We start from the raw sequence: 72,089 nt of genomic DNA on the forward strand, positions 1-72,089 counted from the left end.
ATTAAGATTCTATGCTCTGCAATCTCCCTGTCGATCCCTGGCATATCTTTGTAGGACCAAGCAAAAAACGTCTTTGAACTCGTGTAGGAGGTCTATGAAATTGGCCCTTTCGGTGGGGCTCAGGGTTGTCCCTATCCTAAATTCTTGGGGTTCTAGTTCAGTTCCTACGTTGATGGGTTCAGTATTCTCTATCACTTACCCCCCTTCCGCCTCTTGTAGTATTTCTTTGGCTATGTAGGGAGGCATTTCGATTGAGTCAGGGTCTGTGTCATTCTCATCATCATCGTAAACAGAACTGCATTCAAGATAACACGAAGAGTAAGCAGAACCTGATTTATTCATATTAAGATTTGAGAAAAGTTGAAACAATAAAGCCATCTGATCTGTGGTCAGTGGCGGCAAAGGGACAGCGGTTGGGACATTTCCCGAACTACTGTTGCTATTTGACATTAGGCTAGGAGAAACGAGGGGAGTGGGAATGACGACAAGAGGAGACTCTCTAGGAACTTCTCTAGACTCCCACTCTGACTCCGACTCTGAATCTGACTCGAATTCATCGTCTTCTGGTTCTCCTTCGAACATCTCTCCTTCTCCAGTAGTGAGCTTGAAGAGTCTTCCTTAGTTGTTTGTCCACTTGATCGATTTTCTCCATCCTTTCTGCTGATTGGTGTTGATTTCTGTGATTAACGTGGTAGGGTTGAAGTGATCATCTTGAAGTATCATAGTAATGATCTCGTCCTGCGCGGCTCTAACAAATCGATCCTCTCTAAATAATAGACTCACGATGATGATTGGAGAAATGGTGGAGTAGTTCGCTTCGTTTTCTATTGCATGAACTTCATCTTCGACTGGAGAAATGAGATGTGAACAATCTATGGTAGATTCTTCATTTGTAATCACTAGAACTCCAAGAGGATTCTTAGTGTTGTTAGGCTTACCTCCAGGTGGTATTGGTAGGCGACCGTCTTCGATCATGTCTTGAAGTACATTTTTCAATTTGTAGCATTTCTCTGTATCATGTCCCTTACCTCTATGGTATTCGCAGTACGAATTCTCATCCCAGAACTTGGATTTCTTTTCTGGTTCAGGCGTAGGGCCTATGGGTTGAAGTTTCCCGAGTTTCATCAATCTTTTCAGAGCGTTCGAATATGTGTCCCCTAGATTTGTGAATTTTCTTGGAGGGGTACTCTTCTTAGATGGCTCAAGGAGGTTAACTTCATCAGTCTTGCTAGTAGAGCCGTAAGTACGACTTGTTGAGCCTTGATATCCACGACCTATCGTTTTGGATAAGAGCCCTTTACGAATGTCATCTTCGATCCTTGTCCCTAGTACGGTCAAATCTTTGAAAGTCTTGATGTTTTGGTACCTCAAATGATTTGCATAGATGGGCTTTAGGTTGTTCACGAATTTCTCCACAAGGGTAGCCTCATCCGGACGTTCAACAAGTTGAGTACTAGTCTTCCTCCACCGACTTAGGAAATCGGTGAAACCTTCTTTGTCATTTTGGGTAAGAACCTCTAAAGTGCGCATGTTGACTTGGATTTCAGCATTATCCGCATATTGTTTAGCAAACTCGATTGCGGCATCGTCCTAAGTAACGATTTTCTTGTGATCTAGCGAATAGAACCATTGTTTTGGGATGGTGTCAAGAGATGAAGGAAAGATCCTTAAGAACATCTCGGGTTTAATGCCTTTGATAGACATGTAATCCTTGAAGGCATAGATATGGTTCAAAGGGTTTTCATGCCCTTTGAATTTAGGGATATCCTTCATGTTGAAGTTGGTTGGCAACTTGGAACTCACGGCCTCATACTTGCGATTATTCTCCCTATAAATGTCATCCCTTTTAAGATACATCAATTGCTCCTCTAAGTATTGGAGTCGTTTCTCAGCTGCAGTCATACCCATGGGAGGGTTTTCATCCCCGAAGTCATTCACGAAGTCATCAGCGATTTCACTTTCTCGAGGAGGCATCCTCGTTTCCACGGCATATATTCGGCCCTCAATGGTGTCAAGGCGATCATACACTTGGTCTTGAGTAACTTGGAGACGAGCTAGTGCGGTTAGGATTTGATCATTACTATCCTGGATTGATTGAAGTTCACGTCGCTTGTTTCAGGCATCTTGGAAACTGGATAAGAGATTGACGATGAATCAAAACACGATCGGCCACTCTAGCACACTTACTTGAAAAGAAATGTTTGGACTCGTGAAGTGGGAGTGTGCCACTTGTGTTAGTGAGTTTTGAAGAAATGACAAAGTTTGAAAAAATGTTAGTCCTAGTTAACTTTAGTGTAGTTGTAGGAGTGGACTCAAAGTGAAGTTTTAAAATGGGTTTTGAGGCCCAAACTTTGACTCGACAATGGGACAGGGTTTCGGCTTGTTTTGCGCTAATATTAGGCCCAAGTTCAAAATTTTACATGTTAAAGAAGGATTTTGATTTTACAAAAATCGTCATGGTTTGTTTTAGAAATGGTGATCACATATGGTACAAACATTATACAAGCATTATAACGGGATGCTGAGTGCACTTAAATGGGTTTTGGTTTAAAGGGTGGGTTGCCATACCGAACAATCAAACCCGAAGTCTGTGGAGAGGCTCGTACCAAACAAGAGTAAGGCCGATTCCTAGTCCATTTCCTCAAGTAGTGAAAGTCCTTGATACAAACAAGAGTAAGCATCATGGTATGGATGACGTCAATCGCTATCCATCCTTAGGCCCAAATAAGAATTAGGATCATTTAGACGGGACGATTGGTCGAATGGGTTGGGTTGGGCCTAGGAAGGCCGAATGAAACGATCTAGGAAGACCGAGTTATGAAAACCGACAATTGTCTTGTACAAACTATTCCCTAACCTTGTTCAAGTTTCACCCTTTTGGCTACACGTAAGTGTATTATCCCCAGCGGAGTCGCCAAACTGTGGACATGGGCCACGGGGGCGCTTGGGAAACAAGCGTTTGCATTTGTGGAGTCGCCACCAATTTATTGTGGAAAATTGGAAACCGTTCGAATACCTCCTGCCATGTCAAGACACAAAGTAGTGACATGAACACCAAGAACTCGTTACCCTTAGCATTCTATGTCTCGAATGACTCTCGTGGATGCCAATGAACACGGATGTTCACAGAGACCTGGAGTAAGGGGTGAGGGTACGTATTAGGAAGCTCTTTTGATCGAACACCAAATCCCGTCCGCCTCGATAGCGGCCTCTACTAATGATTAGGGAAGTTATCTATACTCGATATATTGTCGATTATATGCATGAAATGCAACATCCATTGAATTAATCCTAACATGTGAAGAATTAGACTAAGTCTGTGAAACATGTAGTTTTAGCATACAATTGGGTCGAATCGGGATTTAAGTTCAATTACATATGAAAGCATACAAGCAATAAAAAGTACAATGCTAAATACAATAAAGGAAATTACAATAATGAAAATTACAATAATTACATCGGGTTTAATGATTTATGTCGAAAATACATCTAAAACGGATAATTTGGAAAAGAAAGAATGAATGAATAAATTAACGGGAATTAGGGCGATAATACGAATAGTAGTAGATTAAATACGTAATTAATAAGCTAGGTCAAGGCAAAACGGGAATTCATAGACAGAAATCAACCAGGAACAGGCGCAGTAGAGCTGCGCCCTCTGGAAGTGGCGTAGCAGTCACTGCGTCTGTTCCTTGGCTCAGTTCTGGCTGTGAAGCCGGAATTGCAAGTCGTTAATGTTCGTTGGTGATTTTAATGATTGATTATATTATTTAATCGGATGAAAGTGATTATCAGATTATTTACATGTGATTAACGGGTCATGAAAGCAATAAACATGGATGAAAATAATTAGGACGAATTATACAAGATTAATAAGGCTAATTAACAAATTAATAAACTAACTAAATTAATTAGGTTAAACACGATGAATTAATGACGGACTAATGATGAATATGATAATAAACAGGTGAGAATATATCAAAGATCGAATTCCAGAAACCCAATATGAATGAATCGAATTTCTACAACCCGGTTTTGACTTTAATGACGAAAACCCGCAAATATTAGTTACTTGGGATTTAAGTCGGGAATTAATGAGATGAATTATATGTTAATGATGATGAACAATTTATATGTCAAATTATTATGTTTAGATTATGTCAATGAAACAACGAATGACTGAAAACAAAAGAAAAACAAACGAATTAACGAAAGAAGAATGAAGAAGAAAGGAAGCAGGAACTGCGGCAGCCTCACGAAGAGGCGTATCAGGTACTGCGTCCCTTCGAAGAGGCGCAGCAGTTGCTGCGTCCTTTCTCGACGGTTGTCTTCTGATAATCCGTAAAAAAGGTTTTAAACAAAGGGTTTTAGAAATCGGTTTTAATTGTATTTTCAACATAAATCTTACAATATGATTACAATAAATAAATAACAATAAATAAAAGAGATATTTACACCCTCGGACTTACATGTTTGACAAAACGAGATGAACTAAGTTATCGTTTAGTGATGCTTGACTCGAATGTAGACGAAAATGCCCTCGTAAGAAGAATTAAAACAGATTGATTAAAGTTGATTATGGTGGAGTTGGTCAAATTGGTCGGTCATGCAAAACGATGCTGGTACTCAGAAAGATCCGAGCTTACGTGGTCGAAAGTTCAAGCACGTTGACGCCAAAAAGTAAGAACGTGGTCTAGAATGCAAAGGGAGAAGAGAAGGACGGACACTCGCTTGAGAAATATGTGAGACCGAAGGTCTCTATTTATACTAATCACGTGGAGGAAGTAGGGTTTTCGGAGAAACTTTGGAAGTGAATCTCGAAAAGATATGAAAAGATACGAAAAATACGCAGAAAAGGACTTAGGAAGAGGCGCAGCAGTCACTGCGTCTCTTGGAAGAGGCGCAACACCTGATGCGTCCTTTCCCAGGTGGTTTCCTCCTGCGGAAGAAAGATTTCCGTGTTTAGTTTATGGAATAACGGAATAATTTGGTTTTCCTTAATATTTTGCGTGAATATTACGGGAAATTGTTTACCAAAGACTAAAAGATTTATAAAAAATTTATAAAATAAGGAATAGAAATATCCGGAACATCCCGACTCGGCATTTTAATGGTTATCAGAAAATGAAGACGATTTTAGGCCCGGACTCCAAATGTACTCTAATTACTGCCAAAACGACCGTATCGGCACGTAGATGACATTTAAGAGGTAGACATAAATGTTTGAGCGATCACTTGATGATAAGCTTACGAACTGTCACAAATCGTTCCGCGTACCAAACATCCGGCCCAATCATCACCGGATGGTTTACGGGAGGTGCAGAAATGAGGTATCTACACAGGTATGTTGACGAGGGCGGCAAGTTTTGCCAGGACATCAGCAAATTGATTTTCCTCTCGTGGCAAGTGGAAGTAGTCGACTTGGTCGAAGAATTCGGCCTCTTGATTGATTTTTGCTTGGTAGGGTGCTAAGCAATCGCTTCGGATTTTCCATGATCCGGACACCTGATTGATGGTGAGTGAGGAATCGCCGTGGACCCTCAGTCTCTTGATTCCAAGTGTTATGGCTGTTTGTAGGCCGATGAGGCATGCTACATATTCGGCGGAATTGTTGGTGACGGCGAAATCCAGCTTGACCGAGATCGGAACATGTTCTCCCTCTGGTGATATTAGAAGGATTCCTACCTCGAAGCCTCTCAGATTAGATGCACCGTCGAAGTATAGGTCCCCATGCTTCGGTGTCGGTACAGAGGATGTCTTCGTCAGGAAGTGACCAGGTGTCGGTCGTTGGATCCTCGTTGACGGGATTCTCTACTAGGAGATCGGCGATTGCCCTTCCCTTGATAACCTTGAGGGGTACGAACTTGAGGTCAAATTCGGATAGCATGAGTGTGCATCTAGACAGCCTTCCGTTTAGTACGGGTTTTTCGAAGATGTATTTGACCGAGTCCATCTTGGAGTTGATGTGAACCATGTAGCTGAGCATGTAGTGCCGCAGCTTCTTTGTTGACCATACTAGGGTAATGCATGTCTTTTCCAGTTGGGTGTAATTTGTCTCATACTCGATGAACTTTTTGCTGATGTAGTAGATGGCTCGTTCTTCGCCGTCGACTGTTTGTGCTAGCATTGCTCCCATGGCTGTGTCGGTGACAGTCAGGTATAGGGATAAGGGGATTCCTTGTTGAGGTGGCATGAGGACAGGAGGTTTGGATATGATTTCCTTTATCCTGTTGAAGGCGTTTTGACAGTCGTCGTCCCAATTGGTGCGATCGGAGGTGCAAAGCTTCTTGCAGATTGGTTCACAAATCATGGTGAGCTTGGCTATGAAGCGGCTGATGTATTGAACTTGACCGAGAAATCCCTGAATCTCCTTCTCATTCTTAGGCCGAGGCATTTGTTGGAGGGCTTTGATTTTGGTTAGATCAATCACAATGCTTCTCTTGCTGACGACGTGTCCCAGGAGTTTTCCGGAGGTGACCCCGAATGGACACTTCTGAGGATTCAGTCTCATGACTTATTTCCGCAGACGAGCGAAAAATTTCCGAAGGGCGTTGATGTGGCCGTCTCGTTCTTTTGATTTGACGATCATGTCATCGATATATACCTCTACCTCCTTGTGCATCATATCATGTAGGAGAGTGGTAGCGGTTCTTTGATAGGTTGCTCCAGCGTTAATTAGACCGAAAGGCATGACCGTGTAGCAGTTTGTACCTCACTGTGTAGTGAATGCAGTTTTGTGCATGTCTTCCTCAGCCATTTTGATCTGGTTGTACCCAGCATACCCATCCATGAATGATAGTAGGGCGTTCTCGGCGGTATTGTCCACCAGGATGTCAACATGTGGCAAAGGGAAGTCGTCTTTTCGACTTGCTTTGTTCAGATCCCTGAAGTCGACGCAAACCCGAATTCTTCCGTCTTTCTTGGGTACAGGGACAATGTTGGCCACCCAGTCAGAGTAATCAGACACTTTGATGAACCCGACCTTGAACTGTTTGTCCACTTCTTCCTTGATTTTCAGGGTCTATTCAGGGCGCATTCGGCGCAACTTTTGCTTCACGAGTTTAGCTCCAGGCTTAATGGGTATCCTGTGCTCTGCAATCTCCCTGTCGATCCCATGCATGTCTCTGTAGGACCATATGAATACGTCCTTGTATTCGTGTAGAAGGTCAATGAACCATTGTCTTTCCGAGGGGTCAAGGGTTTTCCCTATCCTAAGTTCTTGAGGTATGTTGTCGGTTCCTACGTTAATAGGTTCGGTTTCCTCAATGATGGGGGTCCTAGTTTCTCGTTTGTCAAGTTCTTTGGCTAGGTGAGGTGGGTAGTCACTCAAGTCAAATTCCTCATAGTCGTTCAGAATTGCATTGCAGTTAAATTGAGATGAGTCATAAGCAAACTTAGCGTTCATTAAGTTGACTTGAGCGAAAAGCTCGGATAGGACATACATCTTATGGGCAGTCAGAGGCAACACAGTAGAGGAGGTGGCCCCTGGAACAAGCTCCAGGTTGCTACCTTCCATGGGAGTGGGGATGACCCTAGTTGATTCAGCCTCTGAGGCAGCCACAAGTTTGTGATAAAACAGTGGGAAGGGGACTTTGACTTGGACATCAGGAGGGCTAGGAGCTAAGACAGACTCTGACTCTGACTCTGACTCTGACTCTGACTCTGACTCTGACTCTGACTTAGACTCTTCTTCACTTCCCTCTTTGAACATAGGGCCTTCTTCGGTTGTACTCTTGAGAATGCGGCCTTGACGATCGGTCTACTTGATAGTTTTCCTCCAGCCTTATGTGGTTTTCTCTGGGTCAGTATCAGAGATTAAGGTGGTGGGGTCAAAATGGTTGTCCTTTAGAGCAATGTTGATGATGTCCTCATAGCCGAGGTGCTTGATGTTGTCCTCCCCAAAGAGGAGGCTCACAGCTTGTCCGTTAAGGCATGGGGTTGACTCAGATTTGGTCGACGCAGCTTTGGTGTTGTCGGGGATAAAGTAGTAGTCTTGAAAGACTTCTACACCCGGGTGCCTAACCTTGGCTATGGAATCATAGATTGGCTCAGGAAAGCCGTGGTAGAGCTCGGACTCTCCCTTAGGGACGAAGTATCCATTGAGAGTCAAATGATAGGGACGGAGAATAACTTCGTGCTTCTTGCGCTTCCGTACTAGGAGGTTCATCTCCTAGATGTCTTCATCGGTCGGATCATAACCTAGCCCGAAGGGGATGTTAGGGACCTTAGCCTGTTTCAAGGGAGGCAAGGTGCTCTTCAACGGATTGAGGGGTAGGCCCGGGAAATAACCCTGGCGCATCAGAATGCGGTTGACAATGAGGTTGGAGAACGGGTCACAATCGAAAGGTGCTGGTTCATCAGTTAGGGCGTTCACAGCTTATAAACCCCACATTTCGCTGTCGTCCTCAATGGCTTGGGATTCTATTCCCTTTTTCATGATAGCCTTGATTGGGGAAGCGGGAATTGTGATTGTCTCCCCGTTGAAAGGGAACCTAATTTTCTGATGAAGGGTTGAGGTGACGGCCTTGATGGCGTGAATCCAGGGGCGTCCCAGAAGTATATTGAAGGAAGCGTCAATGTCGACTACCTGGAAACTGGTTTGCCTTTCCAGGGGTCCAGTTGCAATGGTTAGGGTGATAAGCCCCACAACCTTACGACGAGTGCCGTCATAGGCGCGTACCCCTTGATTGGTTGGGACCAAATCAATTTCTTTGTTACCCAGTTTATGAGCCGTCTTCAGGAGAATGACATTAACCGCAGATCTGTCATCCACTAGAACCATAGGCACATTAATTTTGAGGCATTGTACGGTGATGTATAGGGCCAGGTTATGGTTGGCTCCGAATGGAGGGATATCTACATCAGAGAAGATGACCAGGTTGTTCAAGTCGGCGACATCCCTTGTCATGTGTGCCACCACTTCTTCCGGAGAGGAGGTAGAGGGAACTGTCAATTTTCCCAAGGCTTGTAGCAAAGCCTGTCGATGTTCGAAGGATGTAGCAATCAGTTGCCAAATTGAAATTTCGGCCTTTGCTTTTTACAGTTGTTTGAGAATCGAATTTTTGGGAGCCTTGGGTTGGGTGTCCCTGTCCGGGACAGCCTGGTCGTTTGTTGTTGGAATGACTGTTGAATTGTTCAGGTTTTGGTAGGGGCGTCCGGATCGGGTAAGATGACCGATCTCATTTGCTTGTGTGCCCTTTCCCGGAACTATGTGACATCTTCCACGTCGTCTCTCCAGATACCATTGATCTCGGGATCTCGAGGGTACCTTGGAGGGGTATTCCTCGGCGGGTAGTTTTTGTGAGGGAAGTTTTTGTGGGGGTAATTTTTGTGAGGACGATTATTGTGGGGTTGACTATTGTGGGGCGCATGCCAAAATGGTCGCGGAAGCAATACTTCCTTGTGGTTTTGGGTGTCTGGAGGACCCTTCCTCGGGCGTGGTGTTGGAGGATTGAAAATCAATCAGTGGTAAGCGTCATCAAGCCGAGTAATCCTTTCTGAGAGACTGGCTATAGCCTCCTCAACTTGTTGGAACATGGCGAGCATGGTCGCGGCGCTGAATACGAATACCGCGCCCGAGGCATCCTTCTCCAAGGCATTCACCTTGTCATCAATTAGTAAGATGAGGTATGAGCAATCCAAGGTTGGCTCGTCATCGGAGATAGCATGGATTCCCAAAGGGTTTCTCTTGTTGTTTGGTTTTGTCGGTGGAGGCAAAGGCAATTCCCCTTTCTCGATCATGTCTTGAATGATGTGTTTGAGCTTAAAGCAGGCTTCTGTGTCATGACCTTTCCCTTGATGGTATTGGCAGTAGGCATTGGGATTCCAGAAATGGGTTTTCTTAGCCTCAGATGGATTCGGAGTGGGTCCAATAGGTTGTAGTTTCCCTTGGTCCATAAGCCTTTTTAGGGCGCTTGCATAAGTTGACCCTAGGTTGGTGAACACTCTTTGAGGGCGTTCAGCTCTTTTCGCGGTTGGCTCGAGGAGGTTGACCTCATCAATTTTGTTTGTTTGACCATAGGGGCGAGATCCGGTGGATGTAGATCCCTGATAGCCTCTACCGGTGGTTTTGGCTAGGACACCCTTTCGGAGGTCATCTTCGATGCGGGTTCCAAGGATTTGTATGTCCTGGAAAGTCTTGATGTTTTGATATCTTAGCAAGTTGGCATACACCGGGCGGAGATTGTTGACAAATTTCTCCACCAAGGTTAATTCACTCGGCTTACTAACCAATTGGGTGCTTACTATCCTCCAACGAGTTAGGAATTTCCTGAACCCTTCCTTATCATTCTGAGTCAGGACCTCAAGAGTGCGGGTATTGGCTTGGATTTCGACCTTGTCGGCATACTGTTTAGCAAATTCAACTGCGATCTCGTCCCAGGTAGTAAAGTTCTTCGGGTCAAGGGAGTAGTACCATTGACGAGGGATCGGCTCCAAGGATGATGGAAAGATCCGGGTGAAGAGTTCCTGTTTGACCTCCTTTATGTCCATGTAGTCTTTGAAGGCTCGAATGTGATTGAGGGGGTGCTCCACCCTCTTGAATTTGGGCACATCGGTCAAGGTAAAGTTGTCAGGTAGTTGATCCCCAACGGGCTCGAATCTTCGATTGTTTTCGAGGTGGATGTTGTTACCCCGGGCTATGAGTTATTCTTCCAAGAGTTTGAGCCTTTTCTCAGTTTCAGTCAAATGCGGAGCGTTGTGTTCTCCAGTTTCCTTGTTTTCCAGAGTGTCGATACGGTCTCGACATGGTCCAGGGTGACCTTAAGAGCAATGAGCAGGCTGGCTAGCTGATCAGTCGTAACATCTCTGTTGTCATTGTTATTGGACGAAGTTGAGGACGCGGATATGGTTCTGAGGCAGAAAAACGGCTCACATTACATCTCAATCCGAGACGGTTTAAAGACTAAACGCAGACAACGCAAAGGACGGAACGAAGATCAGACTCAACAAGACGAGGTATTCCGTGTGTGGTACCTCGATGCCGACTCGGTTTAAAATGTGACGGTGTTGACCGAACTTTGACTCGCATCCAACGTAGTGGCGTGACGCCGTTGGACGAGTCTCGTGGTGAGACGAATCATAAGTAAAGACCCATAAGTACGCTTGCTTCGACTCGATAGACACGAGGCAAAATTGGAATGTTGGACTGAAGTTTTCGAAAATAGAGATTTTCAAAAAGATTCGTTTGTCGCTTTATGGACGGCTTCCAAAGAATAGGGATCTCCGAAAGTCGGTCAGTTGAAGAGTTGTCTTAAGTTTGTTTTCAAAAGACGGTTTGAGTTTGAGTCGGCTCGGAAAACAATGTACTGTTTCCAGAGACGTTTTTGAAATTCAAAATTGTATGTTTTGAAAATCGGGTTTTGAAATGTTTGACAAGGTCTCGGGGACGGTGTATAGTCCTCGGGATTTTGAAAGTGTCTCGAAAAAGGGGTGTGTGCCTTTCTCGGGTTTTGAAAGAGCCATTGTCGGCGCAAGACGGGTTAAAATCCGTGTCTTGACGTGGCGATTATAACGGCGTAAAAAGATGTTTTTGAAACGGTTGTAGAAAATCGGGTTTGAAAATCGTCAGTACGATGGCCTAGAAAGGAATTTTCTAGAAAGACGTGTTTTCTTGAAGTGCAACGGTCGGCGAAAGATCGAGGTTTGAAATGGCCATTATAACGGCGCAAAGGGTGTTTTTGAAATGACACGGAAGTACTTATGATCACATAACACATAAGCACTCGCAGTTTCATTATATTATGCATAATGCTGACACGGGTTTTGGCTTAAAGGGTGGGTTACACACCAAGCAATCAAACCCCGATTTTAGAGAGGGATACCAATCCAAACAAAATGTGTAAGGAGGGTGCCCTAGCCTCGTGCTCGAAGGTGATGAAAGCTCTTTGACGAAACATAAATGTGTAACGTCAACGGTATGCTTGACTCAATCGGGATTCAAAACGCGGGGATGAGGAGACTTACGCCGATGAGACGAGCCAATTGGTCGAAAAGGGTTAGGTTGTGGGCCCGGACAAGGAACCCGACTATGACCGTAATATCAATTAATGCATTTCAACCAAGACCTCGTTCGAGTCTCACCATCTAGGGATCACAAAGACACAAGTGTCCTAGTTATCCCCAACGGAGTCACCAATCTGTGGACATGGCCCACCTGCGAATGGCCAACCGATCTGTGGACACTGCAGCGGTCTTTTTGAAAGCCACGCTCGGCGGCGTAGGAATGCTTTTGACCGAATCGTTTTAGATCGGTCAGTTTCGTCTCGGCAAGGGTCTGGAAACGATGCAAGAGATGTTCGGAGTCGCCACCAAGCATTTGTGGGATGCTTGGAACCCGTTCGAATCCACTTTATACCTAGGTCAACCAAGGCAAAAAGCGGTGTTTGACATAGGTACTAAAGATAAGGAATCGTCCCTCTTTAGCATCCTATCTCTAGAATGACTCTCGTAGGCCCTGGATATGGTCGTCCACTATCCAAAGTTTCTGAGTAAAAGGTGAAGGTACGTATTGGGAATCCCTTTAATCGGACACCCAATCTCGCCCGCGGTAGCGGCCTCTACTGATCGATCTTGGTTGGTTAAATGCAAGAATTGATAAAATGGGTAAATGCATGAATGCGCATCCACGAGTTTAAACCTAACATGTGAGTTTTGTATGTCGGTTGTTTTAATCCAAGTATCAAGTATTTGATTTCGAGTTGGATTTAATGTTTATTTGCGTGTAAGACAAAAATTAAGCATCCATTTACCGAGTTAGGTTTGTGGTGCATAACGTGATCCATTTGTCTTAGTAAGGCGTTTTGCAAATACAATGTAAAATGGGCAGATTTGTCATCTGATCTGTCCTATATTTGGGTTAACCGAAGTCGGGATCGTCCTAGACAAATGCTGGAAGGAAACAGACCCTGCATCAGGCAACCAGAAGAGGCGCGAGCCATCGGGCGATGCAAGCAGGTCTGCCCTGGTTTGAAAATAGAAAAATGAGTGGCCTGTTTAGGCGCGGGTCAACAGACGATGGAGGAGCGTCTTGTAACCATTGGAAAAGTTCGTAAATGCGTTTGAAAAGTGGGTGTTTAAACTCGTCTTGATTTGAAAAGACCGTTTAGGCCGCTTTTGTGTTGATATGAAGAACGAGACTTGAATAACCGTCATTGTTTTGACAATTGTGGACAAGGCCCTCAGGAACTGCGTCCGCGGGATCCACACTAGGCATAATCGACTCGAGGTTCTTTCGAATTGAATTAAGACAAATTAGAGTCGCCACCAAGTTTTTTGGGAACTTGGAACCGTTCAATTCAACTTTACACCTTTCATCGAAAAGCATAAAGCCAATCGACTACGAGTGATTAAAGATAAAGACTTGTACCCTATATCACTCGATTTGAATGACTCTCGTAATCCAATGGTATTTAGACGGATCCAAAAACCATAGATCTTGAGTAAGGGGTGAGGGTACGTGTTAGGAAGCCCATAAGGACACCTAACCCCGCCCGTCAATAACGGCCTCTACTAAGTCAAGTATCGGATTTCAAACAAGGTCATAGCTACTACGATATATGATATGCAAACATCGTTTTCAAAACCCTAACATGTGAAGTTTCTATGTCGATTTAGATGCAACTAAACTAACTTTGTCAAAGTTGTAATTTAGCATGTGGGTTGATTGATCTAACAACATACAAACGAAACAGACAAGGCTTGGTGGGAATGGGGGAGCCGTTGGGATCTATCCTATTACAACCCAGGCATTTCATGCCGACACAACGAGAAATTAAAGATACAACTCGATCTAAAATACAACGCTATACACACGACGCAATACACGGCCATTCGGCCTAGGAAATCGTGCACAAAGGGGTGGCCCACGGCTTACATGACTCACGGCCTTGGGTCACTCCTTGTAATGTGTGCTTTCACTTAATCTTATCGAATTAGACATAAGGCTACGCACCAAAGCATGCATTAGCATAAATCGGGCCATGTTGCTTTAAACAACATGCGATTTACTACGCTCTTACATGCATTGGGGCACAACCATCTAACCAAACAAGACTAAGGTTTTTGGAAGAAGTTTTGACTCGATAAAAGAAAGCTAACTTGAAAATTACAACTCGATGATGTAAAACAAACGAAACAAGAAAGACCAAAGGACACGGCCAAGCCTCACGGCCTAAAGCCACGTCCAACCCTAGGTCCTAGGTCAGGTTCATTAGTTAGATCGATTGATTGCGAAACAAGTTCGAAAGCGGGCTAGAAAACAAGTTAGAAACGACGTTGATCGATTTGAAAAGATACCTTGCAAACGCGCATTCTACACGGCCTAAAGGGGTCAAATTAGGTCAAGTTTGGTAATTAATTTAACTCATCGAGTGTTAATAAGAAGGTGCTAATCACGCACTCTTATACTAACGAGAAATTAGGTGAAAGAGAGAGATGCGTTCAATTAAGTTACAGAATCGTTAGTTGATTTTTAAAGCTATGTCGATCTACCCTAACGTGTCTAATTAGGTTATTAAATTGATCTAATGTCATCTAAATGAGTTATATGTTAACAATCAGAGGTCAAACTAACATGTGAATGGTCGTAAGGTGGGTCGAATTACATGAAACAAAAGAGGGGTCAAAAGCGAAGAGCGAAGTCAGAATTCATTTTATTAATGCCCTACCTTGAACACGAGGATATGTAAATGAGACGGGGGTTACGACCGACTGATGTAGCGAATTTCTTTCCCATCTCAAGTCAACGCGGGTGTTCATGGTGGTACTTTAACTCATACTCGGACTAAACTAGTTTCGTAGTTAATGATAACAATCGATAAACAATAACGATAAACAAACAAAACGAACTATAAGAAAACAAACATAAAAAACGAAATAAAAGGGAGAAAGAGGAGGATTTGATGCACCCTCAACCTACATGTATCGTTGACACCGTCTTGGGTCGTAATGGATGGTAGATTTTATCTCGAGAGGCCGTCGTCGACGAAGAAACAAAGCAAACAACACGTTTTTTGCAAATATGGACAGCAACTTTCAAACTTTGATTTCTCTCTCGTTTCACGGTGAAAATTCGATTTAAAAGATGTTTTGAAAACTAGAAAGAGAGGAGAACAGAGATCTTAAAACAAACCCTGCTCGTTTTGAGTTATTGGGCACGAAAAACGAGCACAAACAGAACTGGACAGACAGAAAAGTCACAAAACAGAGTGTATAACACTCTGTTTTTTGAGGGAATTCGTGTACTCTCAAGGGCAATGTGGCTCGTAAATCTTTGTCTAATTTGTAGATGGATGTTGTATGGTTAATTTGGAACAAGAAACTCGAATTTTGATAGAGGTTTGAAGGGAGAACGAAGGGTTTCAAAGAGGACACACAAACTGATTCTCAGTTTGTAAGTCGGTTTTGTCGAGGGTTTTTGGGAGGCAATTAGGGTTTGTTTCTGGAGTTTAAAGCTTGTAAGTGACGGTATTATGTATGAAGAACTTAGAGGAATTAACTTATGGTGAAGGGGGGGTATTTATAAGGAGTTAAGGTAGGGTTTTAGAGGGGAGAGGCAGATGGGCTCATTCACGCATAGCTGCTGTCCAGCAGCTTTTGTGAGGGTTTGAGAGGGGTTTTCTTGGTGGTTAAGCTAAGTTAATATGGGTAGGATACTAGGGTATGGGTTAGGCTTAATAGGTACAGGTTTTGGTGGTATTTGGAGCGGGTTTTGGGCTCGGGATTTGAGCTGCAAAACAGGGGGCTGCTCGTGTTTTTGTGCGGGCTGTTGGGGGTGATTTGGGGCATGATTTGGGCCGCGGTTATGGGGTTCGAACTGGGGTTGGATGGGTAGAGGCTTAGGTTGGTTAGTGTACTCGAGATTCGTGCCAACTCGTAAAGAAAACGGGCCCAAAAACCGAGCTATAATCGAGCTCTAAAACACGTGATCAAAACGAGTTTTCAACTTTCAAAATCGATCTTTCAAATCAATTAACACATTAAAATAAATGATTTTTCAAATCAAATACACTCATAAAATGATTTTTCAAATCAACTATTTATTTTATTTTCAATAAAATAAATTGAGAAAATAAATTCAAATTAAAGTAAAATGAATTCACTATAATAAAACACTAATTTAAATATCATTTAAATTAATAAAATACTTCGTCGACCACGCTCATTCTACATCGTAAAACGAACCCAAATAATGACAATGCCAACTAGCAGATACATGTCGTCCTATCATCATTGGGTGTTTGTCGGGTTCTCTATAAATTCCAATATCGACGGATACGGGTATCTACAGAGCCCCCACTTTGACTGAGGCTTGGACAAGGCGAAAGTCAAAGTATACCCCAGGTCCCTCTCGACCTGAGGATTCCGCGGGTCGTTTATAGTCCATTAGACTTGCGTATATAAGCTCGCCAGCCATAAGAAGAGATCATACCTGAAACTTCGTCGGGGATTAACTCTTGCTTCTGTTGCGTCGAATTATCATTGTTGGTCATCGACCCATAAATTGCATATATGGTGGATTGAGCCTTATCCTTAGGCGCCTACGTATCCGTTTCTGACGGAATCAAACCCGCGTCGTAGTTCGGCAACTGCTGACACATGCCCAAAGTTTATCATCTGCTGGCACCTGTCCGAAATTCATCATCTGTTGACACTTGCCCAAAGCTTATCATCTGCTAGCAGGTGCCTACATGGGACGGGACTTTCCAATGAGGTTGCCGCCGCTTTCATCATTTGCTTTCAGCTACGGAATTCTTCCCTTTCATACTCTTGTATTGAATTGAATTTTGAGTGGATGTCATCCATTTCATCTTGATAATGGTCTCTGAAGCCAACGACTTCAGAGCCCCCAGTTTGCGATGGCTCTAAAGTCGAAGACTTTAGAGCCCCCAGTTGAAGCATATGCTGCTATATTTGAAACACAGAAAATGTACAAGCAATAATCATCACATATGCACATTTGGATCATCGATCTTAAAATTGGATCATTTGAAAGATTGGGTCACCGACCCGAAAATTGAATTTGAAAATTTTGAATAATTGGGCCATCGACCCGACGCTTGAATTTGACATCACTTGGAATGTTGGGCCATTGACCCGAAATTTGAATTTGAAAGACTGGGTCATCGACCCGAAATTTGAACATGTTGAAAATTTTGAATAATTGGGCTATCGACCCAAATTTTGAATTTGAAATGAATCACTTGGATGCTGGGTCGTCGACCCAAAATTTGATTTTGAACTTTGAGATTTGAACCTTGACTTGAAATGTACCACTACTTGGATCATCTATCCCATAATTCGCAAAAAGTTTTTGAAATTTCGGAATTCTTAAATCTTTGGCATTTTGAAATCGAACCTTGACGGGTGAGCAGGAAATACGACTCAGACACTCAGTATGACCCGTAAACAAACGTGGGCGTAGCCCGCTACCGTAAAACAAAAAAGGAAAATAAAACCGTAAGTGTGCACGGGTTTTAATTCAATTATTGACTTGTTAGGGGTAGAAATGTAGATTGGCCATTCTGGCGCCAAAAGATGGCAAATGGGAATCACAAGGTCGTCGGACTTGGGACAGAGACATCGTATGGCATGGGCGTGCTCCCGAGGGCACATGGGAATCAAGATCACTTGGCATTGACATAGGTGGATTAAACTCACGGAGCAACAATGTTGGCTTCGCCCAGACACTAAACACAGACTGATTTTATGAGAATACTTAGACATCACACATCACTCTTGTTGGGAACATTCTACCACTCTTCTCCTCGCCTCCTTTCTTTTCAGCGAGTATTCATCATTTCTTGCCACCACCTTCTTTCTTTACAGCGGGCTTTTACTATTTTTCTTCCACGCCTTCTTTCTTTTCAGCGGGTTTTTCATATTTTCTGTTCCCAACACAAACCCACATCTATGTGACTCAGCATCTTTGCCTAAACCGTTAGATAAAGCTCATTCTGAGACTCGATACTATTCATCCGAACCTATATCCTCATCCTAGCCTACATCGAGTGCTAAGACCGACTCAAACAAAGGTGGCTTCATTTGGACTTGTTTAAGACCCGTAAGAAACCGACATGATGACAACTTGGTTGATGAGTGGATTGAATCCCTTATTCTAAAGGACTGCCTACGTATTCGCGTGGAGCGAAATCAAATCCGACGTAGTTCGATCATGGTGCATAAACATGGCATATTGATTGTGTGTACACACTCGAAGGTTTCACCTAAGGTATCATATCGTATCCCATTCTAGCCTGTAAGGTACCGTTAAATCCGTGTCTAGGGTTGGTACAAAAGGTTGTGGTTCTTTGGGATGTGGAGCTTGGTAAAAATAGGTTCGCAAGGTAAACCATCATTCTGAAGGTTCGTTTTGTGGTGCTAAGGCCAAGGGCTATGGCTGCTGATGTGGTTGGAATGGGTGTCTCTGGTTTGATGAACCACGAGTGCAAATGGGTTGAAAAATGATATGGGTTCAAATTTCCATGTCTGGACCCTAAAGGCTGGGTGTAACAGCATAAGCGGAATGATTCTCAAAATTCCTGACTATCCCCTTGTAACCGTCTCAGGAAGGACTTAGAGGGTAAAGAGGTCACTACTTACGCTTTTGGGCTTCGCCCATCGAACCTCAACTATGGGTACTTGACTTGAATTCTGGCTTCCGTAACTTCGACATTCAACCGAAAACCATTCCGCAATAACTTCAACATCTTTTTTTCTTTTTTCTTTTTCTTTCATCTTTTTTTCATTTTTCTTTTTTTCATTTTTTTTTCATTTTTCCAATTTTTCTCTTTTTTTCATTCTTTTTCATCTTTTTTTTTTTTTCTTCTCTTCTTGAAAATGGTCTTCTATTCATTCCCTTAGTCATAAATGGATACACCTTGAAAACTGGGCTTCGCCAACTAATTTGGGTAAGAACTAACAATTCCTTGTTAGAACGGGTTGATATCTTCTCTCTTCGAGATGGGATGATTTTGAGGGAAAAAGGCTTGCCTTCCGTCATCGATATGGAAAACAAGGAGCTAGTCCGGGTTCGTCCTAGAATCATCTAAAAGCTTGTCATAAGCCTGGTTTTGATGGAGGTTTTCTACCGCCAGACATGGAATAGGTAAAGGAATCAAACACGGGATCCTAGTGTACCTTACATTTTGAAACGGGACATATTTCTACCCCAGGGATGCCTTTGAGTGTGTTGTGCATTTTATCATGTTTCGGAATGATTGAGGATTGAAAACAAGAGATATTTGGAATTGAAACTGTAACTTTTTATTGGAAAGGCAAATGCTTAACAGACTCGAAGGAACGATTCCTAGGACACACCCTAGGTCATCGCGGAACAAACGACTCAACTTCAGGAAAAGAAAGTCATAGACTCGACTCGACTAAGATAAGAAAACAGATCCCGACTCATAATTTCAAATCTGGTCATGAGCTTTCCCTTGTTCAGCTGTCAACCTAGATGCTCGGCTTTTGTCCTTGATCCCTTCGATGGTCTGCCTCCATCCCGAGGTAGTCCTCTGAGGATCTACGCCAATGATGAAGGTTGGTGAATTGAATTGTCTTTTATTAACTTCGTTAATGAGAGGAGTACATTCTAGAGCAAGACTCCCGACTTGAATTTCATTCTTCGGGTTTGGCAAGAATTCAAAGCAATCCACAAATATTTTCCCGATAAACACCCCTTTCAAGTGACATGGGTGGATAATATGGGAATAATCGACATTGTCTTCGACAGAAACAAAGTTGGCGTGATCGCCAAATGGATTGGTGATGTTATTGGGTTTAACAGTTGGGATTGGGAGTGTTCCGTTCTCAATCATGTCTTGGATTTCGTGCTTCAGTCGATAGCACCTTTCAGTATCATGGCCTTTCCCTTGATGAAAGGAACAGTAGGCATTCGGTTTATACCATTTACCTTGTTGATCAGCGGGAGGGTCCGGAGTTGGACCGATAGGCTTCAGCTTTCCTTGGGCTATGAGCCTTTGGAGAGCGTATGTATAAGTGCATCCGATATCGGTGAATGCCCTAGGTGTTTGGCGCTGCGACTTCTTCGATTGCCCTTCTAAGAGATTGATGGCTTCATCAATATGGATCGTTGCTGGGGCCTTGGCCTTAGACGATGAGGCCCCTTGGTACCCTTTTGGATTTTCAACCTCTGCCCTTATGACATCATCTTCTACCTTTATCCCGATTCTTATCAATTCTTTGAAAGAGCCAAAATTCTGGTATTTCTGAGCATTGCGGTAAATAGGTCGTAGATTCTTTACGAACTTATCTACCATTTCAACTTCATCAGGCTTCTTGGCTAATTTCACGCTTTCAGCGCGCCATCTTGCAAGGAATTCAGTAAAGCCTTCTTTTTCTTTCTGTGTCATCACCTCTAATGTTCTTATGTTGGTTTGAATCTCGACATTATCAGCATAGTGCTTGCAGAACTCCACCGTAATATCTTCGAAAGTGGGGAAGTTCTTAAGGTCGAGATTGTAGAACCACGCCTTCGGGTGTTCATCCAGAGATTGAGCGAAAATTTCAGAGACCATGTCAGCATGTACTCCCTTCAGTGCTAAGTACCCCTTATAGGCCTTAACATGGTGGACTGGATCTTCTGTTCCCTTAAACTTTGGGATATTAGTGAGTACCATGTTTGTGGGCAACTTATCCTGAACCGGGGCATAGGCCCTAGCATTTTCGTAGTGGATGTTCTTCCCCTGGGAGAGCTTCAGACGGTCTTCAATGAATTTGAACCGTTTCTCCAGATCAGTCAGAGGTGGGGTAGATGAAGAGGAATCTTCACCCAACTTAGATTCGATTGCATCCATTCTGGTCATCTTGAGGCTCACGGCCTCGGTGAGTTTGTTAACAGCATCTTCCATTGCTTGACTTCGGGTTTTTGGCGGCCTTTCTACAAGAAAACCCCGAACCGAGTCAATATTTAAAGTAAGAGCCCCTGCACACTTAAGGACACGACACCAACTTGACTCAAACAAAGACTCGACTTGAGACTGACTAACCAAAGGTTCGACTCACGGTTGGATTTAGACCTTGATTCATTTTAGACTCGACAAGACGACATGACTCAAGCTGTCATAGCTCGATTCTAAACTGGACTTGGTGTGACTAAACCCGTGATTGGACCAACATAGCCCATAGAATTAAGTGAAACGCCCTAAATGGCCTAGCTTGGACGTTTCTGTGGACTATCCTAGACCAATTGGTCGACCCACATGACTCGAAGCCCAAGAGGTGAGCTTGGGTGACCCAACAAGGTCGTGTTCTAGACTCTCGGGGCAAAACACGCCTAGCCTAACACGGCCAGGACCTGGACACGACTCGACGCATTTCATGCTTGGTTGAGGTTCGAGAGGCATTTTGGATTGATTTTGAAAAACGAAGGATTGATTTGAGAATGAGATTTGAAATGGGCAGCATGCCGGCTATAAAAGCTTATTTTGGCCGAAAATTCTAGTCCTATTTGGGCAGCATTCCGCGTTTTGAAAATCATGTTATTTGAAAGTAAGTTGTTCAAAAGTTCGGTTTTGAAATTGACATGGAAATTTTGAAAAGACTCGGGAAAAACACCTTGCACATTGTCATTCTCATATTATAAGGATGTATGCTCCTAGACATCTCTAAGTCTCGGCAAGTCTTCTACAAGAAGGTCTATGCCCTCCATCCTTTTGCGGTCTTATAGAGCAAGGGCCTTTAGGTAGAGTACCTAGAAGAGCATCCCCACCATCAAGAACCACGCGAGGCGGAGCGGAAGCAAGCAATGTGCGAGTTCCTGGCATAGTGGGACGTCGCCCCCCACGCATCACAAAGAAACGCTGGGACGGCCCGGGAAAGTCTTTAAGGGTTTATGCATGAATCGTAGCACTATGAGTAATGTTTTACTTTCCAATACTTTCTTTTCAAGTTTCACCTCGGAGGAAAAGACCCTAGAAACAAAGTGTAACTAGTCCTCTTTTCCCCAGCGGAGTCGCCAAACTGTGGACAAGGCCCTCGGGAACTGCGTCCACGGGATCCACACTAGGCATAATCGACTCGAGGTTCTTTCGAATCGAATTAAGACAAATTAGAGTCGCCACCAAGTTTTTTGGGAACTTGGAACCGTTCAAGTCAACTTTACACCTTTCATCGAAAAGCATAAAGCCAATCGACTACGAGTGATTAAAGATAAAGACTTGTACCCTATATCACTCGATTTGAATGACTCTCGTAGTCCAATGGTATTTAGACGGATCCAAAAACCATAGATCTTAAGTAAGGGGTGAGGGTACGTGTTAGGAAGCCCATAAGGACACCTAACCCCGCCCGTCAATAACGGCCTCTACTAAGTCAAGTATCGGATTTCAAACAAGGTCATAGCTACTACGATATATGATATGCAAACATCGTTTTCAAAACCCTAACATGTGAAGTTTCTATGTCGATTTAGATGCAACTAAACTAACTTTGTCAAAGTTGTAATTTAGCATGTGGGTTGATTGATCTAACAACATACAAACGAAACAGACAAGGCTTGATGGGAATGGGGGAGCCGTTGGGATCTATCCTATTACAACCCATGCATTTCATGCCGACACAACGAGAAATTAAAGATACAACTCGATCTAAAATACAACGCTATACACACGACGCAATACACGGCCATTCGGCCTAGGAAACCGTGCACAAAGGGGTGGCCCACGGCTTACATGACTCACGGCCTTGGGTCACTCCTTGTAATGTGTGCTTTCACTTAATCTTATCGAATTAGACATAAGGCTACGCACTAAAGCATGCATTAGCATAAATCGGGCCATGTTGCTTTAAACAACATGCGATTTACTACGCTCTTACATGCAATGGGGCACAACCATCTAACCAAACAAGACTAAGGTTTTTGGAAGAAGTTTTGACTCGATAAAACAAAGCTAACTTGAAAATTACAACTCGATAACAAACGATAAATTACAAGCGACAAAACAAATAAAGAACGAACGATGTAAAACAAACGAAACAAGAAAGACCAAAGGACACGGCCAAGCCTCACGGCCTAAAGCCACGTCCAACCCTAGGTCCTAGGTCAGGTTCATTAGTTAGATCGATTGATTGCGAAACAAGTTCGAAAGCGGGCTAGAAAACAAGTTAGAAACGACGTTGATCGATTTGAAAAGATACCTTGCAAACGCGCATTCTACACGGCCTAAAGGGGTCAAATTAGGTCAAGTTTGCTAATTAATTTAACTCATCGAGTGTTAATAAGAAGGTGCTAATCACGCACTCTTATACTAACGAGAAATTAGGTGAAAGAGAGAGATGCGTTCAATTAAGTTACAGAATCGTTAGTTGATTTTTAAAGCTATGTTGATGTACCCTAACGTGTCTAATTAGGTTATTAAATTGATCTAATGTCATCTAAATGAGTTATATGTTAACATCAGAGGTCAAACTAACATGTTAATGGTCCTAAGGTGGGTCGAATTACATGAAACAAAAGAGGGGTCAAAAGCGAAGAGCGAAGTCAGAATTCATTTTATTAATGCCCTACCTTGAACACGAGGATATGTAAATGAGACGGGGGTTACGACCGACTGATGTAGCGGATTTCTTTCCCATCTCAAGTCAACACGGGTGTTCATGGTGGTACTTTAACTCATACTCGGACTAAACTAGTTTCGTAGTTAATGATAACAATCGATAAACAATAACGATAAACAAACAAAACGAACTATAAGAAAACAAACATAAAAAACAAAATAAAAGGGAGAAAGAGGAGGATTTGATGCACCCTCAACCTACATGTATCGTTGACACCGTCTTGGGTCGTAATCGATGGTAGATTTTATCTCGAGAGGCCGTCGTCGACGAAGAAACAAAGCAAACAACACGTTTTTTGCAAATCTGGACAGCAACTTTCAAACTGCGATTTCTCTCTCGTTTCACGGTGAAAATTCGATTTAAAAGATGTTTTGAAAACTAGAAAGAGAGGAGAACAGAGATGTTAAAACAATCCCTGCTCGTTTTGAGTTATTGGGCACGAAAAACGAGCACAAACAGAACTGGACAGACAGAAAAAGTTAAAAAACAGAGTGTATAACACTCTGTTTTTCGAGGGAATTCGTGTACTCTCAAGGGCAATTTGGCTCGTAAATCTTTGTCTAATGTGTAGATGGATGTTTTATGGTTAATTTGGAACAAGAAACTCGAATTTTGATAGAGGTTTGAAGGGAGAACGAAGGGTTTCAAAGAGGACACACAAACTGATTCTCAGTTTGTAAGTCGGTTTTGTCGAGGGTTTTTGGGAGGCAATTAGGGTTTGTTTCTGGAGTTTAAAGCTTGTAAGTGACGGTAGTATGTATGGAGAACTTAGAGGAATGAATGTATGGTGAAGGGGGGGTATTTATAAGGAGTTAAGGTAGGGTTTAAGAGGGGAGAGGCAGACGGGCTCATTCACGCATGATTTGGGCCGTGGTTATGGGGTTCGAACTGGGGTTGTATGGGTAGAGGCTTAGGTTGGTTAGTGTACTCGAGATTCGTGCCAACTCGTAAAGAAAACGGGCCCAAAAACCGAGCTATAATCGAGCTCTAAAACACGTGATCAAAACGAGTTTTCAACTTTCAAAATCGATCTTTCAAATCAATTAACACATTAAAATAAATGATTTTTCAAATCAAATACACTCATAAAATGATTTTTCAAATCAACTATTTATTTTATTTTCAATAAAATAAACTTGAGAAAATAAATTCAAATTAAAGTAAAATGAATTCACTATAATAAAACACTAATTTGAATATCATTTAAATTAATAAAATACTTCGTCGACAACGCTCATTCTACATCGTGAAATGAACCCAAATAATGACAATGCCAACTAGCAGATACATGTCGTCCTATCATCATCGGGTGTTTGTCGGGTTCTCTATAAATTCCAATATCGACGGATACGGGTATCTACAACAATATTCGATGTCGGGTTCGGTTTTGCAAGCTTGACATGAATAGTTTTGAAAATGATTATGAACTAATTGTTCTAAGTTCATTTGTTTGTAATTAGTCAATGTCCATCATCGTACTCGGGTTAAAATTCGACATGGTATATAGAACCAAGGATGATTTTGTGTTGATGACTAATACATTTGTTTTGAAAATGTAAAGAAATGACAAGGGCTTTAAAATACCCTTCAAAATGTAAAGAAATGAAATAAAAGGCTTTAAAATACCTTTTATAATGTAATTAACCAAATATTATCACCGAAACACGGATTAAACCGTCATGGTATTAGGAACCAAGGGTGAAAATGTTCTATGGTTAAAAATTTATCATAAAAATGATTTGAAATATTTGAAATGGTAAAAAACGATTACAAATATGAAAATGAAAATAAAGGGGAAGAAGAGACCAAACACGGTTGGATTTAAGGTTGAGAGGGGCTTTAGGCGCGAGCCTGGCTGCTACATAACCAACCTCTGCCTCAACCGGAAATCCGGTTTTGGCTCATTTATCCCATATTTGGACCATGTTATGCATGTTTTAGCATGTTATAGTCATGAAACAATTGAAAAACATGATAGAAGAAGATTTTTAAACCCTCATACTTACATGCTTGGCTTGAGACGAGAAATCGACAAAAGTGTATCAACTTGTTTGGTCGGAAAACTCGGTTTGAAAACCGTTTTAGCAAAGTAAAAGAGTGTTTTAAGTTTAGTGATGGTGTAGTGGTCGAGATGGTCGGTCAAGTGATTTAATGCACGATGACGGTACCAAACAATGTGTAAGGCTTGTGTTTACGATCGGTAGGTCGTAAACACGTGTCGGTTTGTGACTTGAGAAGTCGAGTCAAGAATTTTAAGAGAGAGGTGAGGGGCGGACGCTCGCGTAACTCTCAAATGGTGGCATTTGAGGGGTATTTATAGGAAATTGGGTGGTTGTGTGCGTTTTGAGCGAGGTGGCCGCATGGGCTGCTCGAAGAGGCGCTAGCCATTTCGCGCGTCTTCGAGGTGTCTTGTCACTATCACGCAAGTGTAATCATGATTTGTTCTATCCTAGGTTTTGGATGAACTTGATTTGTACTTCACCACTAAGGATTCTGGGAAACCTTAACATGGAAGTATTTGAGAAGTTTATTTTTTGTGTTTGACTCGATTTGACTCGTTGTTGGAGTCGGGATTTGAATTTTGATTCGGTTTTTGGTCCGGTGTCGGTTTTGTCTCTAATTAGTGTCATTGCGACCCCGTCGTCATGCATTAAACACTCCAGGTACTTTTGAAAAGTTTTGAAATGTTTTATTTTTGAAATCGTTTTAAGTTTTCCGACGTATAGTTGTACAAAACTGTCAATCAAACGCTGCGATTCCTAAGCATGTTGTAGTCTGATAATCATCGGGTGTTTGTTGGAGACTCAACAGATACTGGTCTACACCTATTTATTTCTCAAGTTGTTCATCTGTTCATTTGTCTATGTATTTCCAATATCGTTTAACCTCCTTCTTATTATTTATTATTTTGTTCGCCGATTTCTGAAATGGTTATTTTGTGGGGCTAGAGTTGTGGCCACTAGCTTGGTGCTGGAGATTTGTTTAGTTCTCCTAAAAGGCTAGCGATTCAGTGACCATGTATTGCTTTTGTTAATGTGGATTTTGTGATTTTGATATTTATGAAGATCTCATTTTGTTGTTGTTAATTGTGGTTATAATTAGTGTTATGGTTATTGTTGCTGATATTTGCATATTCTCGTTTCCGAATTGGCATTTTATATGCTGGCTATCCTTAAAGTTGTTCTCTCATTTGTAAGTTTGTTACTTAGTTACGCCCTTTAGCCTCCCTGTCGATTTTTGTGTTGGTCTATTCAATCATAAATTGGTTAGTTCAGTTATCGATTCCTCATATATGTTGGTAGAGATTTGTGTTTTGACTATTTTATTTGATTTACTGGGTTTTAATTTTGTTGCTTTATCAGGTTTTGTACTTTTCTTCGGTGGATAAGCTGTCTCATGGAAGAGGGCCCTCTAATTTTCAATATGTGTCATCGTCTCTGACTACAGGTATTTGCCTATTACAGGAGTATTATTTTTCTTGTTGTTATTAGTTTTATTATCGGATACTTTTTATTTATTATAGTTATATAAATGTTATTTGGTTATGTTTTGCTGGTTTTGATATAAGTCCTGATTAGTTTGCTGATTTTGCTCCCTTCTATGTTTAATGGTGATATTTTTATAAGCTTAGGGTGCAGTGATTGTTGACGGTCGCTACTCACTCGTGAGCAAATTCGTTTCCTGCTTTTCTCTCATAATATGATATGTGCTCTTTCACTTTCTCGTATGTACTCCATTCTCAGTTGGGTCCCTTGTGAATTCTTGTGTGGACTTATTTAATCATCAATTTGTCGATTCAATTACCAGGGAACGGAAAATATGATGTTTGAGATGTGGGGCTTGCTATTTTATTTAATGGGTTTGGCTTTTGTTGCTTTATATGAGTTCCTCATATATGTTGGTGGAGATGTGGGTTTTGTCTATTTTATTTAATGGGTTTTGATTTCGTTGCTTTATCAGGTTATCTACTTCTCTTCTGATATGATGTCCCATCTCTTTGCTCCTTCTGATGATGGTAAGCCTGGTGGCTCTTTTGATATACTTTTGTTTTTGTTCTTCAGTTGTTTTTAGAATCTTGGATAGTATATGAGTCTGAGTCTGAAAACAAGTAGTCATCAGCCAAGTTGCAGGATCCTGGAAAACCCGAAGCAGCTTTGGCAGGGCTCCACTTTTATATCTCTACAAGCCTGATTATGTTTCAGAGAGTTTCATGTCAAGTATCAAGTTGATCCACTACGCCAAATCTGGCAATCAATAAGGAGCGTATCACAACGGTTGAATGCATTTAATAACGACACTTAGATTACCGTTTTCAAAATATTGGCGGAAACCTAGACCACGCTAATAGGAATTACGGTTTCCCTCGAAAACTGTTGTTATTATAATTTGACAACACTTGTTTAACAAACCGTTATCAAAATCGTTTAACGGTTTCCAAAAGCTCGTTATAAAATAGCTCTTATCAACGGTTTTTAGACAACCATTACCAGTTTAAGAAAACGGCATTTCGAAAACCGTTACTAAAGTAGCACCAGTAACGGTTTGTGTTACCCGTTGCTATGTTATAGATACGGGTTTCTTATAACCGTTATCATTTGCTATTATGAAAGAACGGTTTTTCAATTCAAGCGTTGTCACTATTTGATTAGATTTCTCAGTTTGACCACTGCATTCAAAACTTTATCAGAACTTTAATAAATATTCAGTTTGACCAACCGTTTTCAATTTGACCAAAATAATTTTATAAATATGTCTTCATAATGTTAAATCTAAATTGTCAAACATTTACTCTTAATTTCTCTCTAAATTCCTCTCTAAAAAAAATATGGCTGGTGTATCGGAGCTAAAATCACGTCATCGTTACGCACAACCTTTTACTTGTATTCTCCATAATCTCCCGGCTCGTTATGATGGGAATGGAAAGGGTTTAAACCCTAATTTTGGGTGGTTTACGCAAATGCTTCATGACTCCGGTTTCACTCCGGTTAAAAAAGTGTACCCTGTGTCTACAAACAAGCAAGGTTTTGTAGGCTTCGCTTTTATCGAGTTTGATGAAGCCAACTGCCATGATAGTTTTCGTCAGGCAAGAACATTAGGGGCTAGATTTGCGGAGAAAGATGCGGGGAAAGAGGACTTTTATTCGGATGCTAAACAAAAGGGCCCTTATCTATAGGTTGCGACCCATGTTGATCATCGTCTGCTGACACATTACAGGACGCATCACATTCCTGTCAACGTGCCTATGTCATGGCAGAAAGAGGCCATTCCACCAGCTGTGCTGCCCGCTGATGATGAAGAGTCGATCTACGACTTAATCTATGCCGAAATTGGGCATGAAGACTATCCTAATTCTTCATCAGATTCTAATTAAGTCTTTAATTATTATCTGACATTATGAGTTGTATTTTGATTATGGTGGTTATTTGAATAAAAGTTTAATTATTTATATTATTTGTTACTACGTATTAATCAAGTCTTTACACTCAAATTCAATCCACCAAATAAAATATTATAATGACTAACTTTCTACTTATAATAAAAAAAAAATGGAAACGGCATAATAAGATAATAAGAATTGGAGCCGTTATGTCAATAATAAGACAAAATGATAACGGTTCTTTGTTAAGCTGTTATCATATTACATATATCAACAACGGTTATTTTAAAGCCGTTGTCATATTACAACAATTAACAACGGTGTTTCTTAAAACCATTGTAAAAACAGATTCCGCGCTATGATAGCGCGGTATATATAGAGTTTATTTTTTTAGGGTGTTATTTATAATGAAAAACTAATTAAAGAAGTCATATTTGCTGTCGTCGCCGTCATTAATCTTTATAGCTTAAAAAAGGTAATCTCATTTTCATAGCTACTGGCTTATATATGGGTCGTACTTGGATGATTGATGGTGAAATCGGTGATCCCATTTATAATGATGGAATTGCTGAATTTTACAATTTCGTTAGTGAAAATTTTCATCTCCACTCATCAATCCCTTGCCCTTGTAATAGATGTGGTAATATTAGGGTTTTGCCTATCCTAGATGTCAAAATACACTTAGAAAAGAATAGTTTCAGTAGAGATTATAGGCGTTGGATTTTTCATGCAGAATTAGAGGATGAGGATGGGGAAACTGATGTAGAGGTAAATAATCATACACCCGAAGCTGCTGGTTTAGATATAGGGGATGGGACATATGATGTGTGTGTAAACAATCGTTCTCCTACACCTGAAGTTGTTTTAGGTGAGAAGTTTGCTGAAGATGATGGATTCGATGATTTTGAAGCTACCGGTGATGGGGAAATAAATGCTGATGATTTAATTGAGAAGTTGAGTCAATCTGAAATGCCTTTATTTACTGGTTGTAAGAAGTATGCCAAATTGTCCGCGTTGGTAAATTTATATAACTTGAAGGGAGCAAATGGGTGGAGTGATAAGAGTTTTACGGATCTTCTAGCTTTGCTATGTGACATGCTTCCTCACGGTAATGTTCTTCCGAGTCGGACATATGAGGCTAAAAAAATGATTAGAGAATTGGGCATGGAATATGAGAAAATACATGCTTGTCCCAATGACTGCATATTGTACCGTAAAGATTATAAGAAATTATCATATTGTCCGCGCTGCTTTGTATGGCGTTATAAGACTAAGGAAGGGATCACAGCTAAGGTGTTGTGGTATTTTTCAATAATATCAAGATTCATAAGGGTTTATTTGAATGAAGAAGATGCAAGAATGTTGACTTGGCATAATAGTGGAAGGATTGAAGATGGAAAGTTAAGACACCCAGCGGATGGTCAACTGTGGAAAGAGTTTGACGCTAAATATCCTGACTTCACCAAAGAAGCAAGGAACTTGCGTCTAGCGCTCTCCACAGATGGAATGAACCCTCATGGAAACATGAGTACCCAACACAAAGATTTCTTGGCCATTGTGTTGGCCATCTATAATTTGCCCCCATGGGTTTGCATGAAACGGAAGTATCTGATGTTGTCTTTGTTGATATCTGGCCCTCGACAACCTGGAAATGACATAGATGTGTATTTGGAACCACTTCTAGATGATCTGAAGATTCTGTGGGAAAGAGGGATACCGGTGTTTGATTGTTATAAGAAGGAAAGTTTCAATCTGAGAGCTATGTTATTGTGTACAATAACTGACTTTCCGGCGTACGGCGATCTTTCTGGACACACTGTACATGGCAAAGAGGCTTGCCCATTGTGTGGGGGGGATGTTGAATCAGAATATTTGAAGCATTCTCGCAAGCATGTGTACAGGGGAAATCGTCGATGATTATGCCGTGATCATCATTATCGTAAGCTTCACAAGGCGTTTAATGGGTATCCTGAGCAACGTGGGAGTCCTCAAATTTTGAATGGTCATGAAGTGTATGAGAAAGTGAAATATATTAATATAACGTATGGGAAGAAGGTACCTAAGTTGTCTACTCGTGGTTATAAAAAAAACCATATTTTTTACCAAACTTCTGTACTAGCGTGACCTCCCGGTTAGATATTGCCTAGATTTTATGCACATTTAAAAAAACGTTTGTGATAATATAATCAATACTCTGCTGAATGTCCTGGATAGGACAAAAGACAACAAGGCAGCTAGGGATGATATGGTTGAGATGGGTATTAGGCCCGAGTTGGCAGATAAAACAAAATGAAATCAGACTTTTTTGCCGCCTGCAGCTCATACTCTTTCAAAAAAGGAGAAAAAAGAGTTTTGCGAATGCTTGCATGGTATTAAGGTGCCAGAGGGCTATTCATCTAATATTAGAAGCTTTGTTTCGTTGCAGGACCTAAAACTTACTGGTTGAAAGTCACGTGACTGTCATACATTGATGCAACAACTACTAGATGTGGCCGTTCGTTCCATTCTACCTCCAAAGGTTCGACATGCTATAATTAGATTTTGCTATTTCTTCAAATTAATCAACAGTAAAGTCATTGATCCTGATGAAGCGGATACTTTGCAGGAGATCCTCGTCACCAGTCTTTGTCAGTTTGAAATGTATTTTCCTCCCTCATTTTTCACTATCATGGTTCATTTGACTGTCCACCTAGTCCGGGAGGTTTTGTATCTCGGTCCAGTGTATTTGAGATATCAGTACCCATTCAAACGATTGATGAAAGCTTACAAGGATTACACATCTAATAGGTATCGTCCAGAGAGGTGTATTGCTGAGCGAGCAATTATCGATGAAGCTCTTTCGTATTACGACGCATACCTCTCCTTGGATGAGTTAATTGGAGCTCCTACGAATCGTCATAGTGACTGGATGAATGGAAAAGGTGTAAGGGGTCGTGTTTCCAAGGATATGTCATCTGACATGCGACATAGAGCTCATACATACGTTCTATTTAACGATGATCATGTCCAGCCTTACAGAGCAGAACACCAGAGTTACCTTAAGGGAAAACACCCTCATAAGAACGAAAGGTGGTATGCAAATTAGCATTACAAGCAATTTAGTGACTGGTTTAAGGATACTATTTACGATGATGACAGCCCAATTGATGATAGCTCAACCAGCCTACGACATCTCGCTTTCGGTCCTGATGCTCGTGCAACTTTTTATAGCGGGTATGTGATCAATGGGTACACTTTCTACACCCGCATTCAAGATGAGGCGAGCACAATGCAAAACAGTGGAGTTTGCGTAGATTCTCAAGCTATATACTTTGCTAGTTCAAAGGATAAAAATCCTATTTTGGGTACAATGCAATATTATGGAGTTATTGAAGAGATATTGGTTTTAGACTACATGGATTTTGAGATACCTCTATTTCAGTGCAAGTGGGTTGACAACAACAATGGTGTTAGAAAGGATGATTTAGGATTCACATTAGTAAATTTTGACAAGATTGGAAACAAGGACGATCCTTTTATATTAGCGTCACAAGCAAAACAAGTTTTTTATGTTACCGATCCTATGGATAAGAAGTGGTCAGTTGTTCTATCTTGCCATCGCCGAATTCCAGATGATGAAGACGTCGAATTTGAAGGACTTGATCACAGTGCTATATCGCAATTTGGTAATGATGTTGAAAGCCGTTGTTATGTATATAAAAATGTTTCCTTATTTCATGGCAGGAAAATCAAACAAAATGAAAATATTTCAGACAACGGTTATTTCTAACCCGTTGTAGATAGTACTAATCAATTACAGTTTCAAACAAAACCGTAGTCTGTTTGGAAACAAAATATAACGGTTTTCCTTATACCGTGTTTATTACTTTCTAATAAACAAGGTCTTGCAAGTGTTGTATTATTCACACATATATACTCTGAGCTTCCCCTCGCCCACATAATATTCTCAAACATTGAGCTTCCCCTCAACCACCAGCCTACCCCATCGCCGTCGCATTCATTGTCATCATCGCCATTGCCGCCGCCAGATCAATCCGGATTCTCCTCTTTAAAGAAGTAATAAACCCTCCTCTCTAGAGATTTGTTTGTTATTATAATTATGAATTGTTATTATTTGTTTATTAATTTCTTCTTTAGATATAGTCCAAAAGCGTAAAAGAAACGATGGAAATGCGTCAGGCGACGACTCAGGTGATGAGAATAATTTGCAACACACTTGATGCGTGTCTTTTATATAGGGTTTTCACCTCATTTTTACACGCATTTCTGTGCTTTTTATGTAGCATCTGGCTACAAATACCCCCGAATATTCTACTTTGGTCCGTTTATTGTAATTTGCAGGAATTGACCGAGGAGGAGCTAAATTGAGCCTTAATTGTCCCAATTGTACGCATTCATGGGAGATAAGGAGCCGGAGCTTAGAAATCTTACACTTGGAGGACGCATGAGCTGAGTAAAGGAAGAAATTCAAGTCCTGACGTGCCTATGTAGCTCGATCGAGTGGTTTACTGCTCGATCGAATGCTTTATACACTCAAGACTGGTCGATCGACCAGTTTAAGGAGTCGATCGAGGAGGTTCAGCAAGCAGTGCTCGATCGAGGGGTAGTTCTAGCTCGATCGAGTGACTTGGCGTTCGATCGAGTAATCTTTCTACTCGATCGAGGGGTTTTCGTGTGCTTTTGGTTCATTTCCGCCTAATCTTTTATGGGCTTTTGTAATCAGTCCATAGATTAGGTTTAAGACAATTTTTGCAGTATAAGACTGAGGAGAACATCACGTTACTCCGATGACTTCACTACGCACATTTCGACTGCTACTCTTGTTACTGTTCTTTGGATTCCTATTCCCTACATTTGTCACTCGGATTCGGTATTATTAATCTAATCTATTTCTTAATCATATTTACTGTTTTTAATTGCTTTTCTCTCTTTGCTTTATTAATTGTTCAATCGATCTCTTAATAGTTTGTCATCATGCTTAGTTTTAATTATTTAGTTATTGCAATTTTCAATCCGACGATTATGAGTAGCTAATTTCCTATGCTAAGACTATAGGGGACCCATGATTTGAAGGGAGAGTAATCGATTCACTAGGTTAATACCAGTACCGTCTTTGTTGTTTAAGTGCTACATATAATTGTAATTGCCTAATTGAGTCGACGCAATTAGACCCTTATCCTCAGTGGACCTTAACCTGGACCGAAAGGTTGGAAGAGGCAGACTAGTAGCGAACAATAGAGTATTGCAGCGAGGGCGAAAGTTAAACTGTTTACACTTTAGGGTGAATTAAGGACCGAAAGGCGACGTTCGCTACCCCTTGGACCGTATTGCATTGACCTGGGACCTAGATTACTCAACCAGATAATTATGGTGAACCGTTTGTCTTAGCTATTCCCTTTTATCTGTTAAACTCTTTCTTTTCATTCCTCTTCCCTTACTCTCTTAGTTTAGAAATCACATTTTATAAACCCCCAAATTGGTTACTTAGACGGACCTAGTTTTAGCAGACAAATTCCTACCTCTCTGTGGATTCGACCCGACTTCCCTAGCTATATTAGTTAGAGCCAGTTGGTATTTTTGACAGGCACGCGACAGACGTGTCAAATTTTGGCGCCGTTGCCGGGGAGGTGGCGCATATTTGTTGCTTTAATTAAGTTTGTCTCTCGTCTCAAGGAATTCATTCCTTGAGGCTGATCTCATTTTCTTGCGAAGCTTTGATTAGTTTTGCAGGTTAGTAGCCTATTTGCCAAGATGCCTACGATTACAGAGCCATGTGGTAGATGCGGCGAGGAAGGGCATGACCTTTACGAATGCACGGCAGGTGTAGAGCGTGCCCTTGCATATAAGAAGTTCAAGCAGGGAGTTCCTTTCTCCCAGCTATATGACGAGATAAAGAGCGTTTCCACCCCTTCTACGCCCGTACCACGACCGGTCTCTCCCTCTGCAAGAGAATAAATTGCCGAGTTGAAATCCATTATGATGAGTATGTAACAAAAATCTGATACGGTTATATCGGAGTTGAAAGAGCAAGTCGCGCAGTTGACACACGCGACGGATCAAGCCAAGTTTCTCCCAATTTGCGATCCAGCCAGTGCAATGAACTTTCAAAGTGACCCTCCTCATGAAGAAGACGAGGTTTTGGCAGCTAATGGTGACTCAGATGATGATCTAGACGAGTTTTTGCAGGAAATACTTGCTGCGTGTGCAGTAACCACTCGATCGAGCAACTCATCTACTCGATCGAGCGGTTCTAATCATCCAGTCACTCGATCGAGTGACAATGGCGGTCGATCGAGAAGTACAGAACTCCAAGTTGGTCGATCGAGTAACTATGCTGAAGAAAACACTCGATCGAGTGTCAAGACAGGTCGATCGAATGAAATCGAAGAGGAAACTGGTCGATCGACCAGTAAAAGTGTTCGACCCAGTGCTGTAAGTGGCGGGAATCCTAATTTATTATCCAATACCGCCACCGTGTCATCTTTCCCTGCTGTGGAGACGTCACGCATTGATAAGGGTAAAGGAAAGGTTGTGGGACCGCTCATCGCTACCAGGGTACCCTTCCCAAGTCGTCTGAAGGACGCAAGGATCGAGCAACAGTATGGTAAGTTTGTGGACATCGTGAAGAACCTTCAGGTAATCTTGTCCCTTTTTCTGAACTTGTTACTCAGGTACCCACTTACGCCAAGTTTATGAAAGATATCGTGACGCGTAAGAGAAATTTGAGCGAATTTGAGACGATCTCATTTATGGAAGAGTCTAGTAACCTGCTGTTAAATAAGGCCCCTCCAAAAATGAAAGACCCGGGCAGCTTTTCTATTACCTGTGTCATAGGCAATATGGTTATTGATAAGGCCCTCTGTGATTTAGGTGCCAGTGTCAGTGTCATGCCCCTTCCTGTCTGCAAGAAATTGAAGATGAGTCACTTCAAGGTGACTAACATTACCCTACAGATGGTGATAGATCTCATTAGGAGACCTTTAGGTGTCTTGGAGGATGTGCCTGTGAAAATAGGCAAGCTTTACATCCCAGGAGATTTCATTGTTTTGGATATAGCTGAGGACACCCGGACCCAAATTATTTTAGGAAGACTGTTCCTTTGTACAAACAAATAGTTATTGATGTTAGACAAGGCGTCGACTCTTGCGGTAGGGGATGACGCTATCACATTCAGTTTTCCCAAGATTTCTTTAGCCCACCCAATGATAGAGGACACTTGTTATTCGGTCGATATCATTGATGAGTCTATTTATGACTTCTGGTCGGGTTCTTTTATGAAGGACCCACCGGAAGCTCTCATGCTTTTTGATGAGTGTGCGAGACACCCAGAGGACGATGACGCTGCATTGGATTTGCTTGTTGATGATTTAGATGAGCATGAGGGAGAGCAGGTGGAACAAATGATCAACACTCTTTGCTCCATTGAGGTAAAAGTACCGGAACGTAAGCCTCTCCCATCTCATCTTAAATACGCCTTTCTAGACGATACAGAGCAAAGATCCGGTCATTGTTAGTGCCAAGCTTAGTGATGATCACCGACTTCTTTGTTAGTCAGACTTAAGAAAAACAGAAAGCAATGGGCTATTCATTGGATGATATCACGGGGATTAGTCCCGATATTTGTATGCACAGGATAGAGTGGAGGAGGATCACAAACCTTGCGAGACAGGGTCGGCGTCGTGAACCGAAGATGCGGGATGTTGTGATGGCTGAGGTAATGAAGCTCTTTGGATGCGGGTATTATTTATTCTGTAGGTAATTCTAGATGGGTAAGCCCGATACGGGTAGTCCCGAAGAAAGGAGGGACAACTGTAGTTAAGAATGAGAAGAATGAATTAATACCTACCCGAGTAGTGACCGGTTGGCGGATGTGCATAGACTACGAGACACTGAATGCCGCCACTAAGAAAGATCACTTTCCCCTTCCTTTTATTGATCAAATGGTAGAAAGGTTAGCTTCTCATAAATTTTTCTCGCTATTTAGATGGGTATTCGGGGTTCTTTCGGATCCCTATCCACCCGCACGATCGAGCCAAGACTACATTTACCTGTCCTAAAGGCGTTTTTGCGTATCGCAGAATGCCTTTTGGTTTGTGCAATGCCCCTGCCACCTTCCAAAGGTGTATGATGGGGATATTTTCAGAGTATATTGAGTCTATCATGGAAGTTTTTATGGACGACTTTAGTGTATATGGAAGTGATTTTTCTAACTCGTCTGTCTAACCTTGAGAAAGTGTTGCAGTACGTATTGAGGTTAATCTTGTCTTTGAATCGGGAGAAGTGCCACTTTATGGTCAACGAGGGAGTTGTCTTACGGCACTTAGTTTCTGATAGGGGGATAGAAGTTGACAAAGCAAAGGTGGAAGTGATTCAGCAATTACCACCTCCTGTTAATGTTAAGGGGGTGAGGAGCTTCCTTGGTCACGCTGGCTTTTATCGCCGGTTTATCAAGGATTTCTCCAAAATTGCTAAACCACTTACACAGCTGTTGCTTAAAGATGCCCCTTTTGTGTTTACTGATGCTTGTCTTTCTGCTTTTAACAGGTTAAAGCAGGCCTTAGTCTCCGCGCCGATCATACAACCTCCCAACTGGGACTTGCCGTTTGAGATCATGTGTGACGCGAGTGACTATGCACTAGGAGCGGTGCTTGGCCAGAGGAAAGACAAAGCCTTGAATGCTATTTACTATGCGAGCCGAACTCTGGATGAGGCTCAAGTGAAGTACACTACCACTGAGAAGTAGCTGTTAGCTGTAGTTTATGCCTTAGAGAAGTTTCGTACTTATTTAGTTGGGTCAGAAGTCACTGTTTTTACTGACCATGCAGCTTTGAGGCATCTCCTTGCTAAGAAGGAGGCTAAACCGCGGCTACTGAGATGGATACTCCTTCTTCAGGAGTTTGATTTGCAGATTAAGGACATGAAAGGAGCCGAGAACGTTGTGGCGATCACTTGTCGCGGTGATGCGACGAGAAGGGAAGATTCTCTACCTATTGATGATTGTTTTCCTGACGATACTTTAATTCTTTGTTATATCGTCTATTGTTGACCAAGAACCTTGGTATGAAGATATAGCTAACTTCGTTGTCGGTGGCAAGCTGCGCGCCGACCTTTCTCATCGCCAAAGAAAGAAGCGTTTTACGTATAACGCTAAGCGATTTCAGGATGACCCTTACTTGTTTAAGGAATGTGCGACGGTCTCTACGACGGTGTATCCCGCAGTGGGAGACCAAAATAGACCTGGAAGGATGTCACTCCTCTTCATATGGTGGTCACCACGGTCCATCGCGCACCGTGGCTAAGGTACTTACTTCCATCTGGTTTTACCGGCCCTCTTTATTTGCTGACGCCAAGTCTTTTGTTTCAGCTTGTGATGCATGCCAACGATCAGGGAATATTTCGAAGAGACATGAGATGCCACAAAACGGCATCCTAGAGGTTGAGGTTTTCGATGTCTGGGGCATTGATTTCCAAGGACCGTTCCCATCCAAAGAAAGGTAACAGTACATTTTAGTAGTCAGTAGACTATGTGTCAAAATGGGTTGAGGCAATTGCTTCACCTCATTGTGACGGTAAGACCGTGATAAAAATGTTCAAAAAGATCATATTCCCCCGTTTTGGTGTCCCTAGGGTCGTCATTAGTGATGGGGGGATGCATTTTAAGGAAAAGAAACTCACTTCCATACTGTCTAGAGTTGGTGTCCAACACCGGCGTGGTTTGGGGTATCATCCCCAAACTAGTGGTCAGGTAGAGGTCTCTAATCGTGAGCTAAAAGAGATCTTGTCTAAAGTAGTTTCTAAATCACGGATAGACTGGAGTCTTAAGCTAGATGACACATTATGGGCTTATAGAACTGCCTTTAAGACACCGATTGGTGCATCACCTTATAGGTTAGTTTATGGGAAATCGTGTCACTTACCTGTTGAGCTGGAATGTAAGGCCTGGTGGGCAATCCGTGAGCTTAATTATGATCCTAAACTGTGTGGTCAGAATCGTCTTTTGCAGCTAGATGAATTGGAAGAGTTTAGGCTCAATGCCTATGACAGCTCGCGCATTTACAAGGAAAAGACGAAGAGATGGCATGACAAGAGAATCCTACCTCGGGAGTTTCATGTGGGGCAGAAGGTGTTGCTGTTAAATGCCCGGTTGAGACTATTTCCTGGCAAGCTGAAGTCCAGGTGGAGTGGTCCATACACGGTGACAGGTGTTACCAAATTTGGATCCGTGGAGCTTGAAGATTCCGAGGGCCACAGATTCAAGGTGAATGGCCAATATGTGAAGCATTACTATGAGGCGAGTGAAGCGGACAACCGCGTTGAAGTCCTGCGCTTCGACGAGCTCGATGCGCCAGTTACTTGATACCAGAAAGGTCGTGCGGGACCTCTTAAACCAGCGCTCTCCGGGAGGCAGCCCGGACTGTTTTATTATACCTTTGTTGAACCATTTAAATTTTCTTAGGCCTACGTTGAACTTGAACACTGTATTTTGAACTCCATATGCATTTTCCTTGCTTTTAGTGCGTGTTTGCAGGTAAGAGTACTCGATCGAACGATGGTGTGTTCGATCGAGCGCTTTTTGAGGGAGATTCCACTCGATCAAGTGATAACAGTCCTCGATCGACCAAAACCCATACCACGACCACTCGGTCGAATGGTCTTTCACTCGATCGAGTCCACTCATGCTGCAAAACATTCGATCGAGCTTTTCCAGGCGCTCGATCGAGTAGTTATGACCTCCAGCTGCTGTTTTACGTCTACAAAGCCACTGTTTGACTTTCTTTGACCTCCCATGTTCATGGTCGGTTTGGGGAGGTCCCGCTATATGACGTTTTGTAAGTTTTCCGACTCCACTTCTCCTTTTCTTTTCAGTTTGCATTTCTTTCCCTATTTTTGGTACAATGAGGGCATTGTACGGTTTGGTTTGGGGAGGTATGTATCCATATCTGTGTCTGCATGTTTCTTGCATTTTTGCTTGCACGTTTATTTATTTCCGCATGCATTGTTGTTTTAATTAATTCCAAAAATCATATAAAAATCATAAAATTCAAAAATTTTCAAAATTTTCATGTTTAAATTGAGTCGGAACGTTTGAACATTGACGCTACTTTGAATCTTTACTTGAGCCTGGCATATTCTTGACATTTACCTGGCATGATTTATGTGCATAATCTACGAGTTTTGTTTCTCTCTTATCTGAACGAATAGACTTGATTCTTTATGTCGGCAAGCTACAATACATTCTGAGGTTAGAGCTTATTAAACTGGTGGCATTCATGACCGGTTTCATTTAGGATGTGAGTAGTACTCTCTTTAAGACATGTAACATCAATTTGCATAAGCATGAGTCCAGTCTTCTTAATACCTGTATGCATTCGGTCTGTGGATGGTGACACGTGTTAGGAGAGGCAGTCCCCCTTATTTCATTCTACCCATGAGCCTCACATAGCCAAATTGCATTTTTGTCCTATCAACTACTTTCTATAATATTTCCTACCCTAGCTGAGCTAGTAACGAGTAGTTCTTGGAATGTTTTATTGCAAAATGGTTATTTCATCTGATTTCAGAAGATGGTGGAAAGAATGAAGGGAAAGAAAGAAGGAAAAAATGTTGAATTGTTGAAAAAAAATGGAACGAAAAAAAAAACGAAAAAAGAAAGAAAGCGAAAAAAAAAAAGAGAGACAGAAAAATTCAAAAAGAATGAAAAAGAATGAGAATTGCACAATGTTTCACACTCCCACGCCTTATTTATATTTTATGGGGAGTTGACGACTTTTGGTGTTTTGTGAGATTAGTGCATAATTTTGCACCGTTTCATCTTGCTGTTATGAGTGCGAAGTTGGGATGCAGTCTATATTTGGATCCGTTGTTGCTAGCCTAGCTATTAACCCCACATATCCAAATTCATTTTAGCCCCTTCTTACCCATTACCTCACTAACCCAAATGTAAGTCCTCGGCACGTGTCTTGGTCATTAGTATGGTTGGAATGCATATGTACGGTTGTAGAGACTTTATTCATGTTAACTGCATGCATGTTCTTATAGGTCGAGTTAGGTGAGTGTCTGATTCTTCCCTATCTTTCACATATATACTCACCTTGTACCTGATTTTGAGTGACGAGCGACCCGTGAGAGTCCGACATCTTTGAGTCTTGCAAGGTCGACGGTTCAGTAAGCTTGAAACATTAATTTAACTCGTTTGCATTTTTCAGTTGCCACTTTGTCATTTTGTTGCATTAAATTGGTTCTAGTGGACGATTTGTAGCTGATGCGTTGGTCCCGTTCTATTGTTCACCCTTAGTTGCATTCATATTTGCTTGGGGACAAGCAAAGGTTTGGTTTGGGGAGATTTGATGCGTGTCTTTTATATAGGGTTTTCACCTCATTTTTACACGCATTTCTGTGCTTTTTATGTAGCATCTGGCTACAAATACCCCCGAATATTCTACTTTGGTCCGTTTATTGTAATTTGCAGGAATTGACCGAGGAGGAGCTAAATTGAGCCTTAATTGTCCCAATTGTACGCATTCATGGGAGATAAGGAGCCGGAGCTTAGAAATCTTACACTTGGAGGACGCATGAGCTGAGTAAAGGAAGAAATTCAAGTCCTGACGTGCCTATGTAGCTCGATCGAGTGGTTTACTGCTCGATCGAATGCTTTATACACTCAAGACTGGTCGATCGACCAGTTTAAGGAGTCGATCGAGGAGGTTCAGCAAGCAGTGCTCGATCGAGGGGTAGTTCTAGCTCGATCGAGTGACTTGGCGTTCGATCGAGTAATCTTTCTACTCGATCGAGGGGTTTTCGTGTGCTTTTGGTTCATTTCCGCCTAATCTTTTATGGGCTTTTGTAATCAGTCCATAGATTAGGTTTAAGACAATTTTTGCAGTATAAGACTGAGGAGAACATCACGTTACTCCGATGACTTCACTACGCACATTTCGACGCTACTCTTGTTACTGTTCTTTGGATTCCTATTCCCTACATTTGTCACTCGGATTCGGTATTATTAATCTAATCTATTTCTTAATCATATTTACTGTTTTTAATTGCTTTTCTCTCTTTGCTTTATTAATTGTTCAATCGATCTCTTAATAGTTTGTCATCATGCTTAGTTTTAATTATTTAGTTATTGCAATTTTCAATCCGACGATTATGAGTAGCTAATTTCCTATGCTAAGACTATAGGGGACCCATGATTTGAAGGGAGAGTAATCGATTCACTAGGTTAATACCAGTACCGTCTTTGTTGTTTAAGTGCTACATATAATTGTAATTGCCTAATTGAGTCGACGCAATTAGACCCTTATCCTCAGTGGACCTTAACCTGGACCGAAAGGTTGGAAGAGGCAGACTAGTAGCGAACAATAGAGTATTGCAGCGAGGGCGAAAGTTAAACTGTTTACACTTTAGGGTGAATTAAGGACCGAAAGGCGACGTTCGCTACCCCTTGGACCGTATTGCATTGACCTGGGACCTAGATTACTCAACCAGATAATTATGGTGAACCGTTTGTCTTAGCTATTCCCTTTTATCTGTTAAACTCTTTCTTTTCATTCCTCTTCCCTTACTCTCTTAGTTTAGAAATCACATTTTATAAACCTCCAAATTGGTTACTTAGACGAACCTAGTTTTAGCAGACAAATTCCTACCTCTCTGTGGATTCGACCCGACTTCCCTAGCTATATTAGTTAGAGCCAGTTGGTATTTTTGACAGGTACGCGACAGACGTGTCAACACTGCAGGTCGAATGCGCCACAGGGTTTCCCTAAAATCAATAAATTCAAAGATAACTAATCCTTTATAATGGGATAAAGATACGGGGTTGCCATATGGTGAGTATGCCGGGTATTTTGTGAGTTGGATTAGTTGTTGTGTAAGACAATATGTGCCTCTCGGTACGCCGCGTATCTGTGAACTGAGTCAAATACGGAACACCATGCTAATAAACAGAATAAAGGTATGTATATACAATAATAAATGTTTTAGCTGAAATTAAGTTACTACTTGATATGTGTATTAGCCGAAGCACTTGTACCAACTATGCTCATCATATATGCAGTTAGCTTACGTTGTCTACGAAATGTATGATAAGTACCTAAAAAAAAACAGGGGAAGCCCTCAGATCTTGGAAGTTAAAGATGGCTGAGAACCACTTGTTCAACAAGGAAACCGAGGAGATGAACAAGAACCCACCAAAAAAGAAGTATCCGCATGTCAGTCAGGACCATTGGGATAGCTATATCGCTTATAGGCAGTCAGACAAGTTTAAGGTAACTTAATAATAATAATAAGTAAAGAAGTATACTTAGTTTAGTGTTTGGTCATGCTTACGTTTCTTGATACAATTTATTTGATGAAGGCTATGAGTGAGAGGAATAAGGCGAACATTTCAAAGGGAAAGACCGTCTTTTACGGCTCCCGCGGTGGTTATAGATTGATTAAGAAGAAACTTGTAAGTACACAATTCTTATAGTATTAGACTATTAGGTGTTTTAGTCGGATGTTATATATGTTCATAGTAATCATACATATTTTGAGAGGATATCAATGTGATGAATGAATTGTAGGCGAAGCTTGGAAAATTCAGTCGTCACGACGCTTGGGTGGAAGGTCATACTCCTAAAAATGGAAAGACGGAAAATGAATATGATAAGGACATCAAAGAGAAAATTGTAAGTTTGAATAAATATGTCACTCCTACCACTGGTAGTCGGAGTTATATAATTGTGTGTTGCTTAATGGTTTTATGTATATGTAGAGGATCTGTGAGAAGGAGGTACAGGAAGGAAAATGGAAGCCTGAAGGACGTGATGACATTCTTGCTAGGGCAATCGGCAAAACAGAGCATCCAGGTCGTGTGAGAGGGGTAGGAACGCATGTTGGTATCACTAAATATTTTGGGAAAACTACTCGACGTGGTGATGTTTCCAAGAAGGTAATCTATAAATATTGTATTTGAACCAATGTAATTAATTTAAAACTATATATGCCGACATTAATTTCTACTACACAGCTACATAAAATTGCCAGGTTGATGATGAGAATGTTGGAAACTGGGGAAAAGCCATCAGAAAAAGAGTTGGATATGGTTCAAGAAGTCATAAAGGAAGCAAAGGAGGAGGAGGAGGAGTAGGAGGAGGAGAAGGAGAAGGACAGGGGGGAGGAGGAGGAGGAGGAGGAGGAGGATGAGGATGAGGAGGGGGAGGAGGAGGAGGAGGAGGAGGAGGAGGAGTAGGAAGAAAAAGAGGTAATAATATTTGTCTTATATACAGTGTGTTATATGATTTGGAAAATCAGTACTTGTTATATGGACAAGCGTTAATGTACAGAAGGAAGCCGAGGATGACATGACAAGGGAGAAGGAAATGGGAAAGGAGACTGAAGTGGGAGCCGAGGAACGACATCAGGCAGTTGAAGAGGAAGAGGATGCTAGGAAGGCCGTGACACAGGATGAAGTGGAGGTAGTTGATGATCAGATGTTCTTCTCAACACCGAAAAAGGTAATAGCTGCTAGTTTATAATTATTCATATCATACACGTTTTTTACTTAGGAAATTTATTAAAGGCAGTGAATGTATGTGTACTAATTGATTAAAGCTGATGTAAAGGGCGATTGCAAGGTGGCTTGTCGTCTGTCCTATTTACAGGGGAAACAGAAAGTTGTCATTGCCAGAGGATATGTGTTCAATTATGACCGGCTTCAGCAAGTTAAGGTTCATGGTATACCCATTCGTCACAATTGCAGAAAAGTGGAAGTGTCCCAATTATATAAAGACGAGTATGGGGAAGTACAAGTACCATTTCCTACTGAGGGGGTCACTTATTTGAAAGAAGCCCTAAGCTCTTATGTGAAATGGCCTGATAAACTCATCAATGTTGTCATCCCCGAGGTATCTATATACAGACGTTAATCTTTACTGAGGGGGTCACTTATTCTTTAAATATATTAGGGTACGAATATTAACATATCGTAAGTACTTTAATCTTTACATTTGCAGAACTTAAGCAAAGCCATCATGGCAGCTAAAGCAATTACTACTACGTTAACGAAAGTTGTTGCAGGCAAGCCTGCTTATGATTCTTATTATGAATCGTGTGAATATAAGAAAAAGATGAAAATCGTCACGATGGCTTTGCACAACCTGGCAAGAAAGAGGTCACCTACAGGTGATGTAGTCATGATTAGCATTGAAAAGGAAGTTATGGGCGCAATGATATAGCCATCTTTGGACCCGAAGCAACTGATAGAATTTGTCGACCTTGACAATTTAGATGTTGTTCACATTTTGATTTGGATGAAGTAAATTTTAGTAATATAACTATTAAGTCATTTCCATTTACGAATAATGATGTTTGTTAAAATTATCAATTACAATAACAATCTTCGTTCCATGTGGCGTAATAGGTACCTCAATAATCAGTTCGCTGAGTGGAAGGTCCCTAGTCACGCCTACGGATTCTTGAGTCCTAAGGCGTTCTTTGTTAACAGAATTTCATACGAAGAACAAATCAATAGTATCGCTCATCGGTTAATGTCGTCCAAAAAGATATGGCTTGCCCCCTACAATGAGAATATGTATGTATAGTACGTGATTATTGTAATGAATCACGGTTCTATAAATTTATTATTAACATGCTTAAATGCGTGTAAATGAACTAACGGTTCAATGTCTCAAAATGAATAGGAAGCATTGGGTGCTACTGACAATCCAAGTGGAAACAAAAACAGTGTACTGGATTGACTCTCGCGAAGGCAAACCCTCTGACAGTTGTGTAAAGATGATGACTGAGTAAGTTTACAACCTTCAATAATGTCATTTGTTATTGTATGACTTGAGCCATATATATGCAAATAATAATGGCATGTGTGTATATTTATGAATTAGTGTTTTTGAAGCAAAAAAAAGATTATGTCCACTTGGGAAATATGAAAGCAACACTGATCCCAATTTTATCACGCCATTAGTAAGTGTATTCTTAATAATTACTCGTACCATTTAATTAATGTTTATGCGAGAGGTTGATTATCTAATTCAGCTGATTTGTGTGTGATTTATATAATAGTCTCCTAAAGCACCAGACGACAAACAATGCGCCTTTTACGTTTGTCACTCCATGTGGAAGGTTATCGACGAAAAACTTTCTACTATTCCGATACGGGTTAGTATGATTTAAAAACTATTTCAGATGTAAATTGAGTTCAATTCTGTAAACTTCCATGTATTATATCTATTTTGATTATATATATTTTAAATTGTAGTTTCCACTAATACTCAACAAAGTCCTAGAATATTCGCCAGAGGACATCAATCGGTTGAGAAATATGTGGGCCAGTTATGTTGTTTCATTTGCGGAGTCTCAATAGTTTGCTCATGCTTTATCTACGCGTGTGTGTGTGTGTATATATTGAGCCATTGTGTATTGGCTTCTTTTGTTTTTTTTGAGGAAGTTGTGTTTTGGCTTCTGATCATCCTGTTTATACTGTTTTGAAACTGGGTTTAATTGATCACGGGGTGTAATATTTTGATGCAGGATTGAATTTTTGCAGTGCACATCTGCTAGCTGGAATGCTATTTTCATCAGCAGCTGAAAAATAGCATTCCAGCAGCTGCTACAAACGCTGCTGAAAAAATAGCATTTCAGCAGCTGCTAGAACAAAATAAAATCATTTTTTTTTAAAAAAAAAAAAGAAAAATTAAAAACGAAAACGGTTAAAAATAACCCGTTGCAAACAATTATTTGACAACGGTTTTATTTGGATAAATAACCGTTGACATCTTTTCCCTCCCCATTCAAACCGCCAAAAATATAAGATAACGAACGATAACCGTTGTTGACTTCAAAATGTTAACAACGGTTTATTTAAAAAGAACCGTTGTCAAAGTTTCATCAATTGATAAATATAACAACAGTTTATCACGCAATAAAACCGTTGTTAAATATTGACATTTAATGAAATAAGATAACGAAATGAACCGTTACCCTAGATAATATTTAACAATGGTTTTGGAACCACTAAAACCGTTGTCAATAGTAAACTAGGACAACGGGTTTGAAACCGTTATTAATATCTAATAACGGTTTCTTAAATTTATACGCGTTGCCATAAACATAATTAACAACAGTTTTATAACGATTCTTGAGTAGTGATAACGGTATTATAGATCCGTTATTGATATTATATAACGGTCATACAACCGTGGTATATATTTAACAACAGTCGTTGTAATAACGGTTCCGTGTTTCTATTTAATAACGGTAATTGCATTATTTGACCATTATTGGATGTCTTATTTGGCATAGCGATCCATTTCTACGCCATTGGTATTATTTAATTATAGGGTTTTTAATCAATCATCTGACTACTTTTTCGTTTCATGTCAGGGCTTCGTCAAACAAGATTGTAGATACGGTCAGCCAATTTTCTCCTACATAGGTATCATCTACATGTCTCTTTTCGATTTATGTTGCAGCCTGGTTACTGAATGTCATCTTAGCTGCTTTTATGTTTGGGTTTTAAAGAGATGATGGTTGTGTAATAATGAAAGGGAATGGTTTGTGCGAGATTTGGTGAGATTATGAGTTTTTCTACGAAAAAAGTCTCCGTAGACGTACAAAAGGTTTTGATTCCTCATACCCGAACTGAACCAAACTCAAGGTATCAGGAATCGAGTTCCAAACCCATACCACCCTGATAGGATACCCGATTTAATACCGATACCTTTATGTGAACCAAAAGACCCCCTTACTAAGATTTAAAAAATGGAAGTTTTAGTATTTTAGTCGTTTATCATTTAATGAGCAAAATGTTACTGCCTCTTACTTCCCTTTGTATTGCTGTTCTACTACCTCTTATTTTCCTTCAGATAAATGCCTTTAGCGTGCTTATTAATCTTAAATGAAGTAGTTATAAATCTAATAGGGTAACATTGATTGTTAGTTAGGTCATTTTCTTATAAAATGAAACTGTCTAAATAAAGCTTCACAAAATGAAGTTTGTAAGTTTTTTCCCCTAGCGAGAGTCGTCTAAATAAATATTCAAAAAGGTACTTGAGCTTAGAAATCCGTGTTATATTGTTAGTGGCAAGCTTCGGCAGACTGCTTAACTATATACGTGGTGACATATTTTATGTTATATGCTTTGAGTACGCTTCGGCAATGTCATTTTCTTTTGTTTTTAGACTTAAGTGCTCTTGCAGTCTTCAATTCTCGACTTTGTTTGATAAAAAAAACACTTATCATGTTTCCATATTGGTTTGTCCCGAAATAATTGATCACTTTCTATATTTAGTGTGTTCAATGGTAATATTCTATTGTGACTCTCCTTTGGAATAAACAAATGCGAAGAGGGGAAGTATATGTATTGCGACTGGAGTATCATTGTTTAATTTCATGTTGTGTTTCATATTGCACATTTTAATCTCCTTAACTAATCATTCATCGTTTTACTTTAGCTTATAAGTAATGACTTGATCCACATCGGGTAAGTAATTGGCCATCTGAATGTTTGTCCGTGCACAAAAGACAATTTGTGGAGTTTTTGGATTTGGGGATATACGTATAGACTGTTGTTGCAACGCTGGGTCATGTTTAGAGTGGTCTTGTGAATTGCGGGATGGAGTCTGGCCATTTGTGAACTTATTGGGTGGTGGCATATTAAGAGGCTGTTATGGGATGACCAATATAAAATTTGTGTTGGGTGTTGCTCATGCAAATGTGGTCATGGAAGTTTTGTGTAGGATTGCAGAAATGGTATATTTGTTAGGTTACTGGAACTATTCTTCTCATGTGTTAGTGTTTCTTACACATGGAGATACTTTTGTCTGTTTGAACATTCAGGATGAGGTGTCCAGTTGTCCGTTGACACGTCTGTCGTGTACCTGTCAAAAAGAAACTAACTCAACTAACTATATAGCTAGGGAAGTCAGGTCGATCTCCACAGGGAGGCAAGATATCTGTAGAAGTCCGTCTATTTGGTCACAAATGGGGGGTTGTTTGAATTGTTTTCTAAACTACGAAGTATAAAGGGAAAGAGAAATAAAGGCAAGAGCAGGAAGGCAAGAAATAAGTATTAAACTATCAGATAGAGAGGAACATGTCAGGATTTCGGTTCACTACGGTAGTCCAGTGACTCAGCTGTAAATGACTCAGACGAATTAATGTAAGACGGATGTTGAAAGGTCCTTTCGGTCCACTTTCTATCCTAAAATACCACTAACTTAACGTTCATTCTCGTCAGGGTAGTCTACTATTCATAGCAGGCCTATTTAGTCCGATCTTTCGATCTAGGATTAATTTTAGCCAGATTAAAGAAATAACTCAGAAGCGTGCACTCAACTAAGTCGATAAATACAATTAAATTGCTATGGTGACAGGATCTCACAATCAATTCATCTATTTCATTTACTACATCGTCACTTTCCTACCGCAGATCCCCTAATCCCAACATGAAAGGGGTTTAGCTACTCATGTCACTAGTTAAACTAACAGCAGATAAATTTCCAGCAATAAACATTATGAAATAACAAATAAAATGCATAAAAGTAAATTAGGGCAGAAGAATAAACGAAATAAACAAGCAATTAAAGCAAACAGATGATTAATTATTATTAAGAGAAGAGAAAGGAATTACAATCAAGCGAATCCGGCGTAAAGAACACAAAATCCGAGCAAAGTAAATCCGAAGAACAAGGTTACAGTGAAGAAGAATGTTTAACGCAGTAAAGTTTGATAGAAGCTAAGTAGTGAATAAAATCTGATGCTAATGACCTAACTAATGCGTGCTTAAATAAGAAAATAATTAAGTTTTGCGGAATAAAACATAACACGGGCTGTTTAAAGCCCATAATAGCGAAAACCACTCGATCGAGTGGAATAAAACCACTCGATCGAGCAAACCCTCAGCAACATCTACTTGATCGAGTAGATAGTTACTCGATCGAGTAACTCATCTTTCAGCAACTTAAGGATCGAGTAGAAAACTACTCGATCGACCAACCATGGACGTAAAAACCACTCGATCGAGTGGTAAAACTGCTCGAGTGAGTCTTTTATCTTCAAATTAGCTCAAGTCCGTCACCGACTGCCTCGTAATCTGTGCCTTGACGCTTCCCAACGCAGTATCTCACTCTGGAAAAATCCCGTCTCCTCTAAATGCATGCAAAAAGGACGAAAAAGAGTACGATTCCACTACTTTCGCGTTCATTTCTACAAAATGGACAAAACGAACCAAAGTAGCCAATTCGGGGCAAAATACTATAAAAACAGTATAAAAATGCATAGAAATACGTGCTGAAATAGGCTAAAAAGACTATATATTATGAACGTATCAAATCTCCCCAAATCGAACCTTTACTCGTCCTCGAGTAAACTAAAATGCAACTAACGGAACGGAAATGATAACTCAGAGCTAGCTTAACTTGTCTACTTGAACCAATTTAATGCAACAAAACTAACAGTTATAGCTAAGCAGTCAATACGCAAACGAATTATAAGCTGTTCAGAAATATAGCCAACCTATCGACCTTGCAAGACCAACAAAATCGGACTCTCTCGTGGTAACTCTTCTCTCATGAAGCAAAGGGTGAATGTTATATGTAAAAGAGAGAAGAAAAGATAGTCACTCACCTAACTGCGACCTACATAGCATGCATGCAACAAAAATGAAAGACAATTCAAGTACTAATGCACACACTCCAACCAATAATGTCCGTCACAACCGAGGGCTTACAAAAAGTATGGGAATAGTGAGGTTCAGGTGAGAAAAGGCAAAACAAGTTATGGAAATGTGGGGGTAAAAGCGTCAAGCTAATTCCTAACAGGACCATAATAAACCATCCGAATATCAACTGACTGAAAAACTAAGTACACGTGCCCTTCATTTGGCACAAAGCTCACTAAACTCAGACACAATCTCCTCAAAAATATAGAATAAGAATGGAGGAGTCAGACGGTCATAAACTTTCCTTTTTTAATACCGTCGGAATGGATCAAATCAAACAAGTCAAACTTTTTCAAACTTTCTTTTTCTTTTTCTCACGTTTCCAGCTTTTTCATTTTTTTTTTCATTTTTTTTCTTTTCTTTTTCCTCTTTCCTCTATACTTACACCAACTCCATACAAAAGAGATACGGGCCAAACTGCAGACGGAAACTCATACCACAAAAGACATACTAACTAGCTTGACTAGGCAGGCTTAGTTTGGGATGTAGCTAATGGGTCAAAAAGGCAAGTTTTGGCTTATGTGGAGCTAAATGGGTGAAAAATATAAGGAAAGGGAAAATTGCAAGCACCTCCCTGCATGTGACACCAACTACAAACCCGAATATGTGCATTCGACAAGAAATTGAATGTCATAAAAGTGCAAAAAAAATGAACATGCTATGCAAGGAGTACTACTCTCAATTTCTAATGAACTGGTCATGAATGTCACCAGTTATAAGGCTCTAAAACTCATAATTTATCAAGTAGTTTGCCAATTTATCAGGTCAAGTATAAACAGTCAGCTATATTTGAACAGAAACTCGTAGACTATGCATATGACAAAGCTAATAACTATCAATAAAGTGCAAGGCTCAAGTAAAATAACAAGTTATAGTGCATTATCATCATGGAAATCTACCGTTCCGACTCAACCTATATGCAAAAATAAACGTGAATTTTTTTGATTTTTTGAAATTTTCTAATTTTTTATTTTTGAATTTTCGATTTTTTTATGAAATAAACAACAATGCAAGCTGAAAAATAAACGTGAATGCAAAACAAATGCAAATGCGGACTCAAAAGGATGCTATACCCTCCCCAAACCAAAACGGACAACGCCCTCGTTATCCTCCAGCATACACCAGCAGATATATACAGGGGAACAGGAATATACAACCAAAAAGAAAAAAAACAATAAATAAAAAGGAGACAAAATAAAAGAGTAAGAAATACATACAAAACGCGAATCTCCCCAAACCAGCCAGAAAACTGGGAAGTGAGTAGACCAGTAGCTACTCGTCGTCGTCGTCGTCCACCACCGTGTACTCCGGATCTCTCTCCTCCTCTCTCCTCCTCTGCTCCTCAGCACGAGCTATCTCTGTTGGAATATGTGTCCTCCGACAATAATGCGATCACGACTGTTGATCATGATGATCACATGTTTAAATCTCATTATAAAGAATACAATTGGGAAGTAATATTGTTACTGTCAACTGGTCAACATATATCGGTAATGATTGGCTGACTAGAGTTTGACATTACTGTCGTGCGACGGTGGTGATCAGTTGACCCCCTAGGTCATACCTATAGGGCAACACTCTTAATTGATTATTTAATTAATCGTATAATGTTACGAGTTAATTAAATTACTTGAAAATTGACGGACGATTTTGGAAGTGAAATTTACGTATCAAATTGAAATGTGATTAAATGAGATACGGTCTGAGTAATCAAATTGTATAATTACTCGGATGAAATTATTGTTTATAGAAACAATTGAATTTGAATGAATTATTATAAATACAAACTGTTGTGATTTATAATCGGTAAAATATTTTGGTACAAGTAATTATGAAAGTACTAAGTCGTTTTTGTATATGACGTATTTTTATTAATACGTTGATTTTTAATATGTTAAAAATACATAACAAATTTATGTGACATGAGACATGTTACATATTGACAAATTGACAAAAATAATATGGACTCCATATTATAATTGTGCCGAAATAAGGGAGGGGTTTTAGACTAATATTGTGTTGTTTAATTTATTAATAAACACAATGATTACCTATTATTTAGCCATGCAAGCCTATTATGTATTGTAAAGAACAACACTTGCATGCATTGGCTCCCCTAAAAAGCCCCCTTCCACCCGGTTTTTGAGAAGAGAAAACCATCATGGTTTTTCCATCTAATTAACCTAATAACATACAAAATGTGGTAGATCATTCATTCATTCACTTACTCATCCAAAAATTAATTCTAGAGAGAAAAATAATTCTCCTCTTCTTCTCTCTATAAAACCGAAAATATTAAGTATGTTGTAATATTTTTTTTTGGGTCATTTTTCTACTAGATTAATATTATACTAGTTCATGTAATATTAATTAAATTAAGGGTAAGCTTTAGGTATTAATCCTAAGGAGAGATCCTACACTTGGATCTTGGTTCTTCCATCATAGGAAAGCACAAGAACAAAAGAAAAGGAGATTTCTTTTGTGCCCATAAAACCGAAATCACCAATGTAAGAACATGATTTCTCCTCTATTTTATCATTTGTTTGCATGCATAAAATCCATATTTAATTTTATGACAAACTAATTTATAACATATATGAGTATGTTCATGTATATAGATCTGCATTTCCTTCAATCGGTATCAAGAGCCACGGTTGTTTGCATGCAAATCGGTTAAAAGTTTTTCCGAGTTATAAGAATAACATATAAAACTTGTAAAATTTGTGTTATTATGATATATCACGAAATTAATTCATGCATGTTAATATTTCTGGTCCTAAAATGTTTTAGGATATTTTGGTTAATTTTACGGATTTTTATTGTTCATATTATACAATAATGGCATTTAAATATGATTTTATGAGTAAAAATGTCATTTTTGGTCTAAAATTAGCTATACTTCGAATTTTCCAGTGATTTTTGGATATGTTGTCACATATATTATTTTGAGATAACCTGTAAATTTTCATAATTTTTGGACTTGTTATGCTCGAAAAATGGATTTTTCATTATTAAATTCGGATTTAGGTGAAAAATGGGTTAATATGAGTTAAATTTCGAATATGGTCATAGAAAATTAATATGTTGTCACATGCAATTTTACAAGATGTGTGTAAAATAATTGGCTATAAAGAAGTCTTTTTGCATGATTTATGGATTTTTGAAGAAAAATAGCATAAATAGTGACATTATTATTGAAAAAACTAATAAAACATAATCTATGACTTAAGAAAAACGTTTAATGTTGCCTTTTATTATCTTTTTCAGATCTAAAATTTTAAAAGTTAATGAATATAATTTTTCCATGTTTTTATGATTATTTTATTAAAAATCGATAAACCGCAACATTGTTTTTCCGGAAAAATTTCGAAATTTTTAACCTAAGATTTTGAACATTATGAGTGTCATGGTATTTTTCCAGAATGTTCATGAGTTTAAATTTCAAATTTTGAATTTATTTGAAATTTTGTGATTTATTTGAAGTTTATAGCTTATTTTTGTAATTTTTGGTCCATTTATGAACAATTTTATAAAATATGGGTTAATTATGGTCAAATTATTAGTGAAGACTAAATTTTGAGTCCTAAGAGGTTAGGGTAATTAAATTATGCATAAATATGAGTTTATGTATTTTTGTGATTATAAAAATGTTGAAATCACGCAAATCCGTAAAAACCGAGTAATATACGATATTGGCTAATTAAAGGCGATTTAGCATAAAATTGGGCATGTTCATAAATATTATAATGCTGCATTTTTCTTTATGATTGTCATAATTTTAATTTATGTAATTTTGAATTATGTAATTTTACTTAGTATGGCCTTAGTTTTAATTGGTATTTCCCGAAATGTATGGGAATATCGATTCGGTTGTAATTTATTGTGATCTCGTATCACCGTTTTGTAATTTAATAGATTTATTTCATTTTAGTTACAAATGTATAATAGGAAATTATGTAATTTATTATGTAATTTTATTTATCTCGGAGTTCCCAAAGACGGATTTCTTCAAGATGTCGATACATAAAGACGGTGTTACCTCGAGATGCGTGCCACAACCGAAGTTCAAGGGACCAATGGAGTTGGTTTCCGAATATGTAATAGTTAAATAGTTTTTCTATTTTAGGAAAGGCCATACTAGGATTTATTTATTTTTTATGCTTGCATTTTATTTTATGTCGCATGCATCGCTAAATCGCCATAACTAAAACATGCATTATCTTCGTATCGAGTTCGTCGACCGTGTCAAATATAATTATCGTAGTTCACCGCTTTAGTTCACTTAAAACGTTATAGATAATAATTTGACATGACCTCTCGCTAAAACAATTAATTGAGACATAGCCATACCAAAGAGTAGAAACCATGAAAACCTATTTCGTGAGGGAGTGCACTCGGCCACACCGGGGTACAAACCTTGTTACGTAGGGGAAGTTGTAGACACCTCGTTTCTACACCCCTCGCAAACCACCCGGTGATGATTGGGCCGCATGTTTGATTCGCGGAACGATTTGTGACAGTTCGTAAGATTATCGTCAAGTGATTGCTCAAATATAAATGTCAACCTCTTAGTTGTCATCTACGTGCCGATACGGTCGTTTTGGCAGTAATTAGAGTACATTCGGAGTCCGGGTCAAAAACCGTCTCCATTTTCTGATAGCTGTTAAATCCCGAGTCGGAATGTTCTGGAATGTTCCGGATATTTCTATTCCATATTCATCAAATTTTATCTTTTGGCAAATAATATCCCGTAATATTCAAAAGATAATCGAATTAAATCCGTCCTACCATAACTTAAACACGGAAATCTTTCTTAAACAGAGGAAACCCCACGGAACAAAGCGCGGCACTGCTGCGCCTCTTCCAAGAGACGCAGTGGCTGCTGCGCCTCTTCCCAGGCCCTTCTTTGCATGATTTACGTATCTTTTTTATATCTTTCCGAGGTTCACTTCCAAAGAGTCTCCGAAACCCTATTCCTTCACGTGATTAGTATAAATAGGAGCTTTCGTTCCTCATATTTCTCACGCGAGTGTCCGCCCTTCTCTTCTCCCTTTGCATTCTAGACTTTGTTCTTACTAATTGGCGCCTACGTGCTTGAACCTTCGACCACGTAAGCTCGGATCTTTCCGGGTACCAGCCTCTCCGTTGCATGACCGACCAATTTGACCACTACACTCAATCAATCTAATTAATCAACTTGTTAAATCGTTTTCCTCTTAAGAGGGCACTCTTTCCTTGCATTCGCGTCGAGCATCACTAATCGATTTTCTTAGTTCTTCTCGTTCCGTCAACATCTAATTTCACATGTTAGGATTAATCTATTGGATGTTGCATTGCATGCATATAGCCGACGATATATCAAGTACGAATAAACTCCCTAATCATTAGTAGAGGCCGCTATCGAGGCGGGCGGGATTAGGTGTTCGATCAAAAGAGCTTCCTAATACGTACCCTCACCCCTTACTCCAGATCTCCGTGAGCACCCGTGTTCATTGGCATCCGCGAGAGTCATTCTAGACATAGAATGCTAAGGGTAACGATTGCTTAGTGTTCATGTCACTACTTTGTGTCTTGACATGACACGAGGTATTCGAACGGTTCCAATTTCCCATAAAAATTGGTGGCGACTCCATACAAAATGCAAACGCTTGTTTTCGAGCCCCTTCACTCCCAAGCGCCCCCGTGGGCGGCCCGCTGTCCACAGTTTGGCGACTCCGCTGGGGACTATACACTTACGTGTAGCTAGGGTGAAACTTGAACAAGGTTAGGGAATAAGGTTGTACAAGACAATTGTCGGTTTTCATAACTCGGTCTTCCTAGACCGTTTATTCGGCCTTCCTAGGCCCAACCCAACCCATTCGACCAATTGTCCCGTCTAAACGGTCCTAATTCTTATTTGGGCCTAAAGATGGATAGCGATTGACGTCATCCATACCATGGTGCTTACTCTTGTTTGTATCAAGGGCCTTCACTACTTGAGGAAATGGACTAGGAATCGGTCTTACTCTTGTTTGGCACGAGCCTCTCCACAGACTTCGGGTTTGATGGTTCGGTATGGCAACCCACCCTTTAAACCAAAACCCTTCTAAACGCACTCAGCATCCCGTTATAATGCTTGTATAAATGTGCAAACCTTATGTGATCACCATTCTAAACAAAACCATGACGAACTTTCAAAAATCAAAACCCGTTTTCAATCAAGAATTTCGAAAATAGGGCCTTTAATTAGTACAAAATCCGGTCAAAACTCTTTGTCGTGTCAAAATTCGGGCCACAAGCCCATTTCAAAACCTCACCTCGAGTCCACTCCTACAACTACACTACAGTTGGCTAGGACACACATTTTCAAAGACCTTGTCTTTCTTCAAAACTCACTCGACACAAGTGGCACACACCCACTTCATGAGTCAAGTCTTTTCCTCTTTTAGCAAGTGTGATAGAATGGTCGATCGTGTTTTGATTCGTCGCCGATCTCTTGTCCAGTTTCCAAGATGCCTGGGTCAGTGATGATACGAACCTCCAAAAATTCAAGAGAATAGTGATCGAATCCTAGCCGCGCTGGCCCAAATGCAAGTTACCCAAAACCAAACCTATGACCGCCTCGAGCTCATCGAAGGCCGTATCTTTGACGTAGAGGGAAGGTTGCCTCCCATTAAAGGTGAAGTACTACAATTTTCCGATGACGAATCTAAGGATGAGAATCAAATCATAGGGATGACCGCAGCTGAGAAAAGACTCCAATACCTAGAGGAGCAATTGATGTACCTTAAGGGGGATGACATTTACAAGGAGAACAATCGTAAGTATGAAGCCGTCAATTCCAAATTGCCCACTAACTTTAGCATGACGGATATCCCTAAGTTCAAAGGACACGAGAACCCTTTAAACCACATCCGAGCTTTCAAAGATTACATGTCTATCAAAGGCATCAAACCCGAGATGTTCTTAAGGATCTTTCCTTCATCTCTCGACACCATCCCGAAGCAATGGTTCTATACCCTAGATCACAAGAAGGTCGCTACTTGGGAGGACGCCGCGATCGAATTCTCAAAACAATACGCGGATAATGCCGAGATCCAAGTCAATATGCGCACTCTAGAGGTTCTTACCCAGAATGACAAAGAAGGATTCACCGACTTTCTAAGTAGGTGGAGGAAGACTAGTACTCAACTAGTAGAACGCCCGGATGAGGCCACTCTTGTGGAGAAATTCGTGGACAATCTCAAGCCCATATATGCCAACCATTTGAGATATCAAAACATCAAGACTTTCAAAGACTTAACCGTGTTGGGGACACGAATTGAAGATGACATCCGCAAAGGGCTCTTGTCCAAAACGGTGGGTCGAGGATATCAAGGGTCCACAAGTCGTTCATACGGCTCTACTGGCAAGACCGACGAGGTTAACCTTCTCGAGCCATCCAAGAAAACTAGCCCACCAAGGAAGTTCACAAACCTTGGAGATACGTACTCCAATGCTCTAAAAAGGCTAGTGAAGCAAGGCAAACTCCAACCCATTGGACCTACTCCCGAACCCGAAAGGAAGTCCAAGTTCGGGACGAAAATTCCTCTACCGTGAATACCATAGGGGTAAGGGGCACGACACCGAAAAATGCTACAAGTTGAAACACGTGCTTCAAGATATGATCGAAGATGGTCGACTTCCAATTCCACCAGGAGGTAAGCCTAATAACACTCAGAATCCTCTTGGAGTTCTAGTGATTACAAGTGATGAATCTACCTTAGATTGCTCACATCTCATTTCTCCCGCCGAGGATGAAGTTCAGGCAATTGAGAAAGAAAGACTCTACTCTACCATCTCCCCTACCATTTCCGACTTCATCGCCTGGGCAAGGAGTGTAGATAGACAAGTGTGGGAATTAGAAAGCATGGTAATGATCTTGCGCGATCCCAATGCAACACCTAAAGAACGCGTACCATTGATATTCGCTCCAAATGCCACTATGCAAGAAGTAGTCACCGTGGTCGATAAACTAGTCGATCAAATCATACAACTAGAAAGTGACATCATGAGGATGAGGGAACTAGCCGCGATCAATGGGGTTTGGGCCGATGACGATGAAGATGAATATCTCATTGAAAACTCCTTAGTCAAGGAAATAGTCCAAAATGGCGAAGACCAAGATGTGGATCACCTAACTCGCTCGGGTCGTCCATACCAAAACACTACTCAAAACGGTCCAACCAATGTCATCACACCAAATGACAACGAAGACGACCCCACTGATCATTTGCTCAAGCAATTACAAAGAACCAAGGCTGATCTTTCACCGCAACTAGTGGCAAGCTCATTTCCACACCGCCAAGCTTTACTACAAGCTTTGGCCAAATTGAATGTGGCACATAACTCTACTCCCGAAGATGTAGTCAACTTGGTCTTCCAAGAATCACCCAAGCTAAGTAATCCTATTACTTTCTCAGACGAAGACTTGCCACCTTTCGGCGCTAGTCACAACCTTGCTCTATATATCACTGTCATCTGTCTAAAGAAAAATGTGCCAATGACCTTGGTAGATGATGGCTCCGCGGTCAACGTCATACCCCTCAAAACGGCATACAAACTAGGCATGAAAGAGTCGGACTGGACTCCTACAAATCAAGGTCTACGGGCATATGACGGTACACGACGAAAAGTGGTAGGACTTGCCAATCTAACCATAGCAACGGGACCAATCGAACGAAAGGTCAACTTCCAAATAGTAGACATCGAAGCTTCATTCAACATACTTCTGGGAAGGCCTTGGATTCACGCTTCCAAAGCGGTAACATCCACCCTTCATCAAAAGATCAAGATCCCACTAAATGGCAAAGTTGTGACAATCACTTCGTCACCCATTAAGGCCATAATCGAGAAGCAATCAAATAATCAAGTCCTTGCGGATCCCATATACGAACTTGGGGGCTTCCAAAGTGTAAATGTCATAGAAAGTGAGTTGGCACCCTTATACTATAATCCCTACTCCAACTTGGTGGTCAACCACATACTCAAGAACCAGGGATACTTCCCTGGAATGCCTTTGAACCCAATTCGGGAGAACACATTCGCGCCATATAAGAAGGGCAACTCATCAAGAATACCACTTGGACTAGGGTACAAACCCACAACAGAAGAAGTTCTCGAAATGCTCGCCCAAGTCCAAAACCGCAAGTATGTAGGAGTCCAAATGAGGCCATATCTTCCTACCCTCAATGGATATTTCGTCCAAGAAGGAAGTTCAGAACTCTTTCATGGATTTCCCGAACCTTGGCATTACCTCGAGAAGAAGTTGGCCGGAATCGAGATCTTTCACGATTGCTACTTTATCCCTCCAGAAACGGTTCCTACCGTCAAAAACCGTCAAGCACCTTGCTAAGACGAACAAGCTGTTAGCCTCTGTTTGGAGAGGACCGATTTGTTAGGGCGCGCGGATGAGATCATTACTACGATACTTCAAGACGATCGCTTCAACCCCACCGCATTGATCACGAAAATCGACACAAAGCGGAGAAGGGTGGAGGAAATCAATCAAATGGACCAACAATCAAGGAAGACTCTTCAAGCTCACCACCGGAGAAGGAGAGATGTTCAAAGAAGAACCGGAAGACGACGAATTCGAATCGAGTCGGAGTCGGAGTCGAGTCGAGTCTAGAGGAGTCATTAGAGAGTCTACTCCCGTCGTCATCCCCACTCCCCTCGTTTCTCCTAGCTTATTTTCGAGTAGTCACGATAGTTCGGGAAATGCCCCAATTCATCCCTTTGCCGCCACTATCCTTGGATCAGTTGGCTTCTTTGTTTCAACTTTACTCAAATCTTAATATGAATAAATCGGTTCTACGCTTACTCTTTGCGTTATCTTGAGTGCAATTCATTTATGATGATACGAGGATGACCAAAACCCAGACTTGACCGAAATACCTCCCTACGTAGCCAAAGAAATACTACAGGAAGGGGAAGGGGGACCTGTAATTGAGGACACCGAACCCATCAATGTTGGAACCGAACTAGAACCCAAAGAACTTAGGATAGGGACTACCTTGAGCTCAACCGAAAGAACCGATTTCATAGACCTCCTAAATGAATTCAAAGACGTTTTCGCTTGGTCCTACAAAGACATGCCGAGGATCGACGGGGATATCGCCGAACATAGGATTCCGATTAAGCCAGGTTTCAAACCCGTGAAAATGAAGCTTCGACGAATGAGAACAGAGTGGGCTCTGAAGATTAAGGAAGAAGTTGACAAACAATTCAAAGCCGGGTTCATCAAAGTTTCCGAGTATTCTGACTGGGTAGCTAACATAGTACCCGTGCCCAAAAAGGATGGGAGAATCCGAGTTTGTGTTGACTTTAGGGATTTAAACAAAGCAAGCCCAAAAGACGACTTCCCTCTACCTCACATCGACATATTGGTAGACAATACTGCAGACCATGCATTACTATCCTTCATGGATGGATATGCGGGTTATAACCAAATCAAAATGGCCATGGAAGACATGCATAAGACCGCGTTCGTCACCCAATGGGGAACCTATTGCTATACAGTAATGCCGTTCGGATTGATCAACGCCGGGGCTACATACCAACGCACCGCGACTACACTTCTACATGACATGATGCATAAAGAAGTCGAGGTATATGTGGATGACATGATCGTCAAATCCAAGGAAAGAGAGGGACATATTGCGAACCTTCGCAAATTCTTCGCAAGGCTACGAAAGTACAACATGAGACTCAATCCTCAGAAATGCACATTTGGGGTGACATCTGGCAAACTCCTAGGATACGTCGTTAGCCAACGAGGTATAGAAATAGATCCGTCCAAAATCAAAGCTCTGATCGAAATGCCACAACCTCAAACAGAAAAAGAAGTCAGAGGATTCCTGGGAAAAGTGCAATACATAAGTCGATTCATATCGAAACTTACTATGATTTGCGAGCCTATCTTCAAGAAGCTCAAGAAAACAGACCACACCATGTGGGACGATGATTGTCAAAAGGCGTTCGACAGAATCAAGGAGATATTGGCTAAACCACCAGTGCTCATGCCACCACAACGAGATCAACCTCTTGGTTTATATCTCACGAATCGAAACGCCATGGGTGCTATGCTAGCTCAAATCAGGAAGTGAAGAAAGAGCTATTTACTATCTAAGTAAGAAGTTCTTGGAATACGAGTGCAAATATTCACAACTCGAAAGGACATGCCTCGCTCTTGTGTGGGCAACAAAGAAGCTACGTCATTACATGCTTAGCTACTCTGTCAAGATATTCTCCAAAATGGATCCAGTCAAATACCTCTTCGAGAAACCCGTTCTCAACGGACGTCTGGCAAGATGGACCATGATGCTCTCAGAATTTGACCTCAAATACGTGCCACCGAAAGTAATAAAGGGTCGCGCCGTCGCCGAATTCTTCGCAGAAAATCCCATCAACGACGCACAAACCATAGATACTTGGTCATTTCCCGACGAGGATATACTTCAAACTGATGTAGACTCTTGGGATCTATACTTCGATGGAGCATCAAACCTAAGAGGATTTGGGATAGGAGTGTTGCTCATTTCTCCGAAGGTGAGCATACACCGATTCTTTGTCAAACTCGACTTCGAGGTGACAAACAACGCTATGAGTATGAAGCTTGTCTCATTGGACTACAAGCGGCAGTAAGCTTAGGTATCAAAAACCTACGAGTGCACGGGGATTCGTCACTGATCATCAACCAAGTTACGGGATCCTGGAAAATCCGAAGTGAAAGCCTTGCACCCTATCAGGCTAGGATAGACCAAGTGGCTCAATTCTTTGATCATGTAACCTACTTACACCTACCTCGAGAAGAAAATCAATTTGCGGACGCTCTTGCGAAACTTGCATCTTTGATAAACATGCCAGATTACATGATGGAAATGCCTTTATGCATTGAACGACGGTCGGAGCCGGCGTATGTCCATCAAATTACCGATGAAGAAGAAATCGCACAAGAACCCTGGTTCCAAGCAATCCTAAACTTCAAGCTTAACGGCACTTATCCACCAGAAATGGACAAAAGGGGACAACGAGCTATACGCCTACTAGCTTCCCAATACATCCTGATGCAAGGAGAATTGTACAAAAGAACACCTCTGGGTGTAGTCCTACGTTGCCTTGATCATTCACAGGCACGGAAAGTAATGGAAGAAGTCCACAATGGAGAATGCGGCCCTCACATGAGCGGACCTATGATGGCAAAGAAAATCACACGTCTAGGGTACTATTGGACCACAATGGAATCCGATTGCATCAAATATGTGAGGCATTGCCACAATTGTCAAATCTTCGGGAACGTACAACATGTCCCTCCTTCGTTGCTCTATACGATGACATCTCCTTGGCCATTCTCCGCATGGGGAATTGACATAATTGGGAAAATAACCCCAGCCGGAACAGGAGGTCACTGTTTCATCCTAGTAGCAATTGACTACTTCACGAAATGGGTAGAAGCGGCTTCCTACACCGCTCTCACAGCCAAAAATGTAGCCAAGTTCATACAAAACAACATCATCCGTCGATATGGTTGCCCACATGAAATCATTAGCGATAATGGGTCCCACTTCCAAGCCGAAACCGAACAATTGCTAGCCAAGTACAAGATCAAGCATCATCACTCCTCGCCCTATCGACCACAGACTAACGGCGCGGTAGAGGCTGCTAACAAAAATGTCGTCACGATCCTCAAGAAAATGACTGACAATTATAGAGATTGGCCAAGCAAAATACCCTTCGCTTTGTGGGGGTATCGTACATCAGTCAGGACGCCCACTGGGGCTACTCCTTTCTATTTGACCTACGGCATGGAAGCCGTACAACCAGTTGAGCTAGAAATACCATCCTTGCGTATTCTGCTAGAAAGTCAAATCCCGGAAGCCGATTGGAAGAGGGATAGATATGAAGAGCTCATCCTCCTGGATGAACGTAGGCTACGTGCCTTGCATAATGTCCAAACATATCAAGCACGCATCAAACGAGCTTTCAACAAGAGAGTTAGGCCAAGAAATATCAAAGAAGGAGATTTAGTTCTCAAATCGGTTAGAGCTCTTTTACCTGTCGACCCGAGGGGAAAATTCAAACCTAATTGGGCCGGACCATATCTAGTCAAGTCCATACTCCCAGGGGGTGCGGTTAGAATCACAGACCTAGATGGGAATGAGTTTTCAAACCCCACAAATCTCGACCAACTGAAACGATACTATGCCTAGGATAAGACAAAACGCGCCTCGCGTAAACCTACGTGTCGCTCTTGTGGCACTAAATAAACGGCCCCCTGCCCATTTGAATGTCACTATGCTCTTGCATCTTGGCAAACTTGTCATCCTCATATCATCAAACAAACTAAATTCGCACCTCCCGAGTAAGCAAAGCTCATGCTTATTTTCTATGTTCATTACAAGCTCTTGCTTCGAACAATTATTCTTTTACATTTACTCGAACTACGCGCCAGGGTTTGATTTCACTTTTTTTAGTGAATACGTAGGCAATCCTTCACGGGATTCAACCCGCCATTATATATAAAATAAATGTAAATAGAAGGACATTTGCATTGCACTTGAAATTCGACAAGAATAATTAAAGAAAATGCCAACGGTTTCATAACCATTTAACCTCTTTTATTTCATTTTCTAAATAGTACGACAAATAATAAAAATAGATAGGCTAGGATTCTAAAAATCCCTCCTTTTTATTACAACAATAATAAATAATAATCAAATAATAATAACTAAGACTTGGGCTATTCCTCCATCTTTCCCTTGCCCTTGTCGTTCTTGTCATATTTCTTGTCACGACCTCGAGCCGGGCGCTCTTGCACCACTTCAGACCTAATCACCAACGGTCTTTCTCGAGGCCTGACCCTCCCGTTCTTGTCAACCACCATCTCTGCGACAGGAGTAGTCTTTGATTTCTTCGAAGGATGAATGACTTGAAAGCCGGCTTCTTCTTCTCCTTCGGTCAGATGCTTCTCTTTCTCTTTCTCTCCCTCGCGCACCTTGTAATCAACGGGCTCGCGCTTCCTCGATCTTTCGCTCTTCCGAAGTTGCAGCCTTCCTCCACCTCAGATAAGAATCCGACACCCACAAAGCATTGGAAGAGAAGCTCAGGAACCACATGTTTCTTTGGGCCCACTTCATAGCCCACTCCCTTCGGCTCTCGGTAGTCAATGCCATGGCGATCTGCATGGACGGTGTCAAGCCTAGGGATCATCTGCTTCAACCCAACTTGCCTCATCAACCTCTCAGGGAAGATGCACACCATAAACTCCAATCCGGGGATGCGCACGGACCTAGTGGGATCTAAAGAAGACACCCCAGTGTGGAGACTTGAGGTGCCACCACGGTACAACCCACCTGATCAAAGGGCCATCATCAGTCTTTAGCTTGTTCTTCCAATAGTCACAGACCCGAGTGAAATCCACCATGTACAACCTCGTCCTCATCGAAATCATACGAGCATGATAGGAAAGTGCATGAACTGGGGGCTCAAGCAATCGGAGCCGTTCCATGAGCCAAACCTACCAAGACAAGTATTAGACACCAAAAAAAAAAAAAAAAAAAAAAAAAAAAAAAAAAAAAAACGAAAAAAAAAAAAAAAAAAAAAAAAAAAAAAAAAAAAAAAAAAAAAAAACGAAAAGAAAAAAAGGAAGGTGTCTTTTACCTGTAGGATAACGGGACTTCCCAAGAACGGAAGATCGCGGTTGGATTTCCTATTATCCAAACCCAAAATGATCTCCCTAAGCACGAGATAAGTGGGCTCTGCCGCGCTCCATTTGCTCAATAAGGCTCAAAAGGCGAGGATCACCTCTCAAGTCCTCATCAACATGTCCCCGAAAGACATACACATGCAACAAACGAAGCCAAATGCTCTCCTCCCGGCAACATAAGAGACAGTAGGGTCGGCCTGTGATGAATCGGTCTATAAAATCCAACATCCGCACGCCTTTCGAAGTAACAAGGCGATCCACCTCAAGTCTAGTAAGTCCAAGCAAATCTCTAAACTTACTCTTATACCCTTGAGCGAGAGAAGGGATGGCGGGTAAGTGTTCGGGGTCCCACCCGCCAATAGCAGCAATTTCCTACGGAAAAGGACAAATATCACCTCCTGGAAAGGCGAATACATGATAATTTGGATCCCAATAATCAAGGCAAGCATCTAAGAACGGTTTCACTACCTTGATGAGTTTCAAACTCAATAAAGACCCAAGATTATAAGCACCCATGTCGTGCTTTTCCATGTTCGAAAACTCATTAGTCCATTCCTTCAAGCGAACCTCCAAAGTATTCATGATGATAATTTTCTCTTGAAAATTTATTTTAGGAGTTTTAGGAGAAGCGACGAAGAAAAGACGGAAGAATTATATGATTCAAAGCTTCGGCGGCGCTTTCTATTTATACTAATTTGTTGTTTCCAAAATCCGTCGAACAAACCCCTCTGGGAACAGGCGCGGCACCTGCTGCGCCTCTTCAAAGGGACGCAGCTCATGCTGCGCCTCTTCCCCAGGCTCACTCCTGTGATTTCCGCGTTTGGATCTTTCCTAATTCTATAACACGCGTGATTTCCTATTCCTATGGGATTTTATTTTGGGTAAACTACGGAAGTTTACCATGTTTTGGGATTTCCTAATTTCGCGGGCACGCATTTCGAGGCGACATTGACATTTTCGCCATTTTATCACATTTGTGTATTTAATTATCCATTTAATTCTTTTTATTATTCAAACTTTCATATATTTATTTCATTTTCTTAATTTCTTTTGCTACATTTTCTAACTTATGAATTTCTATTTTTCTTTTTTTTTTCGGGGGTAACCCTCCCTACCGTCCAGGTCATTTGTCATTTCCGGTCATTTCCTAAAAATTTTTGCATTTGGTCCTTTTGAGTCTCATTTTGCACTAATTAAAGGCCTTATATGTATATAAAATGTGTGAATCGCGTGATTGTCCATGTAAATTCCGGTAACATGACGGCGTAAACCGTCATCTACCAAACTGTTCAAGAACTAACTGCGGTACAAACAAACAACCCAAAGAAAGAAAGGCACTCGGGCCATCATATACAAAAAAAAAGCAAATGTACAAGCAAACGGGGCTCGCGCCCGAACAAGTCAAATGTACAAGCAAGCGGGGGCTTGCGCCCACCAAATCAAAAATCCAAGAAAATCGGGGCTTGCGCCCAAACCAGTCCAAAAATGTTTCAAAATCAAAATGTACAAATCTACAAAACTACACAAGCTACTGCTGGGCACCCTCCAACTCAGCAACTCTCGCCATCAGAGCGGCGATCTCGGCATCCCGAAACTCGAGCTCCCTCGACAAGCGAGCCGTCTCCTCCCGAGCCTGGGCCAACTCTCGTCCCGACTCGCGGTCACCCTGCAAACAAAGAACGAATTGGCTCACGTCAATCAACTCAATTGGAAAACCAAAACTCAAAAAAGAAGATCGAAAAATGGGTACAAAGGTTCATACCTGACGACCCCGACCGCCGACGAGTGCCTCAATGGCCGTAGCTGCCGGTTGGCCACCCTCCATAGTGCCACGAACCGAGATGGCGCGACTGCATTTCAAAGAAATCCTCGAAATTAAACAAATTCGATCAAACGTGTTCTTACACGAAAACCATGCAAAATGGGAGCTCACCCTCCGAATCGATCTTTGCCGATCATCCAGGCCAGCATCCGTCACAGCTACGTCAAAGTCACGTAACTCAGAGATCGTCGTCCTCCCAGTAGCGTCAGTGTACTCGAGGGTCTCGGGGTACTCTGGGGGCTCGATGCCCGCCGCCTCAACCTCCTACAAGGACAAAACAACTCTCGTTAATCGATGATCCTTCGTCGTAATTTTCAAAATCAAATCAACAAGAAAACAAAGGATACTCACCACTACCGGCCAATAGGCCAACCTCCCGTAAAGGAACGCCGAGTAATCCTCCTCAGGGAGAAGAAGGTCGTCGCCACTGGCACCGGCCAGGTCCGCCTCCCTCTCGGCCTCGAAAGGCTCCTAAACATCGTCCTAGGAGGATCGACGGGAACCGTCAACGCGCCCCCGAAAGCACCGACGAGCTAACCGCTCGCCCCGGATACCATACAGGACCCATCGACGTCCACAACGGCCGACTCGAACTCCTAGGACGAAGGGTCTCCGCAACAAAGGGAGGCGCTCCAGCGTACTCCGCCCAAGGTCCAGGCACCCACCGTCACAATATGAAGGCAAAGGTCATTCCTATGATCAATTGAAAACAAAATATGAGAAGATGTGAATGAATACAAATGGGATACTCACGCTTTGCTCACCAAGGGCGTTCACATCCCGCCGGTAGACATTGTGAGAAGAACGCTTGCTCTTCGTCCGGCACATGACCCAATCCCTCACCACGGGATAGGCCCTCTCCAACGGCTCCGTCCTCTTGGGCGCGAGGTCCGGAAAGTAAGAGTACACCCACGCACGTAAAACGAGAATAGTCAATGACGATCTTTCGATCTTTGATAAAAGAAAGGAATTTACGTTGATCTAAAGGAAGGTTCATACCTCCAACGGCAGCCGGGTCCGACGGCGCCGGAGAAGTCCCCTTCTCCATCATCTCTGGGCGAACCATGGCCCTCATAAAGCGGATGAGGACCGCAAAACCAGCGATGACCCGGTCCCCAACGCCCTAAGGAACTCGGTCGAAAGAAAGGGGAGAAGCTTCGTCGACAACCTCTCACCCTTGTCTCCGAGGTAAATCGAAGACAAGAACCACCAAAGCCACGAGACGGCCCTCTGCTCGGCTGTACAAGGAGGAGGAGCCGTCTCCCTCCCATCGATCACCACCGATGCCGGGGTCTTCCCCGCAAAGTAATCTCGAACATAGGTACTGGGTACCAAACCCGGCACCGCAACAGCCTTCGGCGACAAGTTCCAGCCGATCAACCTCCTCGCCTCGGCCGAATCTGCCCTCATGCCAGCCTCCGGCCACACCATCTCCTCGATCCGCACGCGCACGGACCGAATCATGCCGTAGTCCTCCAAGGTGACTCCCACCTCGCCAAAAGGCAGGTGAAATGTGGAAGTCGTATCCCAGAATCGATCCAAGAAAGCGCGAACCAAGCTAAGGTTGGCCCGCAACTTCCTCTTCACAATATCCCTCCAAACCTGAACCAGAGGACCAAATGCTCCACGCTCGATCATGGCCCTCTCCTCCTCCGACAGCCGCTCGTAATGCTCCATCGCCGTCGTATACCCCGAGAACGACCGGATGTTCCCGGCCTCCTATCATGATTTGAAACAAAGCTATCTTTAGTTTTGGAATAAATTTGAAAGAGATTTGAACAAAAACGGAAAAGGATAGGTAAAGAGTTAGGGAATTCCTATTTACCAAGCTCTTCACCGTCCTGTAGGACAAGTGACCCTCTGCAGCCCACACAAGGTGCCTACTCTCCCAGGTCTCGGCCCACGCAGGAGCACCTCTCAGCTGGCGACCCCCTCGTCCGAGGTGGGCCCGTCTCGGAATCTCCTCCTCGTCAGCAGCCTCCTCCTCGGGAACCTCCTCTGCAGCAGCCATCACCGCGGCGGTGAAGGCCTGCTCTAAAGCCTCCTCAACAGCAGCGGCGTCTATGTCCATGGGATCTCTCCCAGAAGAAGAAGCATCGTCACCTGCAACGATTAAAGTAAATCCAGGCCGCGTCACATGGCGACAAGCCCTTGTTAAGTAGTTTTCGAGCCTTCAAGGCCCAGAAATCGCCCCTTTCCGGCCATCCTTGGCCATGTTCCCGCCAAACCCAATCACTCATGTGATGAATAGGGTCAAGTCAAGTCAAAGTCAAAGCCTAGTTCCGAGTTCGAGTCGAAAATTCGGCAGCATTTCGCTATAATGGCGATTATGCCCTAAAAAGTGTCCTGCAAAAAGTTGTCACAAACCAAATTTCCGAGATGACAGGAAGTTTACCCATCATCCAAGGGTCCCAAGTATCAAATTTCATCACAAATGGGCAATCCTAAGGCCATTTTCAAGCAATTTTCGATCTAGGCGTGAAACTGTCTCAAAATTCGCTCAAGGGCTCAAAACTTGATGAAAATTCGAAGTAAATACATGGTTATGTTCCTAACATTGCCTACTACTCATTTCTAGTATCAATTTGGCATGACAAATCCATTTGGGGGAAAAGCCCCAAATTTTCGATCAAAAGGGTCGAAAACCCTAATGTTCGCGGCTCAAAATTCGACAAAAATGAATGATTAATGCAAGATTAAAGCACATACCTCGATTAGTCATATTCCAAGCAAGCTTTTGAATCCAACCTTGATAGAAATGGTGAAGATTTGAGAGAGAAATTGAAGGATTTATGTTTCAAATAATGAAATGAAAACCTTTCGATTTCGCGTTTTTACGCGGAATTGCTTTGAATTGGGGAACAGAGACGCGGCGGGCGCTGCGCCTCTTCCAAGAGACGCAGCTCTTGCTGCGCCTCTTCCTTTGTTTCCCTCCTGATGGATTTTCAAAAATCCGTTATGAGTTCGTTACTCGTGGGCCCATCTTTGGTGCGCCTCTTCTTCGATGACATTTTATCACTTTGGTCCGTTTCGATGATTTCCCTTCGTTCGTCCGCATTTTATCCAAAGTCGACATATTTCGATATTGTCCAAATTCATTTTATCCCGCGCAGCAAAGATTTTGCAAAGATTGCTCAACCATTCTGCGCAGTAGTATTTTGCGATCTTGCTCACCCAAGGCTTTCTTTCGTGACGATTCAGATGTTCCTAGTCGTCAAATCATTTTATCCAGCGCAGTAGTATTTTGCAGTACTGCTCGCTCAAGACTTTCCCCCGACGATCAAGATGTTCCTAGTCGTCGACATATTCCCCAACAAGAGTTCGCTTGAGACCGACGCAAGCAGATTCAACTTCCAAATTTCGCGAGACTCGCTCGAGACCAACGCAAGCGGATTCCCCCAGATTTCTACCAACGTCCTGCTGCTTTCAATGTTTCTTGTTTCCCCGCAGAGTTCGACAGGGTGTCGTTCTCCAGAAGTTCCTATACCCAAACCTTAGTTACCTTTAGGTCAGAACTCGTATTTGGCCTCCTTCCTGTCAATGCTTTCCTTTAGGGTCCCACACCCTAGCACGTTCATATATTACCTTTAGGTCTTAACCTTAGCTCCTATGCACCTCCGAAAGCATCTCGAGGAAGAAGTCTCAGGTATGGTTCCTTCTTATGGCTGGCGAGCTTCCTTACGTAGTCTAATGGACTTTAAACGACCCTCCCCGATAGTCGACAGACTCTAAAATGTTCCCGACGACAGGTCCTTGGCTCAGACCCCTTGAGCCGCCTCGCGTCGCCATAGTCGTCAGGTTGTAATCTTCGATTGACCTGATGGCTATACTTTGACTTTCGCCTTGTCCAAGCCTCAGTCAAAGTGGGGGCTCTGTAGACACCTCGTTTCTACACCCCTCGCAAACCACCCGGTGATGATTGGGCCGCATGTTTGATTCGCGGAACGATTTGTGACAGTTCGTAAGATTATCGTCAAGTGATTGCTCAAATATAAATGTCAACCTCTTAGTTGTCATCTACGTGCCGATACGGTCGTTTTGGCAGTAATTAGAGTACATTCGGAGTCCGGGTCAAAAACCGTCTCCATTTTCTGATAGCTGTTAAATCCCGAGTCGGAATGTTCTGGAATGTTCCGGATATTTCTATTCCATATTCATCAAATTTTATCTTTTGGCAAATAATATCCCGTAATATTCAAAAGATAATCGAATTAAATCCGTCCTACCATAACTTAAACACGGAAATCTTTCTTAAACAGGAGGAAACCCCCTGGGAACAGGCGCGGCACCTGCTGCGCCTCTTCCAAGAGACGCAGTGGCTGCTGCGCCTCTTCCCAGGCCCTTCTTTGCATGATTTACGTATCTTTTTTATATCTTTCCGAGGTTCACTTCCAAAGAGTCTCCGAAACCCTATTCCTTCACGTGATTAGTATAAATAGGAGCTTTCGTTCCTCATATTTCTCACGCGAGTGTCCGCCCTTCTCTTCTCCCTTTGCATTCTAGACTTTGTTCTTACTAATTGGCGCCTACGTGCTTGAACCTTCGACCACGTAAGCTCGGATCTTTCCGGGTACCAGCCTCTCCGTTGCATGACCGACCAATTTGACCACTACACTCAATCAATCTAATTAATCAACTTGTTAAATCGTTTTCCTCTTAAGAGGGCACTCTTTCCTTGCATTCGCGTCGAGCATCACTAATCGATTTTCTTAGTTCTTCTCGTTCCGTCAACATCTAATTTCACATGTTAGGATTAATCTATTGGATGTTGCATTGCATGCATATAGCCGACGATATATCAAGTACGAATAAACTCCCTAATCATTAGTAGAGGCCGCTATCGAGGCGGGCGGGATTAGGTGTTCGATCA

Source organism: Silene latifolia, chromosome 10 (assembly GCF_048544455.1).
Source record: "Silene latifolia isolate original U9 population chromosome 10, ASM4854445v1, whole genome shotgun sequence".
In the NCBI taxonomy this organism is placed as follows: Eukaryota; Viridiplantae; Streptophyta; class Magnoliopsida; order Caryophyllales; family Caryophyllaceae; genus Silene; species Silene latifolia.